General features: G+C 46.3%; 1 pseudogene; it reads left to right on the forward strand.

Moving 5' to 3' along the window:
• The first annotated feature begins 31,829 nt into the window (after positions 1-31,829).
• LOC139835625 (uncharacterized) lies at positions 31,830-36,063 on the forward strand (annotated as a pseudogene).
• The last annotated feature ends 36,026 nt before the right edge of the window (positions 36,064-72,089 follow it).

Here is a 72,089-nt window from a genome sequence, read left to right on the forward strand (position 1 = left end):
TTCCCGCCTCTGCTACTCAAGAGAAGCCAGGCGACAAGGGGCTGAAGCTGCCAAACTCGGCGTTCTCGCAATATGGGTCCAATCTGACTGAGGATGGGGACATCTTCCCGGTGCTCGCGGAGATCCTGCAACCGGCGAGGGCGCGGCAGGAACCTTCAGGGGAAAGGGTTTCCTCTGGTGGGGACCAGATGTCTCCTTCGCTGGTGTCCTTCCAAGACTCTCCGCTGGCGGGCGCCGAATCTGTCAAGAGCCGTCCGTCCCTCTGGAAGGCGCAGCAACTCTCGGACGAAGACCGTGTCGAGGCTGGCATTGCCACTCCGGTGACATGGGAATCGGACCCGCAAGCCATGCGTTCCAAGGAGCGTAGAAGCAAAAGCGAATGCGGACCGCCCTTCCTTGGCTCTCAAGCTGGTCGCCCAGCAACTCAGCTTCTCGGAGGGTGTGGATCCAGCCATGGAGAAGGAAGGAGGGGAGGCTCGGCGCATCGAAGAAAGGGAGCTGGAGGGCGAACTCTTCGCTGAAGGCACGGTGGTACCGGAACTGGTGGCGCCAATCTCCAGGGCGCCAAGGAGCAAGGCGTCACCGGTGGCGGCGGCAAGGTCCAGTGCCCAGGGAGTGGGCTCGTCGGCGGTGCCCATCCTGGAGAAAGCCATCCAGCGCGCTAAGGAAAAGACCCCAGGTACGTCCAAATCAGTCGAGAATTTCGCTATTTTGCAAGATATTCCCGATGCATCTTTGCTTTCTGTTGCGCGCGATAGTTGCATTGTTTTTCCTTCGGCTGCGGGAAATCCGACTCCTCTTCTCTCCATGTTACGGGATCAGGAACTTGCTCAAGCGGAGCTTGCGCTGGCAAGGGACAAAGCGCTGGCTGAGGAGCGGAAGAAGAAAGAAGCGGAGCAGCAGGCCTCGCAGAGCGAAGAATCTCAACAGGCCAACACCACGTCCTCTCCCCCAGTAGGGTCTGGGGGAAGCCGTGCCAAGGGGCTAAGGATGAGCAAGAAGAAGAAGATCCAGAAGAAAGCTACGGTGGTAGCGAGAAGAGTTCTAACCCGCCAAGCACGGGGTCGCACCGTGGTTTCCCAATGAGGGCCCTCTTCTGGAACATTCATGGGTTCGGTGTTAGGGGACGCCGAACTCTGCTAAAGGACTATCTCTGCTCCCCCAGGATTGATATAGTGTGTTTGCAAGAGACAATCAGACAAGAGTTCACGGACCAAGAGCTTGCCAGTCTCGAGATTGGGGACAAGTTTGTGTGGTGCTGGTTACCCTCCGTGGGTCATTCAGGGGGAATGCTCTTGGGCTTCCGTGACAGCACCTTCGAGGTGGGCGCCATCGACAGGGGTCGATATTTCATCTGCACAGATATCTTCTGCCGCGCGGATCGGCTGCGCTGTAGAGTCATGGGCATCTATGGGCCGGCCGATCACTCTCGCTCGGCAGAGTTCCTGCACGAAGTGACCAACAAAGTCAATTCTTCCGCCGCCCCAATCATCATGGGAGGGGACTTCAACTTAATCAGAGCGGCCGACGACAAGAACAATGATAGGATTAACTGGGCTAGGATGGACATGTTTAATGATCACATCGCAAGGTGGGGTCTGCGAGAAATCTCGCGCACCGGGGCGCGCTACACTTGGACTAACAAGCAGCTTAACCCAGTGCGGTGTGTGTTGGATCGGGTTTTCATCTCCCCTAAGCTTGAACTTCACTTCCCGCTGTGCGCGGTTACAGCGGAGACAAGCCTCGGCTTTGACCACACTCCGCTTATCTTCGACTCCGGGGATGGTATTCCTCCCAAGAGCAATAGATTCTTCTTTGAGTCCAGCTGGCTAGAGCTTCATGGCTTCCAGGAGTCCTTAGAAGCAGCTTGGTTGTCTCTCTCCCATAGGGTGGGAGGGCGGGATATTGTGGACTGGTGGAGTTTCATGAGTTCGGGTCTGAGACAGCACCTCAGAGGCTGGAACGCAAATAAAGGAAAAGAGAACAGAGACGCTAAGCAGAGCCTTCTTTCCCAGATCAAGAGTCTCGACGAGAAAGCTGACGCGGTCGGGATTGATGAGGAGGAATGGGCACTCCGCTATCACTTAGAGGACTAGCTTCTCGAGTTGTTCCGGGCGGAGGAAGAGTATTGGAGGCAAAGGGGCCGGGTGCGCTGGGTCCTGCATGGCGACGCCAACACCAAATACTTTCATGCGTTGGTGAATGGCCGCCGCAGGAAGTGCTGCATTTCATCGCTCGTCTCGGATCAAGGGGTGATCACGGACAAAATCCTCATCCAACAGCATATTTACGAGTTCTATCGCCGTTTGCTTGGCTCAGAGGAGGCCAGGGTGTGTGGGCTCCACGCCAACGCCTGGGGCGCTGAGGCCAGAGTCTCTCGGGAGGAAAATGAGAACCTGATGCGCATCTTTTCTGACAAGGAGTTGGAAGCGATTGTCATGGATATGAAATCGGACACGGCCCTAGGCCCGGATGGGTTTCCGGTGTTCTTCTTCAAGAAATTCTGGGGCTTAGTTAAGGTGGGTGTGCTTCACATCCTTAACGACTTCATCCTGGGAAGGATTGACATTGAGAGGCTGAATTTTGGGATTCTCTCGCTCATCCCTAAAGTCCTTGGGATGGAAAAAATCACGCAGTTCAGACCTATTGCCCTTATCAACGTGATTTTCAAGATTGTCTCCAAAGCTTTCGCAACCAAGATGGACCGCATTGCTCATCGCATTATTAGCCCAAACTAGAGCGCGTTTATCAAGGGTAGATTTATCCTCGACAGGGTGCTAGCCCTCCATGAGATTGTGCACGAGCTTAAAGTTAAGAGGCAAGGGTGCCTCTTGCTGAAACTTGACTTCGAGAAGGCCTATGACCGAGTTAACTGGAACTTCCTATCTGAGGTTCTCAGAGCTAAGGGCTTTGACGCGTGCGTGGTTCACCGCATCTCCCAACTGGTCACGGGAGGCCTGATACGTCTCCGACGTATCGATAATTTCTTATGTTCCATGCCACATTATTGATGATATCTACATGTTTTATGCATACTTTATATCATTATTATGCGTTTTCCGGAACTAACCTATTGACGAGATGCCGAAAGGCTAGTTGCTGTTTTCTGCTGTTTTTGGTTTCAGAAATCCTAGTAACGAAATATTCTCGGAATCGGACGAAATCAACGCCGAAGATCTTAGAATCCCCGGAAGCATCCAGAACACCCGAGAGTCGCCAGAGGGGGGGGGGGCACAGGCCCACCAGACCATAGGCCGGCGCGGCCAAGGGGGGGCCGCGCCCCCCTATAGTGTCATCGCCCCGTTGACCTTCTGACGCCGCCTCTTCGCCTATTTAAGCCCCCTCGACCTAAAACCTCGATACGGAAAAGCCACGGTACGAGAAACCTTCCAGAGCCGCCGCCATCGCGAAGCCAAGATCTGGGGGACAGGAGTCTCTGTTCCGGCACGCCGCCGGGACGGGGAAGTGCCCCCGGAAGGCTTCTCCATCGACACCACCGCCATCTTCATCAACGCTGCTGTCTCCCATGAGGGGGGAGTAGTTCTCCATCGAGGCTCGGGGCTGTACCGGTAGCTATGTGGTTCATCTCTCTCCTATATACTTCAATACAATAATCTCATGAGTTGCATTACATGATTGAGATTCATATGATGATGCTTGTAATCTAGATGTCGTTATGCTAGTCAAGTGAATTTTACTTATGTGATCTCCGGAGACTCCTTGTCCCACGTGTGTAAAGGTGACAGTGTGTGCACCGTGTGGGTCTCTTAGGCTATATTTCACAGAATACTTATTCACTGTTATGAAGAGCATAGTGAAGTGCTTATTTATATCTCTTTATGATTGCAATGTGTTTTGTATCACAATTTATCTATGTGCTACTCTAGTGATGTTATTAAAGTAGTTTTATTCCTCCTGCACGGTGTAATGGTGACAGTGTGTGCATCCGTGTTAGTACTTGGCGTAGGCTATGATTATGATCTCTTGTAGATTATGAAGTTAACTATTGCTATGATGGTATTGATGTGATCTATTCCTCCTACATAGTGTGAAGGTGACAGTGTGCATGCTATGTTAGTACTTGGTTTAGTCGTGTTGATCTTTCATGCACTCTAAGGTTATTTAAATATGAACATTGAATTGTGGAGCTTGTTAACTCCGGTATTGAGGGTTCGTGTAATCCTACGCAATGGTGTTCATCATCCAACAAAAGAGTGTAGAGTATGCATTTATCTATTCTGTTATGTGATCAATGTTGAGAGTGTCCACTAGTGAAAGTATGATCCCTAGGCCTTGTCCCTAAATACTGCTATCGCTGCTTGTTTACTGTTTTATTGCGTTACTACTGTTGCGTTACTACTGCTTGTTTACTGTCCTGGGCAAAGCACTTTTCTGGTGCCGTTGCTACTGCTCATATATATTCATACCACCTGTATTTCACTATCTCTTCGCCAAACTAGTGCACCTATTAGGTGTGTTGGGGACACAAGAGACTTCTTGCTTTGTGGTTGCAGGGTTGCATTAGAGGGATATCTTTGACCTCTTCCTCCCTGAGATCGATAAACCTTGGGTGATCCACTTAAGGGAAACTTGCTGCTGTTCTACAAACCTCTGCTCTTGGAGGCCCAACACTGTCTACAAGAATAGAAGCACCCGTAGACATCAAGCTATTTTCTGGCGCCGTTGCCGGGGACCTGAAGGAACAAGCTTTCCTCCCTCGTCAACTACGCGCTAAGCACTTTTCTGGCGCCGTTGCTGGGGAGGAAAGGTAAAAGGCACTCATACTCCGATTCCAGGTAACAGTACTTTTCTGGCGCCATTGTGTTTGTGCTCGAAGCTATTTCCTTTAGATCCTGCAATTGCATCTTTTTGTTTCTTGTTTACACTAGTTAGGCATAATGGAAAACAACAAAAATATGAGAGATCTTTATGAACTTTATCTTGAATTAGGACATGATGTGTTTGAAGAGAGAATTAAAAAACCCATGGAACTTTATATGCATGCTAATGGGAATGTTATTAATATGAATGCTTTGAACACTATTGTTGCTAATGCTATGGAAAATTCTAAGCTTGGGGAAGCTGGCTTTGATGAGCATGATCTTTTTAGTCCCCCAAGCATTGAGGAGGAAATTTTCTTTGATGATACTTTGCCTCCTATTTATGATGATTATAATGATAGTAGCCTTTTGGTACCACCTGTTATGGAGGATAAATTTGATTATGATTACAATATGCCTCCTACACTTGATGAGAAGAATAATGATAGCTACTTTGTTGAATTTGCTCCCACTACAACTAATAAAATTGATTATGCTTATGTGGTGAGTAATAATTTTATGCATGAGACTCATGATAAGAATGCTTTATGTGATAGTTATATTGTTGAGTTTGCTCATGATACTACTGAAAGTTATTATGAGAGAGGAAAATATGGTTGTAGAAATTTTCATGTTATTAAAATGCCTCTCTATGTGCTGAAATTTTTGAAGCTACACTTGTTTTATCTTCCTGTGCTTGTCACTTTGCTATTCATGAATTCGTTTATTTACAAGATTCCTTTTCATAGGAAGCATGTTAGACTTAAATGTGTTTTGAATTTGCTTCTTGATGCTCTCTTTTGCTTCAAATGCTATTTCTTGCGAGTGCATCATTAAAACTGCTGAGCCCATCTTAATGACTATAAAGAAAGAACTTCTTGGGAGATAACCCATGTGTTATTTTGCTACAGTAATTTGTTTTATATTTGTGTCTTGGAAGTTGTTTACTACTGTAGCAACCTCTCCTTATCTTAGTTTTGTGTTTTGTTGTGCCAAGTAAAGTCGTTGATAGTAAGGTTCATACTAGATTTTGATTACTGCACAGAAACAGATTTCTTTGCTGTCACGAATCTGGGAAAAATTCTCTGTAGGTAACTCAGAAAATTATGCCAATTTATGTGAGTGATCCTCAGATATGTACGCAACTTTCATTCAATTTGAGCATTTTCATTTGAGTAAGTCTGGTGCCCCTTTAAAATTCATCTTTACGGACTGTTCTGTTTTGACAGATTCTGCCTTTTATTTCGCATTGCCTCTTTTGCTATGTGGGATGGATTTCTTTGTTCCATTAACTTCCAGTAGCTTTGAGCAATGTCCAGAAGTGTTAAGAATGATTGTGTCACCTCTGAACATGTGAATTTTTGATTATGCACTAACCCTCTAATGAGTTGTTTTGAGTTTGGTGTGGAGGAAGTTTTCAAGGGTCAAGAGAGGAGGATGATACAATGTGATCAAGAAGAGTGAAAGCTCTAAGCTTGGGGATGCCCCGGTGGTTCATCCCTGCATATTTCAAGAAGACTCAAGCATCTAAGCTTGGGGATGCCCAAGGCATCCCCTTCTTCATCGACAAATTATCAGGTTCCTTCTCTTGAAACTATATTTTTATTCGGCCACATCTTATGTACTTTGCTTGGAGCGTCTGTGTGCTTTTGTCTTTGTTTTTGTTTGAATAAATGCTTGTGTGGGAGAGAGACACGCTCCGTTGGTTCATAGGAACACATGTGTTCTTAGCCTTTAATTTTCATGGCGAAGGTTGAAACTGCTTCGTTAATTGTTATATGGTTGGAAACGGAAAATGCTACATGTAGTAATTGGTAGAATGTCTTGGGTAATGTGATACTTGGCAATTGTTGTGCTCATGTTTAAGCTCTTGCATCATATACTTTGCACCCATTAATGAAGAAATACATAGAGCTTGCTAAAATTTGGTTTGCATAATTGGTCTCTCTAAAGTCTAGATAATTTCTAGTATTGAGTTTGAACAACAAGGAAGACGGTGTAGAGTCTTACAATGTTTACAATATGTCTTTTATGTGAGTTTTGTTGCATCGGTTCATCCTTGTGTTTGTTTCAAATAACCTTGCTAGCCTAAGCCTTGTATCGAGAGGGAATACTTCTCATGCATCCAAAATCCTCGAGCCAACCACTATGCCATTTGTGTCCACCATACCTACCTACTACATGGTATTTCTCCGCCATTCCAAAGTAAATTGCTTGAGTGCTACCTTTAAATTTCCATTCTCTACCTTTACAATATATAGCTCATGGGACAAATAGCTTAAAAACTATTGTGGTATTGAATATGTACTTATGCACTTTATCTCTTATTAAGTTGCTCGTTGTGCGATAACCATGTTCCTGGGGACGCCATCAACTACTCTTTGTTGAATATCATGTGAGTTGCTATGCATGTTTGTCTTGTCTGAAGTAAGGGCGATCTACCACCTTATGGTTAGAGCGTGCATATTGTTAGAGAAGAACATTGGGCCGCTAACTAAAGCCATGATCCATGGTGGAAGTTTCAGTTTTGGACATATATCCTCAATCTCAAATGAGAAAATTAATTGTTGCTACATGCTTATGCATAAAAGAGGAGTCCATTATCTGTTGTCTATGTTGTCCCGGTATGGATGTCTAAGTTGAGAATAATCAATAGCGAGAAATCCAATGCGAGCTTTCTCCTTAGACCTTTGTACAGGCGGCATAGAGGTACCCCTTTGTGACACTTGGTTAAAACATGTGCATTGCGATAATCCCGGTAATCCAAGCTAATTAGGACAAGGTGCGGGAACTATTAGTATACTATGCATGAGACTTGCAACTTGTAGGATATAATTTACATGATACATATGCTTTATTACTACCGTTGACAAAATTGTTTCTTGTTTTCAAAATCAAAGCTCTAGCACAAATATAGCAATCGATGCTTTCCTCTTTGAAGGACCATTCTTTTACTTTTATGTTGAGTCAGTTCACCTATTTCTCTCCACCTCAAGAAGCAAACACTTGTGTGAACTATGCATTGATTCCTACATACTTGCATATTGCACTTATTATATTACTCTATGTTGACAATATCCATGAGATATACATGTTACAAGTTGAAAGCAACCGCTGAAACTTAATCTTCCTTTGTGTTGCTTCCATGCTTCTACTTTGAATTATTGCTTTACGAGTTAACTCTTATGCAATACTTATTGATGCTTGTCTTGAAGTACTATTCATGAAAAGTCTTTGCTATATGATTCACTTGTTTACTCATGTCATTTACATTGTTTTGATCGCTGCATTCATTACATATGTTTACAATAGTATGATCAAGGTTATGATGGCATGTCACTCCAGAAATTATTTTTGTTATCGTTTACCTGCTCGGGATGAGCAGGAACTAAGCTTGGGGATGCTGATACGTCTCCGACGTATCGATAATTTCTTATGTTCCATGCCACATTATTGGTGATATCTACATGTTTTATGCATACTTTATGTCATTATTATGCGTTTTCCGGAACTAACCTATTGACGAGATGCCGAAAGGCCAGTTGCTGTTTTCTGCTGTTTTTGGTTTCAGAAATCCTAGTAACGAAATATTCTCGGAATCGGACGAAATCAACGCCGAAGATCTTAGAATCCCCGGAAGCATCCAGAACACCCGAGAGTCGCCAGAGGGGGGGGCACATGCCCACCAGACCATAGGCCGGCGCGGCCAAGGGGGGGCCCGCGCCCCCCTATAGTGTCGTCGCCCCGTTGACCTTCTGACGCCGCCTCTTCGCCTATTTAAGCCCCCTCGACCTAAAACCTCGATACGGAAAAGCCACGGTACGAGAAACCTTCCAGAGCCGCAGCCATCGCGAAGCCAAGATCTGGGGGACAGGAGTCTCTGTTCCGGCACGCCGCCGGGATGGGGAAGTGCCCCCGGAAGGCTTCTCCATCGACACCACCACCATCTTCATCAACGCTGCTGTCTCCCATGAGGGGGGAGTAGTTCTCCATCGAGGCTCGGGGCTGTACTGGTAGCTATGTGGTTCATCTCTCTCCTATGTACTTCAATACAATAATCTCATGAGCTGCATTACATGATTGAGATTCATATGATGATGCTTGTAATCTAGATGTCGTTATGCTAGTCAAGTGAATTTTACTTATGTGATCTCCGGAGACTCCTTGTCCCACGTGTGTAAAGGTGACAGTGTGTGCACCGTGTGGGTCTCTTAGGCTATATTTCACAGAATACTTATTCACTGTTATGAAGAGCATAGTGAAGTGCTTATTTATATCTCTTTATGATTGCAATGTGTTTTGTATCACAATTTATCTATGTGCTACTCTAGTGATGTTATTAAAGTAGTTTTATTCCTCCTGCACGGTGTAATGGTGATAGTGTGTGCATCCGTGTTAGTACTTGGCGTAGGCTATGATTATGATCTCTTGTAGATTATGAAGTTAACTATTGCTATGATGGTATTGATGTGATCTATTCCTCCTACATAGTGTGAAGGTGACAGTGTGCATGCTATGTTAGTACTTGGTTTAGTCGTGTTGATCTTTCATGCACTCTAAGGTTATTTAAATATGAACATTGAATTGTGGAGCTTGTTAACTCCGGCATTGAGGGTTCGTGTAATCCTACGCAATGGTGTTCATCATCCAACAAAAGAGTGTAGAGTATGCATTTATCTATTCTGTTATGTGATCAATGTTGAGAGTGTCCACTAGTGAAAGCATGATCCCTAGGCCTTGTCCCTAAATACTGCTATCGCTGCTTGTTTACTGTTTTACTGCGTTACTACTGCTGCGTTACTACTGCTTGTTTACTGTCCTTGGCAAAGCACTTTTCTGGTGCCGTTGCTACTGCTCATATATATTCATACCACATGTATTTCACTATCTCTTTGCCGAACTAGTGCACCTATTAGGTGTGTTGGGGACACAAGAGACTTCTTGCTTTGTGGTTGCAGGGTTGCATGAGAGGGATATCTTTGACCTCTTCCTCCCTGAGATCGATAAACCTTGGGTGATCCACTTAAGGGAAACTTGCTGCTGTTCTACAAACCTCTGCTCTTGGAGGCCCAACACTGTCTACAAGAATAGAAGCACCCGTAGACATCAAGGCCAGACCGCGATCTCTATCAACGGGGAAGTGGGACCGTTCTTTAGGAACAAAAGAGGAGTGCGACAAGGGGACCCTCTCTCTCTCTCCCTTAGTCTTTAATTTCATGGCAGAGGCGCTGTCCAAAATCCTCTCCTCCGCGGCGGCGGCGGGTCACATAGCTGGGGTGGTCCCACACTTGATTCCGGGCGGGATCACTCATCTCCAATACGCAGACGATACTCTCATTATGATCCAAGACGATGACACGCATATTGCCAATCTGAAGTTCTTGCTCATGTGTTTCGAGGATATGTCGGGGCTTAAGATAAACTACCACAAATCTGAAGTGGTGGTCATGGGGACCACTGCTGCTAGAAAACAAACTGTGGCTGACAGGCTCAACTGTAAACTAGGCGCCTTCCCCTTCATCTACTTGGGTCTGCCCATCTCCGACAGGAAACTCACTATGGAGCAATGGTTGTTTTTGGTCCGTAAGCTGGCTGGCCGCATCGAGCCTTGGTGGGGCAAATTCATGTCGTCTGGAGGCCGCTTGATTTTGTCCAACTCCTGTCTGGCCAGTCTGCCCCAGTTCGCGATGGGGATGTTTCTCCTGCAAGACGGTATCCATGCAAAATTCGACTCTCATCGGGCTAGGTTTTACTGGGAAGGCTCGAGGCCTAAACGGCGGTACCATCTGGTCAATTGGCCGGCAGTCTGTAGGCCTAAGGAATGTGGAGGGCTGGGGCTCCTTAATTCCAAAAAGATGAACTGGGCGCTGATGCTCAAGTGGATTTGGAAGCTTTTCCAACCGGACAACCCTATTTGGGCCCAGATCATCAGAGCGAAATATCCTTCTGCCAGCAATATCTTCTAGGGAACGGGACATGGGGGTTCCCAGTTTTGGCGTAGCCTGCACAAGATCAAACATCTCTTCAAGCTTGGAGCGAGATACAGTATCCGCGATGGGAGGCGAACTTTGTTTTGGATGGACAAGTGGAACGGCGAGGTTGCTCTCAAGGACAGATTCCCTCTCCTTTTCAGCATCGCCAACTTTTAGATGAGCACGGTGGCTCAGGTCTGCGGGGCTGGGGGGCCTCTGACCTTCCATCGCTCCCTTGATCCCCAGGGCGTTGGCGAATGGCTGCAGCTGAGAAGCATCATTTATCAAACCAATCTCTCTCAGGGACAAGATGGGGTGTCTTGGTCTCTGGAACCTTCTGGGTGCTTTTCGGTTTGGTCCATGTACCTGAAGCTGGCCCAAGGGGCCTCCTTCGCCCACTTTTGCGATGTGTGGTCGGCCCGTATTCCTCTCAAAACCAGAATTTTCTCGTGGCAGCTAGTACTTGACAAGCTCCCCACAGCCATCAATATTGCGAGTAGGCAGGGCCCGGGCAATGGTTGTTGCAAGCTTTGCGGTAGACCGGAAGATGCGGCGCATATTTTTTTCTCCTGCTCTACGGCGGTCTTTGCTTGGAGTGTGGCCCGTCAGCTGCTGGGATGCAGCTGGTGCCCCGCTAATTTTGCCCAGCTTTTCTCCATCATCTCTAGTCTGTCGGGTAGATTTAGACGATGTGTGTGGTTGCTTTTCATTGCTCAATCCTGGGTACTTTGGCTGTTTAGAAACAAGATGACCATTGAGTCCAAGTTCATGAAACATCCAGCTAACATTATCTTTAAAACTATGTTGTTTCTTCAGATGTGGACGCCGTTGGCAAGACCCCTGGATCATCCCTGGATCGAGCACGCGGTCGCCGAGCTCAAGCTGCTCCACGATGCAACCAACCCAAGAAGGCCTGACCATGATGCGTGATCTCTCCGCCGACTATCTCCTGATCTTAGTCTAGCCTTGCTGCTCTGCCGTCTTAGTTCTGTTCGCTGTTATGTTTCCTTGGCCGAAGCTGTTGTGCCGCAGCATGTATCTATACATCCTTGTTGAACCTGAGGGCTTTATTAATTTAAAGTCGGGCAGTCTCTGCCTTTTATCGAAAAAAAAAAGTTGCTTGTTGGTCAAGATAGAAAATCACGTTCATTGTTTTCTTATTATCAAAACAAAATAACCTAATGCTTCTTTATATACTTATCTTAGTGCCCTACTACTTCCTCCGTATCGATTTAACAGGCGCGCACGCAGTTTAAAAAATTGCTTTGACCATTATTTTGGTCAATAAATATAAATATATGTTTCAAAAATTATATCATTGGAAACCTTGTTTGAATATAAATCTGATGGTATAGATTGTGAAGACATATAATTTATATTTTGTTGACTAACTTAGTGGTCAAACTTTGTATTAAACTACGTGCGCGCCTGTTAAACCGATACGGAGGGAGTAATAATTTATTGATGGTAGGGTGGATCAAATGCAATTAATATCAATGCAATTCAAATGTAATCGGCTATTAGAATATTCTTCACACAACCCAACCAATTCTTGTTTACTGTTCAAGGTTCTGGGAAGACCCTCATTGCCCATGCCTTTAAGTCTTAGCTAGACTGGGAGACCAAGCAATCTCAAGAAGACACCCCCACCCCCCCGCTGGCTCTCAAGCCTCTACAGTACTTGGCCGCCCCTCTCCCTTGATCGGGCCGATCCGAAGCCACTCCAACGGAATAGCCGGCCAGAGGCGTTGGAGGTGAAGCGCTGGAGTAGTCTAGGGCTAGTCTAGCTCTTCTCCCTTTCTTGTTTAGTAGTTTACCCTTGTGGATATTGGCGTCATGCCCATGCTGAGGTGGTGGCGGTGGAGGTTGGGCTACTCCCAGGCACCGGTGCTGCAGCTGCTCGTGGTGCTCCGGCGGTCGGAGGCAAGGACGAGCGGCGGCAGGTCGATGTCAACCTCCCCAATAAAGCTCTTCTTCGATCCACCAGATCCGGGCGATTTCGTCCTGGCTCCCCCTCTCTCTGGTCACCGCGTTGGTGGAGACTGGGAGAGGACCTCCGAAGAGGCTACTGTTGGCGGATTTTCTGGTTGCAACTTTGGAGTTGTTCTTCTTCGAGCGAATCACGCGGTGACCAAGCTTGTCACCGTGATCCTTGGCCAAAAAGGTGGCCCGTCTTGCTCAACCTCCATGGCAGAGGCCCTCATGGTCGGCTGCTGGATCTCGACATCGCTGGGGAGTCAAGTGGTTCGTCCCCGACTCTCTAGTGGTAGCCATGGGCTTGATCTTGGCGCTAGACAAGAGCATTCGAGCGTTCTGTGCTCGGGACTCGGCGGAGACGCCTGGAGTCCGTCGGCGGTGGGTGGCAGAGGAGCACTTGGACTTGATTGCTTTTGCTTCCTTTTAGTCAGGGTGCTTTTTGCAAAGTGTAAGGCCTCTTCTTCAAATTTTAGGTTTCTCAGGGCAAGAGATGTAAAGGAGCTTTTCTATAAGATGTACCTGCCACATGTTTTAATATAAGTGCTCCACCGGGGTTGTCTGACCCCACTTCTGTGCAAAAAAAGATGCTTGGACTATTCCAGCGATGAGATTGCTTACATTGCTCTAAAGAGAGATAGCTATTTCTCTTTTGCTTTGTCAACTTCTATGGCCAAATTTATGTCGATAAATGATACTATTAGCTTCCCAGTGTCAATTATTTCCCCTATTTTTGGATGGCATGCTTCCCAAATTTGTTTGTTCCTTTAGTATTGCAGTAAACCTGGATAGAGAACACATATTATTTTGAAGTTTTTTTTGACAATTATTATTTTGAAGTTTTTAAGAGTACATGAGCCGCAAAATCTTCTTTGTACTTGCTCCTATTTTGATTCCCAGTGGAAATAACCCTCTGCACCTGTATATCTGTAGGCTTATTTATTTTCATTCTATCCTCATCGGTTAATGGGGAAGCAAGTGATAGGCTCCGTAGTCCGATTTGATCTTCCAGATATTTTCTGATCTCCATTAGGATCCTATATGTTGAACACTGGACATGTTTCTAGCCCAAGTGGCCCAAGCCCATGTGTGTGCTTACCTATAAAAGGAGGGAGCTGGAGGAGAGCTAACCCTAAGAGAGAAGAAACAACACCAACCGCTAGGGACCAAGAAAGATGAGGTGAGCTACTGCTCCAACATGGTATCGGATCAAGGGGACAGTGGGGCCTGAAGGGAAGCCGGTTCAGAAAGGGGGTGTCTGCGCGGCGGAGAGGAGACGAGGTGGTGTTGCATGCAAGGGGAAGGAGAAGGACAAGCTGGACTGTGTTTCTTGTTGCTGCGTGTAGCTGCTCATCCAGGAATGGAGCAGGGGTGGTTGACATAGGCATCCCAATGGGCCTGCCGAAGATGATACCCAGGGTTTTACTGAAGGCCCACGACCCAAAGATCATAAAGCCCGGAAGCCCAGTTAGAAGAGAGTTTGGAAAGAGAGAATTGTATTAGGAATATTGACTTGTAACTACTACGGGACAGACTCATATTGTCTCCCGAACTCTGTAACTTGTGTATCACGAAACCCTCAGCTCCGTCTCCTATATAAGGGAGAGTCGAGGGACGAAGAGAGGATCGAATCTATTGTTAACGCAACCCTAGCTTTTAGCAGTCGAATACTTTTTCCGGCTGAAACCCTCGAGATCTACTTGCCCTCTACTTCCAACTAAACCCTAGTCTACAATCCGTAGGCATTGACAAGTTAATACCTTTTCAATTGGCGCCGTCTGTGGGAATTAGAGGCGTCAAGGAGCTGATCTCGATGACACGTTCAACATCATCAACATCATCGACAACGTCTTCGGTGGCAAGAAACGCGATGGATAGAGGTAAACAAATTGAAACTGGTCTAGTTGATTTTATACCTCGCCCGCCCTCCCGTTTGGATGCATATGCACATCTGGAGGAGCCCATGGAGATGGCATTCGAAAAGTTCCACTTCCGCGTCGGGAAAGCTGGATCTCATCGCCTCGAGGTTCCGTTTTCATCGATTATGGATTCCGATCTACCGGTTTCCTCCTCATCGTTCAAGTCAGGCACCGACGAAATCTCGTCACCATGCTTCGGAAAGCCTACGACAAGCGATCAACTCATCAAACTCTTCGGCAACATATCCTTCGTGTCATCTACGGACTCCAGTATAAGCAGCAACTCAGACAACATCAACATCTCTAACTTCATCGACAAGTCTACTTCTGTTCGAGAGGTCTTCGCTGATCTATACGACGGTGTCACCAACTTCGACCAAAGTCAGAAGCTGAAGAATCACCAAGTTTATGTGGTTGGAGAAGCAAGCAGAGCGCAACAAGAAACATCGGAGGCTTTCGATGATGTGGGTAATCCATACATCGACCCCGTTGATCTTAAACGAGGCTTAGGCACCAAGTATGCGGGACCTACAGCACGTCATATGGTGCAACTCCCCCAGGCAGTTTGGGATAGAGTTGCAAGAGCTATTGATGGCACAAAACCAATGACTGTAACTGCAACAGCTGAAGAATTGGAAGCATATCAATATAGACTCGCCCGTGCTAGACGAGAGCTCGAAAAAGATGGTAGAACTGGATAGGAGGCAAGCCGAGGCTTCGGCGTCAAGCAGGCGAAGAGAAGATTTGAGTCACAACTCAGGTACCTCGGGAGGACAAAGTCATAGAGCAGCTCGGAACGGGGCAAGGTCTCGACTGCAACATATACCTGAGGCCGAGAGGGAGAACTTAGTTCAAAACCTCGACATGTCCTTTATGTCGATTGACACGAGGGGGAATATCATTCCCAAAACACCAGAAGCTGGATACATGACGACACAAGCTTACATCCTAGCATCCAGGCCACCTCCTGGAGATCCGAGAGAAGCATTGTATAACATGGCCATGGCAGGAGTCGGAGCCATGGGAACAGCGTTCGTAAGCACGCCTCCCGAAGGATCTGCAAGACAAAATAGTCCGAGACCTACTGCAGTGGTGCAAGATGCGGCAAGAAAAAGTGGGGAAAGAGACACAGCGACACAAGCAAGGGTGGACAGAGCGCGATAGCAAAGAAGGGAACATCGGCACACGCCAGAGGATGACGAAGAGGATATGTGCGGGCTCCCATGCTTTACGAGACCAGTCCGCAAAACTCGAGTTCCATCAGGGTTTAAGCTACCTGATAGTTACAAAAAATTCGACGGCCTGCAAGATCCTGAGGATTGGCTAGTTGATTATCTTGAGATGGTAAAACCGATGGGTGGAACCAGAGCAACAGCCATGCAAAGCATCCAAGTACACTTGAGTGGAGCCGCACGATCATGGATAAAGAAGCTGCCTCCTGGCTCTATCGAGAGCTGGGAAAGTTTCGAGGATATATTTGTGAAAAACTTCTGATCCACCTACAAGAAACCCGTGTCATTGGAGCAGTTGAGGGCTTGCAGACAAAAATACGACGAACCAATGAGGACGTACATCCATAGGTGGAACATCATTAAGAACTCAGCAGAAAACATATCTGACGAGAGAGCAATTGATGCATTTGTGGCTGGAATTCGAAGGAGAGACTTTGTCGAGGACTTGGGAAGGACCAACCCAAAAACAATAGCAGCACTCATGGAAATAGCGTTCGCTGGGCAGACGGAGAAGACGCTGTTCATAATAAACATCACAGATCACCTGAAGATGAGCATAACCGAAACTTTCAAAATAGACGACGATTCCCTCGATAGTTCTCAGATTATGATGCTCCCGGCCAAATATCGGCTGGTTTCAGAACAGCTAGTGGCAGTAACAATAGAGATGATCATCAGAGGAGTATCGAGCAACGAGGTGATCAAAGGGACGGTCCTCGTCCCAATAGACAATATAGTGGAGAAAGGTACCAGAGGCCATATGTATCACCCGGGGAACTCTTAAACGGACCATGCCAAATGCACTTTTTCATCGACAACAACGGAAAAAGGCAATCAGGACATCTGCAGGAGGACTGCCGAACGTTCCTAGCACTACATCGATATGCAGGACATACCAGCGCGCCGACAGTACAGAGGAACCCTCAAGGGCCGAGGAGTGAAATCCACCTTCCGCCTCCACCCGCAATTACAGATGAAAATCGACACCAGTTACAAATAACGGCAGCTCCATAGCCAGGTCCTTACATTGACACCAATGGTGCGGTCTCGATGATTCAGAAAGGCACGCCATCCAACAGAGCTCAGAAAGTAATTTCGCGACAAGTTTTCATGGCAGAAAAGATGCCTCCACCAACAATCGAGTACCTGAACTGGCCAGGACAGGACATCGGCTTCACCATAGTAGATCACCCACAACAAGTTCCGCGACCAGGATAGTCTGCTTTGATTCTACCAGCAGTGATCGCAGGATTCAACGTTTCACGAGTATTTATTGACGGAGGCAGCAGTTTAAACCTTATGTATGTGGACACGCTGAGGAAGATGAACATCTTGTTGGCAAACTTGTTACCAACCGACACGCGCTTTCATGGTATTACACCAGACAAGCCAAGTTACCCATTGGGGAGGATCAATCTCGACGTTCAGTTTGGAACCCGAGAAAACTACAGAAGAGAGAAGTTGGAGTTTGAGGTCGTGGATTTCCTATCGTAATATCATGCTTTGTTGGGACGACCAGCCTATGCCAGGTTTATGGCGGTACCACATTACACATACTTATTGTGGAGACTCCCTGGACCCAAGGGACCAATCACAGTAAAGGGCAGTTTCGCGCTAGCTGATAAGTGCGACAAGGATTTTCATCGACTGTCGGAAACTTTCGGGATGCAAGCAGAATATATGGCGTCAAGGATAACAACTGACTATGATGTGTTGCCAGACGTAGGGAGACCGCTCAAGGAGCCAACCTTTGATGCTGCAAAAGATTTTAAGGAGGTGCAAATCCACCCGACAGATCCCAAGAAAACGACATCCATTGCAACAGACATGGACCTCGCATAGGAAAGCGCGCTCGTCGAGTTCCTCCGTGAGCACTGGAAAATCTTCGCATGGTGCCCAGCTGACATGCCAGGAGTACCCAGGGAACTTGCCGAGCACCACCTTAAGTTGGATCCAGTAGCAAGACCAATAAAACAACCTTTGCGGCCTTTTTCGGAACCAAACCGCAAAGCTATGCTTTCATAAATGAATGGACTTAAAGAAGCTGGCTTTATCAGAGAGTTACATACAGAGGCCACATGGGTAGCTAACCCAATACTGGTCCCGAAGAAAAATACAGAGGTCCTTCGCATGTGCGTCGACTTCACGTGTCTCAATAAACATTGTCCAAAGGATCACTTTCCCCTCCCAAGGATCGATCAAATTATCGACTCCACGACAGGATGTGAACGTCTTTCCTTCCTGGACGCATATTCTGGTCATAACCAGATCAGATTAAAAGAAGACGATGAGGTCAAAACAGCTTTTATAACACCTTATGGCGTATTCTGCTACAGAACAATGCCTTTTGGATTGAAAAACGCGGGAGCAACATACCAGCGGATGATGCAGAAGTGTCTCGCCACACAGATCGGCAAGAACATACAAGTGTATATCGATGATGTCGTCATAACAACAAAGCAGGGGTCAACCTTGATCGAGGATCTGAAGGAAACTTTCGACAACCTTGACAAGTTCTACCTCAAGCTGAACTCGACAAAGTGTTCTTTTGGCGTACCAGCAGGAGAACTTCTCGGGTTCTTAGTTTCAGCAAGAGGAATCGAGGCCAACCCAGAGAAAATTCAAGCCATCGTAACGATGCGAAAGCCAACAAAGTTGAAGGAAATACAACAGCTGACTGGGCGAGTCGCAGCTCTAAGCAGATTCGTCGCCAGGCTGGGAGAAAAAGCGTTGCCGTTTTACGCTTTGATCAAACAAGGAGAGAAGTTCCAGTGGAACGAAGAAGCAGATAGGGCTTTCGAGGACCTTAAGCACACAATCTCGACACCACCAATCTTGGTAGAACCCAAGGAGAAGGAGCCTCTTCTGTTGTACATTGCAGCCACGCCTCAGGTGGTCAGTACGGTTATAGTGGTCGAAAGAGAAGAAGAAGGAAAACTCCATGGAGTACAGCGGCCGGTATACTTCGTAAGCGAAGTATTATCGCCTTCAAAACAAAGGTACACACAATACCATAAGTTAGCATATGGAGTGTTCACAACCGCAAGAAAACTCCGACACTATTTTTCGGCACACCCGATAATAGTGGTCAACGAGGCGCCTTTATCCAATATATTAAACAACCCATAAGCTACGGGTCGTGTCTCCCTTTGGGGAATAGAACTTTCCCCTCGGGACATCACATATGAGAAGAGAAAGGCAATAAAGTCACGGATCTTACCAGACTTCATCGCAGAGTCGATGGAGCTACAAAACACGGGACCTCCAGATTTGTCGAGGACCTGGACTATGAACTTCGACGGGTCCAAGAGATTAGAAGGAGCTGGAGCAGACGTGATACTAATATCACCTCAAGGCGACAAGTTGAAATATGTGCTACGGATGATGTTTCCAAACGCATTTAATAACGAGGCGGAGTACGAAGCACTTATACACGGGATGAAGATGGCGAAAGCATGTGGAGCAACTCGACTAAAAATCTTTGGTGATTCACAACTGGTGGCTCAACAGGTGATGAATCAATGCAACGCGGTCAATGACAATATGATAGCATATAAGGAGGTTTACAATGAACTCGAGAGGTTGTTCGACGGATGCGAAGTAAATCATATCAGCAGGCTCAGCAACGATGAAGCTGACGTTCTTGCAAACATTGGATCGCAATGTATAGCAATACCACCTGGCGTGTTTTGGGAAGAGATAGCTGAAAGATCAACCAAGGCGAAGAAGCAGAAGAAGGAGAAGTATGAGAAAGCCTCGGGGGATCCAACAGCACCATCGGAAGGAGAGGAGGAACCACATATGATAATGATGGTACAAATTCCTTGGATGCAGGCTTATGTAGCATACATCCTAAGGAAAGAACTACCCGACGATCCAGTTGAAGCAAGGCGAGTCATTAGACATTCCAAAGCCTTTTCTGTGATCAAAGGAGAGCTATACAAACGAAGCATTTCGGGAGTATTACAAAGATGTGTTACACCCGAAGAAGGAAGGCTTATTCTGAAAGATGTACATGAAGGAGTATGCGGACATCATGAAAGCAGTCGAGCTATAGCAACGAAGGTTTTCAGAGCAGGATTCTATTGGCTGACAATAATCGAGGATGCAAAGGACATAGTGCGTACCTGTGATGCGTGCCAAAGGTTTGCCGTGAAACCTCATTCTCCGGCAGCATAGTTAATGCCAATACCGCTGTCATGGCCCTTTGCTCAATGGGGTCTTGGTATGGTGGGAAAATTGCACAAGGCTTGGCCAGGAGGACACGAGTATATGCTCGTAGCTGTCGACAAGTTCACAAAGTGGATAGAAGCGAAGCCGATAAATTCACCAGATGCAGCATCCGCAATCAAGTTTGTTAAGAGTATCGTTTTTCGATTTGGAGTACCTCATAGCATCGTCACAGACAACGGCAGCAATTTCACATCCAAGGAGTTCAAGGCATATTGCGTAGAGGTAGGCATAAAATTACAATTTGCTTCAGTGGCGCATCGGCAAACCAATGGTCAGGTCGAGAAAGCAAACGATATCATCTGTAACGGCATCAAGAAGCGCCTGTTAACACCATTGGAAAAAGCCCGACACACATGGCCAGAGGAGTTGCCTAGCGTGTTACGGAGTATTTGAACAACACCAAATCCAGCGACGCAAGAAACTCCGTTTTTTCTAGTCCATGGAGCTGAGGCGGTGCTACCGATAGAAATAGAACACAATTCTCCGAGAGTGGCAGATTTCAATGAAGAAACCTCGAGAAAGGCACTGGAAGACGACGTCGATACACTTGACGAAGCTAGAGATGAGGTGCTGTCAAGAGTCACCAAGTACCAGCAGGACTTAAAAAATTACCACAACCGACGTTTACGACCAAGGTCCTTTCAAGTGGGAGATTTAGTCCTTCGGCTCTCCCAGGACAGCCATGAAAAGTTCGAGTCACCATGGGTTGGACCGTACATCGTCACAGAAGTAATCGCAGGAGGAGCGTATAGGATAAAAGACAAGAAGACAGGGATAGCTGAGCCAAATCCTTGGAACGTGGCGCAACTTAGGTGTTTTTACGCCTAAAGTCAAAATATAGTTCTCTTTGTAAACATACAATGTACTAAAACGCCCGCGAGTATTCAGACGCACTCTTTTCCTTTCAGGGCACCGAGTGGGGCTGAAAGGTTTTTAATGAGGCGGGCTCGCGGTGCTGCCATATAATAAAGATATTGATGATATACATCTTTTTCGTCGACAGGCTCGGGGGCTTTCAACCCGCAGTAACAATATATATAAATTCTTGCACAATACAACTTACAAAGTTATTTTCCTTGGTACAAAGTACCTCGCAAACCAATAAAGATACAAAACATCGGCCAACAAAAAGCTTGGGGGCTTGATGGAAGAAAGCACGTATAAGATATTTTACAATATACATCGTGCCTATAATACACAGATTCTTTCTATCAAGAAAAATCGGCAGGAAAAAAGGAAATTCAATTATCTCCTATCAGGCTATCTATGTTTACTCTATGATCAACATAACTACTCCTCACGAAGAATTCAACATCCAGTCGAAGTAATTCACCCATCATCTCCTCGGCTACAGGAGTTACATCATCATTGATTTTGTCGATATTCCTCCTCCTCCTTGTCAGTTTGGCTTGACACTTTCCAACAATCTTGATCATATCTAGCTTCGGATAGCAGATTTGCACCATGATCATGGCAAACCTTGCACCAGCAGCCAGTTGGGCCTTTACAAACTCATGAATCCGAGGAGCATCCCGAAATTTGTTCATCAAATCAGGGAGAGTCTTTGGCGGGGAGTTGCGAGGAAACATAGTATGGTACACCAGGGCCGGCATCTTTGCGCAGAAGTCAAGAAAATCACGGACCTGGCTGGCGCGGTCTTGGAATCTAACGATTTCTCGGGTACGATCAGGGGTAGCCCAAAAATCCGACCCATGTTGAAGAGCAAGTTTGATAAGTACATTGGACCTGGCTTCAACTCGTTCATCCTCAGCAACAGTATCCAGAAAATAACCTACTCAGCAAATCTTAGTGAAAATTGAAAAGAGAATAAGGTAGACAAGTTCAAAACTGCGAGACACACCTGCCATATCCAAGCTTGCGTCAGTCATCAACCGAAGCATATAATCTTCTCGCGAAGTAGCTTGCGAAGCTTCAGTAACCGTAGCTTCCTTTAAAGCTAAGGCTTCATGGGCTTGTTGAAGAGCAATTTTCTCCTTTTCGGAAGATTTTCGAGATTGTTCCGTTATTACGAGAGCTTGTTTTTTCATCGACTGGAGCTGTTGTCGCAGTTCGTCCAAGTCCTCTCCTGGATCAACATTCGAAGAATCTTTGTTGAGATTGTTACTGGAAGTTCTCCTCGCACCGGAAGAAGCGGGTGATACGTCTCCGACGTATCGATAATTTCTTATGTTCCATGCCACATTATTGATGATATCTACATGTTTTATGCATACTTTATATCATATTTATGCATTTTCCGGCACTAACCTATTAACGAGATGCCGAAGAGCCAGTTGCTGTTTTCTGCTGTTTTTGGTTTCAGAAATCATAGTAAGGAAATATTCTTGGAATTGGACGAAATCAACGCCCAGGGGCCTATTTTCACACGAAACTTCCAGAAGAACGAAGGAGTCACGAAGTGGGGCCACGAGGTGGTGACACACCAGGGCGGCGCGGCCTGGCCCTTTGCCGCGCCGGCCTGTCGTGTGGGGCCCTCGTGTGGCCCCCTGACCTATCTCCTCCGCCTACTTAAAGCCTTCATCGCGAAACCCCCAGTACCGAGAGCCACGATATGGAAAACCTTCCAGAGATGCCGCCGCCGCCAATCCCATCTCGGGGGAATCAGGAGATCGCCTCCGGCATCCTGCCGGAGAGGGGAATCATCTCTCGGAGGACTCTTCACCGCCATGGTCGCCTCCGGAGTGATGAGTGAGTAGTTCACCCCTGGACTATGGGTCCATAGCAGTAGCTAGATGGTCGTCTTCTCCTAATTGTGCTTCATTGTCGGGTCTTGTGAGTTGCCTAACATGATCAAGATCATCTATCTGTAATGCTATATGTTGTGTTTGTTGGGATCCGATGGATAGAGAATACTATGCTATGTTGATTATCAATCTATTACCTATGTGTTGTTTATGATCTTGCATGCTCTCTGTTATTAGTAGAGGCTCTGGCCAAGTTTTTGCTAGTAACTCCAAGAGGGAGTATTTATGCTCGATAGTGGGTTCATGCCTCCATTAAATCTGGGACAGTGACAGAAAGTTCTAAGGTTGTGGATGTGTTGTTGCCACTAGGGATAAAACATCGATGCTATGTCCAAGGATGTAGTTGTTGATTACATTACGCACCATACTTAATGCAATTGTCTGTTGTTTTCAACTTAATACTGGAAGGGGTTCGGATGATAACCTAAAGGTGGACTTTTTAGGCATAGATGCATGCTGGATAGCGGTCTATGTACTTTGTCGTAATGCCCAATTAAATCTCACAATACTCATCATATCATGTATGTGCATGGTCATGCCCTCTTTATTTGTCAATTGCCCAACTGTAATTTGTTCACCCAACATGCTATTTATCTTATGGGAGAGACGCCTCTAGTGAACTGTGGAACCCGGTCCATTCTTTTAATCGAATACAATCTACTGCAATACTTGTTCTACTGTTTTCTGCAAACAATCATCATCCACACTATACATCTAATCCTTTGTTACAGCAAGCCGGTGAGATTGACAACCTCACTGTTTCGTTGGGGCAAAGTACTTTGGTTGTGTTGTGCAGGTTCCACGTTGGCGCCGGAATCCCTGGTGTTGCGCCGCACTACATCTCGCCGCCATCAACCTTCAACGTGCTTCTTGGCTCCTACTGGTTTGATAAACCTTGGTTTCTTACTGAGGGAAAACTTGCCGCTGTACGCATCACACCTTCCTCTTGGGGTTCCCAACGGTCGCATGTTGTACGCGTATCAAGACTGTTTTCTGGTGCCGTTGCCGGGGAGATCAAGACACGCTGCAAGGGGAGTCTCCACTTCCAATCTCTTTACTTTGTTTTTGTCTTGCTTTATTTACTGCTTTGTTTGCTGCATTATATCAAAAACACAAAAAAATTAGTTACTTGTTTTACTTTACTTAATATCATGCATGTTTTTATTTCACTAGTTAAGCATAATGGAAAGTAACAGTGAGCTTCTGAAGTTATTTCCTGAGTTAAGACATGGATTGTTTGATGCAAAAATTAAAAAAACTATTGAACCTTATTTACATTCTAGTAGCAATGTTATTAGTATGAACACTATTATTTCTAAAGCTATGGAAGAATCTAAGCTTGGGGAAGCTGGTTTTGATGAGCATGATATTTTTAGTCCCCCAAGCATTGAGGAGAAAATTTTCTTTGATGATACTTTGCCTCCTATTTTTGATGATTATAATGATAGTGGTATTTTGGTGCCACCTACTATGGAGAGTAAATTTTATTATGATTATACTATGCCTACTACACTTGATGAGAATAATAATGATAGCTACTTTGTTGAATTTGCTCCCACTACAACTAATAAAATTGATTATGCTTATGTGGAGAGTAATAATTTTATGCATGAGACTCATGATAAGAATGTTTCATTTGATAGTTATATTGTTGAGTTTGCTCATGATGCTACTGGATAGTATTATGAGAGAGGAAAATATGGTAGAAATTTTCATGTTACTAAAACACCTCTCTTTTTTCTGAAAATCATGAAGTTGCGCTTGTCTAGTCTTTCTATGCTTGTTGCATTATGCTTCATGAACTTGTTTATTTACAAGATTCCTTTTCATAGGAAGTGGGTTAGACTTAAATGTGTTTTGAATTTGCTTTTTGATGCTCTCTTTTGCTTCAACTCTTATTTCTTGGGAGTGCATCATTAAAATTACTGAGCCCATCTTAATGGCTATAAAGAAAGCACTTCTTAGGAGATAACCCATGTGTTTATTTTACTACAGCACTTTTGTTTTATATTTGAGTCTTGGAAGTTGTTACTACTGTAGCAACCTTTCCTTATCTTAGTTTTGTGCATTGTTGTGCCAAGTAAAGTCGTTGATAATAAGGTTCATACTAGATTTGAATTACTGCGCAGAAACAGATTTCTTTGCTGTCACGAATCTGGGCCTAATTCTCTGTAGGTAACTCAGAAAATTATGCCAATTTACGTGAGTGATCCTCAGATATGTACGCAACTTTAATTAAATTTGAGATTTTTCATTTGAGCAAGTCTGGTGCCTCTTAGAAATTCGTCTTTACGAACTGTTCTGTTTTGACAGATTCTGCCTTTTATTTCGCATTGCCTGTTTTGCTATACTTGATGGATTTTTCGGTTCCATTGACTTTCAGTAGCTTTGTGCAATGTCCAGAAGTGTTAAGAATGATTATGTCACCTCTGAACATGTAAATTTTAATTGTGCACTAACCCTCTAATGAGTTATTTTTGAGTTTGGTGTGGAGGAAGTTTTCAAGGATCAAGAGAGGAGGATGATACAATATGATCAAGGAGAGTGAAAGCTCTAAGCTTGGGGATGCCCCGGTGGTTCACCCCTGCATATATCAAGAAGACTCAAGCGTCTAAGCTTGGGGATGCCCAAGGCATCCCCTTCTTCATCGACAACATTATCAGGTTCCTCTAGTGAAACTATATTTTTATTCCATCACATCGTTTGTACTTTGCTTGGAGCGTCTGTTTGTTTTTGTTTTTGTTTTGTTTGAATAAAATGGATCCTAGCATTCTTTGTGTGGGAGAGAGACACGCTCCGCTGTTGCATATGGACAAATATGTCCTTAGGCTTTACTCAAAATATTCATGGCGAAGGTTGAATCTTCTTCGTTAAATTGTTATATGGTTGGAAACGGAAAATGATACATGTAGTAATTGGTAAAATGTCTTGGATAATGTGATACTTGGCAATTGTTGTGCTCATGTTTAAGCTCTTGCATCATAGACTTTGCACCTATTAATGAAGAAATACATAGAGCTTGCTAAAATTTGGTTTGCATAATTGGTCTCTCTAAGGTCTAGATAATTTCTAGTAAGAGTTTGAACAACAAGGAAGACGGTGTAGAGTCTTATAATGTTTACAATATGTCTTTTATGTGAGTTTTGCTGCACCGGTTCATCCTTGTGTTTGTTTCAAATAAACCTTGCTAGCCTAAACCTTGTATCGAGAGGGAATACTTCTCATGCATCCAAAATCCTTGAGCCAACCACTATGTCATTTGTGTCCACCATACCTACCTACTACATGGTATTTCTCCGCCATTCCAAAGTAAATTGCTTGAGTGCTACCTTTAAAATTTCTATCCCTCTACCTTTGCAATATATAGCTCATGGGACAAATAGCCTAAAAACTATTGTGGTATTGAATATGTACTTATGCACTTTATCTCTTATTAAGTTGCTTGTTGTGCGATAACCATGTTCCTGGGGACGCCATCAACTACTCTTTGTTGAATATCATGTGAGTTGCTATGCATGTCCGTCTTGTCTGAAGTAAGGGAGATTTACCACTAGAATGGTTAGAGCATGCATAATGTTAGAGAAGAACATTGGGCCGCTAACTAAAGCCATGATCCATGGTGGAAGTTTCAGTTTTGGACAAATATCCTTAATCTCATATGAGAAAATTAACTGTTGTTGAATGCTTAAGCATTAAAGAGGAGTCCATTATCTGTTGTCTATGTTGTCCCGGTATGGATGTCTAAGTTGAGAATAATCAAAAGCGAGAAATCCAATGCGCTCTCCTTAGACCTTTGTACAGGCGGCATAGAGGTACCCCTTTGTGACACTTGGTTAAAACATATGTATTGCGATGATAATCCAGGTAATCCAAGCTAATTAGGACAAGGTGCGGGCACTATTAGTATACTATGCATGAGGCTTGCAACTTGTAGGATATAATTTACATAACACATATGCTTTATTACTACCGTTGACAAAATTGTTTCTTGTTTTCAAAACCAAAGCTCTAGCACAAATATAGCAATCAATGTTTCCCTCTGCGAAGGGCCATTCTTTTACTTTTATGTTGAGTCAGTTCACCTATTTCTCTCCATCTTAAGAAGCAAACACTTGTGTGAACTGTGCATTGATTCCTACATACTTGCATATTGCACTTGTTATATTACTTTACATTGACAATATCCATGAGATATACATGTTACAAGTTGAAAGCAACCGCTGAAACTTCATCTTCCTTTGTGTTGCTTCAATACCTTTACTTTGAATTATTGCTTTATGAGTTAACTCTTATGCAAGACTTATTGATGCTTGTCTTGAAAGTACTATTCATGAAAAGTCTTTGCTTTATGATTCAGTTGTTTACTCATGTCATTTACCATTGTTTTTTATCGCTGCATTCATTACATGTGCTTACAATAGTATGATCAAGGTTATGATGGCATGTCACTCTAGAAATTATCTTTGTTATCGTTTACCTGCTCGGGACGAGCAGGAACTAAGCTTTGGGATGCTGATACGTCTCCGACGTATCGATAATTTCTTATGTTCCATGCCACATTATTGATGATATCTACATGTTTTATGCATACTTTAAGTCATATTTATGCATTTTCTGGCACTAACCTATTAACGAGATGCCGAAGAGCCAGTTGCTGTTTTCTGCTGTTTTTGGTTTCAGAAATCAACGCCCAGGGGCCTATTTTCACACGAAGCTTCCAGAAGACCGAAGGAGTCACGAAGTGGGGCCACGAGGTGGTGACACACCAGGGCGGCGCGGCCTGGCCCTTGGCCGCGCCGGCCTGTCGTGTGGGGCCCTCGTGTGGCCCCCAGACCTATCTCCTCCGCCTACTTAAAGCCTTCGTCGCGGAACCCCCAGTACCGAGAGCCACGATACGGAGAACCTTCCAGAGACGCCGCCGCCGCCAATCCCATCTCGGGGGATTCAGGAGATCGCCTCCGGCACCCTGCCGGAGACGGGAATCATCTCCCGGAGGACTCTTCACTGCCATGGTCGCCTCCGGAGTGATGAGTGAGTAGTTCAACCCTGGACTATGGGTCCATAGCAGTAGCTAGATGGTCGTCTTCTCCTAATTGTGCTTCATTGTCGGGTCTTGTGAGCTGCCTAACATGATCAAGATCATCTATCTGTAATGCTATATGTTGTGTTTGTTGGGATCCGATGGATAGAGAATACTATGCTATGTTGATTATCAATCTATTACCTATGTGTTGTTTATGATCTTGCATGCTCTCCGTTATTAGTAGAGGCTCTGGCCAAGTTTTTGCTAGTAACTCCAAGAGGGAGTATTTATGCTCGATAGTGGGTTCATGCCTCCATTAAATCTGGGACGATGTGTAAAGTTCTAAGGTTGTGGATGTGCTGTTGCCACTAGGGATAAAACTTCGATGCTATGTCCAAGGATGTAGTTGTTGATTACATTACGCACCATACTTAATGCAATTGTCTGTTGTTTTCAACTTAATACTGGAAGGGGTTCGGATGATAACCTGAAGGTGGACTTTTTAGGCATAGATGCATGCTGGATAGCGGTCTATGTACTTTGTCGTAATGCCCAATTAAATCTCACAATACTCATCATATCATGTATGTGCATGGTCATGCCCTCTTTATTTGTCAATTGCCCAACTCTAATTTGTTCACCCAACATGCTATTTATCTTATGGGAGAGACGCCTCCAGTGAACTGTGGACCCTGGTCCATTCTTTTAATCGAATACAATCTACTGCAATACTTGTTCTACTGTTTTCTGCAAACAATCATCATCCACACTATACATCTAATCCTTTGTTACAACAAGCCGGTGAGATTGACAACCTCACTGTTTCGTTGGGGCAAAGTACTTTGGTTGTGTTGTGCAGGTTCCACGTTGGCGCCGGAATCCCTGGTGTTGCGCTGCACTACATCTCGCCGCCATCAACCTTCAACGTGCTTCTTGGCTCCTACTGGTTCGATAAACCTTGGTTTCTTACTGAGGGAAAACTTGCCACTGTACGCATCACACCTTCCTCTTGGGGTTCCCAACGGTCACGTGTTGTACGCGTATCAGCGGGCAAGACGTTCGAGGAATGAGGATTCGCAGTATAATTGTCAAAAACCAACTGAAAAGAAAATATCGATATCAATAACTTGGCAAATAGCATTCCATTGATTCATTTCGATATTTACATAAGCATCACAAGGAGGGTTCCTAGTGAACCAGTGATAATTTGTCGCAAAAGCTACTACGGCGACAGCAACAAAAGAAGAAGAACAAAGAAAAGGCAGAGATAAGACGGTCTACTTGACCTCCGGCTTTGTAGAACTAGCGAAAGGAGTTGGTTTACATCTGAGGAAGGAGAGGATTTTCTTTGAATTCGGCTTAGCAGCCTTAATCAAGGATTGCAACCTCTTCGTCTCCATCTTCTTCGCATTGCCAACCTTCGCCCAGTCGACGCTTTGTTGGCTTTCGGCAACCAAAGCGATGGTGCCTTCAACGCCAATCTTCAAGCCTTCTTACCGGAGGGCCAGCCCAAGATCTTCTTCGGGAATGAAGTGCTTGGACACGGCAGCAAAGGTGTCAGGCTGCTCTTTCTTCGCGAAGAATTAGGGAAAAAGCTGAGAAAACGCCGACTTAGCATCAGAGATACTTTGGTGCACTTCATCCCCATGAATATCAAGGAGAGAAAGAGTGTCAAGAAGACGATCATCTTCGGGCTTTTCGAGTTCAAAATCTTGGTGCATCCTCCCTGCTGAAACAAATGTCGGGTTGTCAACAAGTGCATGGAAAAGCGAAGACTCACGAACAGTTAAAGGGGTTGGGACACTTACTGACAAAGCGCCGATTTTGCGACTCCAAGCGGGCGATGATCCCTTCCTCGCGAGCGGTTTGTCGGTTTGTGTTCTCGCTCAAGGCAAATTCAGCGTCATGGAGTCTTTTTCGCAGACTCTCGACAGAGGCAGCGTCTAACTCAGCCTTTTCGCGAGCTTTTTCGCTTTGCTCCAGCTTGAGGGCAAGGTCATCGTCGCGCTTATTAGCCTCAGAAAGGGACTCTAGCAAAATAAAGGATGACAATGTTACAGAAAAATAGCAGAGGAAAATCCACTCGACGAGAAGAAGCAAAAGAGGAATACCTTTCAACTTATCAGCATAATCACGGTACCCGATAAATTGGGTACCAAGATGAATGAATTCCTTCATCAAAGGCTGAAAAAATAACATGGAGGAAAATATCAACATATGGAAAAGGTTCGACAGCAAATAAACAAATGGTCAGAGTTCTTACCTCATCCATAGGAGGAGGAGTCGAACTACCGGTCAAAAGACTCGACTCCTTGCCCAGCTCAATCCTCGCTCTCTTCAGCGACGGGGCACGGGGCATCGTCCTATGTCATGTTGAGGAGGCGAGGTTTCATTCGTAGTAGGGCGAGTCTCGGAAAGAACTAAAGTACGAGACGTGCTCGTAAGGGCAGTCACATTAAGAGGAGGATCTCCTTCCTCGTCGCCACTGTGCATCAAGAAATAATATAAGAAACACTTAACAGGCAAAATATTGGGTGCAAAAATCAAACAACATAGACTTACGAGCTAACGAGGGCATCATCGTAGGGTTTGAAGGTTTTCCCCTCTTCTTCGGGTAAAGTTTCCTCGACAGGAGATTTCCCCGCTTTGGAGGTGCCAGAGTGTGCGACCTCATCCATTTTCCTCTTGTTAGTCGGGGAAGCAGCAGAAGGGAGAGAATGCGTCGACTCGGAAGCCTCAGATTCAGCTTCTCTTTCAGAGGAAGCCGCGGATTTGCGAGAACCCGCGATTTCGCTCTCAGGGCGAGAAGTACCCTGGATGTCGTCGGTAACGACGGTCCGTTCCTCAACTTCCCCACCTTCAGGAAGGGGAGGTAGAAGGGATATAACTTGATGCTTCTGCGTAAGGTAAAGGTGTGTCGACGACAAGTTATACCACTGAATTTCGCAACATAGTAGTCGATAATGTTACAAGTTCGTCGGGAACAAAAATAGCTTACCTTGGGGAGGGCGTTGGTGCCGCAATACGGTTCCACACGACACGAGGATGGAATGGTGTCCTTCTTGCTTAGTGAAGAAATTTTCCGAACAAGCTTCTCTAGGTCTTTTACCGACAGATCCTTGGAGAAGCGGTCCACGTCTTTGTCGCTAGCATACATCTAGAGAGGGGTTCTTGCGAGCCCGAAGAGGCTGCACACTAATCCTGAGGAAGTACGCAGTAATCTGAATCCCCGACAGCTCTTTGCCACGGGTGTTCTGAAGTTCATGGATGCGTTTCATCAACGCCTCAGTCGCCGTTTTCTCTTCATCGGTAGCCTCAGCATCCCACAACCGACGATGGAAGATTTTCTCGCTACCATCAAAAGGAGCGACATTGTACTCTTGCGAGTCATTGTGCTCCTCATGGACATAAAGCCATCTTTTGCACCACCCTTGAACAGAGTCAGGGAATTTGACATCCAAATATTCGACATCTGGGCGGACGCAGATAACTACACCACCTACATTATAGGCGGTGGTGTGGGAGCTGTTGCGGCGGACTAGGAATATGCGTTTCCACATACCCCAATTGGGAGGGGTCCCGAGAAAGCATTCGCAGAGGTTGATGACGATATATATGTGGAGGATGGAATTGGGGGTGAGATGATGAAGTTGCAGACCGTAAACAAACAGTAAACCACGAAGAAATTTGTGGATTGGAATAGCTAAACCACGGATGAGATGGTCAACAAAGGTTACCCGGTAGCCAATGCGCGGCGTGGGATAGCTCTCCTCACCGGGGAAGATCAGCGTTTTCTCCTGCTTCATAAACCCAAGCTTCTTGAGCAGGTTCATGTCCTGGTTGGAGATCCTAGATCTCTCCCACTCGGAGAACTGCAGGTCTTCTGTCGCCATGGGGGAGGTGTGCTTGGTGAGTCTTGACCGCGGCGGCATTCAATGGAACTGACTGCAATGAGGAAGCAGGCACAGGCGCATAAGCGTTTTGTGGGAATGGAGGATTTTTGGAGAGAGATAGAACAGAGGTGCGGCGCAGCGAAGGGGAGAACGGAGGAAGAAGAAGGCCTTTTATAGCAAACCTGTGAATCGACACACCATTGGATGCAGCAGTAATGGGCTTGATACTTGACACATGGTTCAGGGGGTAAAAATGTATTTTTACTATGATGGAACTGGACAGGCGCTAGAGCGCGCGTGCCAGGAAAAGCGGAGGACGTGTGTCCCCCACTTGCATAACGTGTCAAAATGCTGCAGATTTTAGGTCCACAGGTCAGTGACGGATAGAACTCGCGTTTTCCCGATACAGAGGTTGTGGCTATCGTCATCAATGGTGTCACTTTAACAAATGAAAACGTCGGCTGCGATGTTATGAAGATTGATGACAGTGAAGAAGTAATGGAAAACTTCGGGCGGCACAATAAAGAAAAACTGAGAGCCTATGATCAAATACAATCATTTGTTCATATGCTCGGGGGCTACTCCCATCAGGAGCGCTGGTCACGCACTAGATAAAGATAGAAGAACTCGACAAGATGACAATATAGCGACAAAAGATGTTGAAATGATGAGCCTACAACCAAGTACAAGTCCTTGGCTGTAGCCTCGGGGGCTACTCCCATCGGGAACGCTGTTCGCATGCCTGATGAAATTATAAAAAGTGCGATGAGCATATTTTGAGTTATCAAAGTAACTCTTCATATATTCCCATCGGGAGGGCAATATAAAAATATATAAGTCATCCGATGACTGGATTAAATGTGTTATTCCAATGGCCGAAAAAGCACGTGCCTCAGTCGCAAATTAATCTTTGAATGCCGCAATACTTTGTGAAGGTAAGTCACCGGGATCCGTCCTATGCGGCGTGGCACCGCCTCTGAAGGCGCTTTGCTACTTTTTCCGTGTCAACAGATGCGAAGAAAAATCCTAACGGACGCGTTAGGTACCCGATAAAACATAACTGGAATTCGACATCTGGTAAGACCTTAAGCGGCGCATGTCGAATTACACCAGTATACCGAGATCATGTCCAGGGACATGGTCTTGAAGTAGGTTTTGGTGGATTGCCACAAGAGTAGTTAACTAGTACCTGACCCATCAGATAACTAGCCCCAATTACCGTTATCCCTGCACAATATATGGTTGATTTACCAAAAACATATGTTAACTCAAAGAAGTTGTATTGTAATTATAAAGTTGAGATTTTTCCTGATTCTTCGATTCAAGCAAAATCTCAGGGGCTACTGACATAGGCATCCCCAATGGGCCTGCCGAAGATGATACCCGGGGTTTTACTGAAGGCCCACGACCCGAAGATCATAAAGCCCGGAAGCCCAGTTAGAAGAGAGTTTGGAAAGAGAGAATTGTATTAGGAATATTGACTTGTAACTACTACGGGACAGACTCAGTTTGTCTCCCGAACTCTGTAACTTGTGTATCACGAAACCCTTGGCTCCGGCTCCTATATAAGGGGGAGTCGAGGGACGAAGAGAGGATCGAATCTATTGTTAACGCAACCCTAGCTTTTAGCAGTCGAGTACTTTTTCCGGCTGAAACCCTCGAGATCTACTTGCCCTCTACTTCCAACTAAACCCTAGTCTACAATCTGTAGGCATTGACAAGTTAATACCTTGTCAGTGGTGGTTTCTCAAGTTGTGTGAGCCTGCTTCTGGTGAAAGGAGGTTGCTGGTAAGCATGCCCCGAAGGTGTTTGTTGTTTTTGCTGGGTGAAGGTGAGAGTGCAGATGGGTGAGACCAAAGGCCTTGCGGAGGCTCTCGAGTAGATCACGCTGTTTCTCCCAAAAGGGAGTGGATCTCAGGCCATTGTTCCTCGACAAGAAGCGGTTTAGAAGATTGACCTGTCTCCCACAGATATCAAGCTAGAGGGTGTTACCAACTATCTGAGTTGGTCTCGGAGGGCAATGTTGGTTGTGGATCAGAAATATCTTGATGGGTACTTATTGGGGACTGTCAAAGAACCAGGAGACAAGACTAGTGATGAGGGAAAGAAGTGGAAAACCGTCAAGTCTCCGCTTATTGGGTGGTTGTTGAACTCGGTGGTGCCCTCCATTGGGCGTTCAATTGAGGGGTTGTCCACAACTGCTGAAATATGGAAGACCTTGTCCATCCAGTACTCTGGTAAGGGCAATGTCATGCTCATTGTTTATTGTGTCTACGTGTAGAGTATCACAAGAGGTTCACACATAGCTTAGATAGCAAAAATGTAGTTAGCACCCCTCATGACTAGTTGCTAGTGCTAAACTAAAATTGACTACTCTAGATGGGAACTTGTGAATCAAATGACTTTGAAAACCTTGGAATGATGAGTAATTCTATTGAAAGTGTTGAAGGTGAATATGACTTTTAAATGACATGGTGAATTTGATAAAAACTGATGGTTTGGTTCGGATGCGATACCATTCCAATTTTAGAGTACCCCCACAATACCTGAATATGGGTAAGGCTTTAGCTGGAAATTTATGTATCTTAGTATGGGTTACCTTTGAACAAGCATCATAGAGGTTATGCTGAGGCTGCCTCTGTTGAAAGTAAAATGACGTGAAAAGAGTTGAATGTCCTACCCAAGCCCTGTGCAGTTCCTAGGATGGCAGTTTGACATCACTAGGAGGCCAAGCTCATAGGGGAGGTGCCTATACTAGAGTATGTAAGTGAAAGGTTAATGGTTGATGATCCGCATACTGAGTTATGATGATTCAGGACTATCCCTGACGGATGTAATCAAAAGTTGTGGCAGAAGAGTACGACCTCTGCAGAGTGTTAAACTATTCGTATAGACGCGTCCGCGGTCATGGACAGTTGGATGGCCATATTGTTCCGTTATCAGATCTCTTCTAAAAATGAATGGTGACTTGAAATGTGACTTGGACTTGAATCACAACAGAGTGGTGGGAACGACACTAATGTTCCCACTTGAGTAAGTATAGGGAAATAAAGAGTCTTGATTAGTAAGTGTTAATGAAATAAAACTGGCTTTATGCAAATGAACCATGCTTAGAGTTGCTAGTACTTATGTTAGTATAGTTTGTGAATACTTTAAAGTACTCATGGCTGTGTTCCTGGCTTTTCAAATGGCCAGATTATGAAGAGGAGAACCAGTACCCAGATGGTGGACAACAGGATGTCTATGATAACTAGGACTACCACCTGACGTCAAGCGTTGCCTGTGGAACAGATAGATCGCTACCACGTTTCTTTCGCTGTGTGTTTTGTAATTGATCCTTAGATCAACTGTTGTTGTAAGACTTGGATCATGAGATCCTTTGTTGTAACACTATTATGGTTTGTAATGAATGATGTTCTGTGATATCAACTGTTATGTCTCGGAAAAAACAATCTTCCTGGGATTGCGATGTATGACATAATAGGCATCTGGACTTAAAAATCCGGGTGTTGACAGATCTTGATGGGTACTTATTGGGGACTGTCAAAGAACCAGGAGACAAGACTAGTGCTGAGGGAAAGAAGTGAAAAACTGTCAACTCTCTGCTTATTGGGTGGTTGTTGAACTCGGTGGTGCCCTCCATTGGGCGTTCCATGGAGGGGTTGTCCACAGCTGCTGAAATATGGAAGACCTTGTCCATCCAGTACTCTGGTAAGGGCAATGTCATGCTCATTGCTCATATTGATGGGAATATTCGCCATCTCCACCAGGGAGTCATGATAGTGATGGCATATGTGGCAGAGCTGCAAGCCTTATGGGCTGATTAGGATAACTGTGACCCTCTCGAACTCTAGGATGCAGCCTCCATCGAGTCAGGGCACAAGTGGATAGCACACATGCATGTTCTCTAGTTTTTGGAGGGGCTAAGTAAGTGCTTTGATGGAAGAAAGGCATCTCTGCTTCACCACACCTCCTTGCCCACTCTTGACGAGGCCATTGCAGTAATGGCTCAAGAGGAGGTATGGCTCTCTCTAGAACCAGCAGATGAGAAAGTTGTGTCAGCTCCAACGTTTGCCATGACCGAGCATAGAGAGTGGAAAGATACTAGGGACTGTTTCATTTGTGGGCAGACGGATCACCTGAAGTGGTACTTCCCAACTCGTGGTAGAGGCGGGGGATATGAAAGAGGGGGAAGTAGCAGGATGGCAGGAAGTAGATGTAGGGATTCGTAGCATAGAAAACAAAAAATTCTACCGCAAGAACGAATAACAAGTGAAGATCTAATCTAGTAGATGGTAGCAACGAGGTGAAGATCAACAAACCCTCAAAGATCGCTAAGCGTTAACGAGATAAATCTCGTGGTGGATGTAGTCGATCACTTGCCGCTTTCAAAAGCGCGTAGAAGATCTTGACGGTGCCACAATCGGGCAGCACCTCCGCACTCGGTCACATGTACAATGTTGATGATGTCGTTCTTCTCCCCATTCCAGTGGGCAGCAGATGTAGTAGATTCTCCTCGGAATCCCGCCAGCACGACCGTGTGGTGATGGTGGTGGTGGAGATCTCCGGCAGCGCTTCGCCGTAAGCACCGCATGAGAGGATAAAGGAGGGGAGTGGCTAGGGTTTGGGAGAGGGGGCACTTGGGTGCCGGCCTTGGGTGCCCTTTGGTGGTGTGGCTCAAGAGGTGGCCAGCCCTCTCCCTCTCCCTCTCTTTATATAGGTGGACCCCCCTAGGGTTTGCCCAAAATTTGAATAAGAGTCCAACTCAAAACCTTCCATATGGGTGAAACCTAGGGGAAGTGGGACTCCTTCCTTTCCTTCTCCCTTGGCCGGCCACCATGGACTCCACCTCCCCTCTTGGTTGGCTAGTTAGGGTTGGTGGAGTCCATCCGGGACTCCACCTTCCATAGTGATTTCTTCTGGAAGGTTCTAAAATATTCTAGCTCCTTCCATAAATGCACCGGATCATTTTAAAACTTGGAAAGTGACTCCCTATATATGAATCTTATTATCCAGACCATTCCGGAACTCCTCGTGATGTCCTGGATCCCATCCGAGACTCCGAACAACATTCGAACATCATTCCATATTCCATATCTACTTAAAATGACATCAAACTTTAAGTGTGTCACCCTACGGTTCGAGAACTATGTGGACATGATCGATACTCCTCTCCGATCAATAACTAATAGCGGGACTTGGATATGCATAATAGGTCCCACATATTCAACGATGACTTCATGATCGAAAGAACCATTCACATAAAATAACAATTCCCTTTGTCTCGCGATATTTTACTTATCCGAAGTTTGATCGTCGGTATCTCCATACCTAGTTCAACCTCGTTACCGATAAGTACTCTTTACTCGTACCATGATATGATATCCCTTGTGAATTAGTCACATGCTTGCAAGCTAATTAGCTATCATTCCACCGAGAGTGCCCAGAGTATATTTATCTGTCATTAGGGTGGACAAATACCACTATTGATACAAGTGCCTCAACCCTATACTTTCTGAACACTTAATGTCACCTTTATAACAACCCATTTACGCAGTAGTGTTTGGTGTAATCAAATCACCCATCTGGTGTAATCAAAGCATCCACCTAGGGGTTGGTTATTCCACCGCCACTACGGGGCGGAGAACCAGATAGAAAGAAAAGCTCTCCGGCAGGCAGAATTCTGCCGGGGAAATTCCCTCCCGGAGGGGGAAATCGTCGCCATCGTCACCGCCATCGAGCTGGACTTCATCGGGGTCATCATCGCCATTATCTCCACCACCAGCACCATCATCACCGCCGTCTCCACGCCATCCCGCTGTAACATCTTGGGTTTGATACTTATCTAGTTCATATGGGAAACTTGCCCGGTGTTAATTACTCCTTGTAGTTGATGCTATTGAGTGAAACCATTGAATTAAGGTTTATGTCCAGATTGTCATACATCATTATATCACCTCTAATTATGATCCATATGATCTCTCTTGAGAAGTTCGTCTAGTTCTTGAGGACATGGGAGAAGTCATGATGTTAGTAGTGGAACTGTGTTGAGTAATGCAATGATTTGGTATTTAAGGTGTGGTGCTATTCTTCTACTGGTGTCATGTGAACGTCGACTACATGATGCTTCAACTTTATGGACCTAGGGGAATGCATCGTGTATTTGGCTACAAATTGTGGGGTTGCGGGAGCGATAGAAACCCAAACCCCCGTTAGAAAACCGGTGCACGGGGGTGTGTAGGATCTCGAAGTTTAAGGTTGTGGTTAAATTTATCTTAATTACTTTCGTGTAGTTGCGGATGCTTGCAAGAGGTTATAGGTTCGCCCACACAACACTTACCAAACTATTGAAGATTATTCAGCTATGTGAAGCGAAAGCACTTGACGAAATTTCCGTGTGTCCTCAAGAACATTTGGTCATCATAAGTAAAACAACCGGCTTGTACTTTGCTCTAAAAAAGATTGGGCCACTCGTTGTAATTATTACTACTGCATTTTATTTACTCGTACTTTATTTATCTGCAATACCAAATACCCCTACAAACTTGTTTGCTAGTGTTTACAGTGAATCCTCGATCAAAACTGCTCGTCAACACCTTCTGATCCTCGTTGGGTTTGACACTCTTATTTATCGAAAGTACTACGATACACCCCTATGCTTGTGTGTCATCAGGGGACCCTTAATTACCACAACTAGCGTAGCATGCGAATTGGAAAGGTAAAGGCCATGAGAGATGTCAAAATTGTGCTTCAAGGAAACATCCATATGAGGAACCTTGCCTCACATAGATATATATAAAAGACAAAATCAATATTCCTAATCAACATACCTAATCTAGTGGTGGATCCTCAACTCCCCAATGATGCTCTACCCTTATTGAATTTCATTTAATTTACTACCATTGAAACGTTGCCAACGTAACTATAATTTTTGATGCTCCATGCTTGTTTTACACCAATTTCTATATATTCTGTTTACACTTCGTTGCAGTTTTATGCATTTTCTGGAACTAACCTATTGACAAGATGCCACAGTGCCAGTACCTTGTTTTCTGTTATTTTGTATTTTCAGAAAATTTGTACAGGAAATATTCTCAGAATTGGACAAAACAAAAGCCAAAGTTCTTATTTTACTGTAACAAAGACGGAGTCCATAGGGCAGACGAAGATGTGCCAGGAGGGGGCCACGCCATGCCTAGGTGCAGGCCACCCCCTGGTCGCGTCTAGGGGTGGTGTGGGCCCCTCGGGCGCCCACCGACCTCGCCCTTCGTCTTATAAATACATCTGATCGGGAAAAACCTAAAAACCGGAGCCTCCATCCACGAAAAGTTCCGTCGCGGCCGCCATTGCCGACCCTAGCTCGGGAAGGTTCTGAAGCTCTTCCTGGCACCCTGTCGGAGAGGGAGATCATCACTGGAGGCCTCTACATCGCCATGTCCGCCTCTGAAGTGATGTGTGAGTAGTCCATCTCTGGACTACGGGTCCATAGCAGTAGCTAGATGATTGTCTTCTCCAATTTATGCTTCATGTTTAGATCTTGTGAGCTGTCTATCATGATCAAGATCATCTTTATGTAATGCTACATGTTGTGTTTGCTGGGATCCGATGAATATTGAATACTATGGTTGAGATTGATTATATACTTGTCATATGTTATTTGTGATCTTGCATGCACTACTAGAAAACAACTTATCAGTGGCGCACCTATTTTGCTTAGCAGTGCGCCACTACTATCACACCACTGTTAACTGTTAGCAGTGTCGCTCTACCTGGTGCACCACTAGTAACCCATTTACTAGTGGCGCACCACTATTAGCACTTAGGTGCGCCACCACTATACCATTTGGGTGCGCCATTATTATACCATAAGATGCGCCACTGCTTGTTGCATAAATAAATAAATAAATAAATAAAACACCACATGGGTGGGTCTGGGTGTGTGGCTGACGACGGATCTCGGTGGATCTGAATTGACCGCTTATGAAAGCTACTTTATTCTATTAAATATCAGAGTTACTACAGGACACAAACGAAAAGGTGCAACCAAAGTTTCTAAAATTTGCAGCTAGGACCCTAAGAAAAATACAAAAAAACAATCACATCCAGCCGTTGTGCTCGATTTGGTCGATGCCGACGAAGTCCGGCATTTGCGCTGCAACTTGACGAAGTGGTCGGCGCCCCATTTGATGGCCTGGAGCGCGAGCTTTCCGACGGTCGCGATGTTGGCGCTATCACTGCTTGGAGGAGAGGAGTCGGCCGCCAGGGGAGAAGCTGGAGGAGCGAGCCGTTGTGCGGCAGATGGCAGAGCAGCGCGGACCACATTCAGATGCACGCAGTCGCCCTAGGGCACGGGAGGCCCATCACGCGAGGCAGCATCGGCCGCACATGGAAGGAGAGTACGACCTGGAGGGCGCTCAGGCCGACTGTTTCAGAGAGATGCAGCAGTGGGGGTGGAGGAGTGCGCTACCGGTGTGCATGAGCCAGGCGCGGTAGAGGAGCGCAGGGCCCGTGGCCACTGGAGGTGGTGAGGAGCATGGGAGTAGGAGCGGTGGAGCTGCGGAGGCAGCAGGAGATGGAGGGGCCGGCCAGGGCGCTGCCGCAAGTTAATATGCAGAGGGGTGGCGCCGGAGCTTCGGCGGACGGTGGCGAGCTCGGGGAGGTCCAGTAGGCAGCAGAGCCGGTAGATGGGGATAGCAGGGGCGATTCGGGAAAGAGAACATGGAGGTGGGGAGGGGAAAGTGGGAGACGGGGAGAGCGAATGGGGCGGCTATCGGTGGATGGAGCGGACCAGCCGACAAAGTACTCTGCGGGTTTGTGTTTCTTCGTGTGTTGTTGGGGCCCTTGGATGGGTGGGTGTGGATGGTCGAGGTCGGGTGATACGCGGATCACGGTAGGTGGGCTCTATAGGCTGTTGCTGGCCTTGTCAGATATTCGAGCTAGCTACTGCTTTTGAATAGCAGTGGTGCACCAGACACACACACATATAGGTGCGCCACTGCTACGTTAGATAGCAATGGAGCACCTCTAAGAGGTGCGCCACTGCTAAGTTTGGAGGAGGGGTGGGATCTGGTAGAACTTTAGTAATGGCGCACCTCAAAAGCAGTGCGCCACTGCTATATTTGTATCAGTGGAGCACCACTTTTTGGTGCACCACTGCTAACTAGCAGTAGCACACCAAAATAGATGTGCACCACTGACACCATTATTACGGCTGGGCCTTTTCCTAGTAGTGATGCTCTCCGTTGCTAGTAGATGCTCTGGCAAAGTATATGCTTGTGACTCCAAGAGGGAGTATTTATGCTCGATAACGGGTTCATGCCTCTAGTAATCTAGGAGAGTGACAATAACTTCTAAGATTGTATATGCGCTGTTGCTACTAGGAAGAAAACAACAATGCTTTGTCTAAGGATAATCTTATTGTTTACTTTACACACTTTGCTTAATGCAATAATCAGTTGCTTGCAACTTAATACTGAAAGGGGTGCGGATGCTAACAGGGAAGGTGGATTATTAGTCATAGACGCAGTTGGATTACAGTATATGTATCATGTTGTAATGCCCAAATGAATCTCATACTAATCATCTTGTCATGTATGGTCTTTATTTTTTCAATTGCCCAGCTGTAATTTGTTCACCCAACATGTTATTTATATTTATGGAGAGACAACTCTAGTGAACTGTTGACCCCGGTCCTTTCTTTTACACTGATAAAACATCTACTGCAAACACCTGTTATGTTTACTTACTACAAACATTGTTCACTTTATTTCATTGCAAACATACATCTTTTTCCACACTATATGGTTAATCCTTTGTTTTCTGCAAAATCGGTTGACAACCTCACTGTAAGTTGGGGCAAAGTATTTTGGTTGTGTTGTGTGCAGGTTCCACGTTGTTTCTGACGCTGGTAGAGCGCCCTGCCAAAAGTCAGGCAGCAACACCTTCAGAAGTTATTTCTTTCTCCTACTGGTCGATTAAACCTTGGTTTCTCACCGAGGGAAAACTTTCTACTGTGCTCATCATACCTTCCTCTTAGGGTTCAACAATGGTGTGCTCTTCACTCATCAAGCTAATTTTCTGGCGCCGTCGCCGGGGAGTAATCAAGACACTCCATCAACCCATCAACCGCCATCAAAGTAATTTTCTGGCGCCGGGAGAAAAAGGATTTCTTCAAGGGGAGTCTCTCATCTCCAATCTCTTTAGTTTGTTATTCTTTTCTTAGTGTATTTTACTATCTTGTTTGCTTCTTTATATCAAAAACAAAAAAATTAGTTTCTATTATAGCTTTTATTTCTGTTGCTCTGTTTTAATCTTGCTAAAATGGGTACTCATGACAACACTAAGTTGTGTGACTTTACTAGCACAAACAACAATGATTTTATTTGTACACCTATTTCTCCACCTGCTACTGAAGCAGCTTTCTATGAAACTAAACCTTCTTTGTAAAATCTTGTTATGAAAGAACAATTTTCTGGTACTAGTATTGATGATGTTGCTTCTCACCTTAATAATTTTGTTGAAATTTGTGAGATGCAAAAATATAAGGATGTAGATGGTGACATTATAAAACTGAAATTGTTTCCTTTCTCTTTGATAGGGAGAGCTAAATATTGGTTGCCATCTTTGCCTAGAAATTGTATTGATTCTTGGGTTAAATGCAAATATGCTTTCATTGGAAAATATTATCCTCCTGCTAAGATTATATCCTTGAGAAGTGACATAATGAAATGTAGACAATTTGATAAGGAACATGTTGCTCAAGCTTGGGAAAGAATAAAATCTTTGTTAAATAATTGGCCCACTCATGGACTGCCTACTTGGATGATCATCCAAACTTTTTATGCATGACTAAATTTTTATTCAAAAAATCTTCTGGATTCAGCTGCTGGAGGTACCTTTATGTCCATTACTTTGGGGGCTGCAACAAAACTCCTTGATGATATGATGATAAATTATTCTGAATGGCACACAGAGAGAGCTCCACAAGGTAAGAAGGTAAATTCTATTGAAGAAACCTCCTCCTTCAGTGATAAGATTGATACCATTATGTCTATGCTTGTTAATGGTAAAGCTCATGTTGATCCGAATAATATTCCTTTAGCTTCTTTGGTTGCTCAAGAAGAGCATGTTGATGTGAACTTCATTAAAAGCAATAATTTTAACAACAATGCTTATAGGAGTAACTTTAGTAGTAACAATTATATGCCATATGCTTCTAATATTTGCAATGGTTATTATGGTAGATCTAGAATGCCTAGTGAGGAAAAGATTTTAGAATTTGAAAAGGCCACTAAGAACTTTATGCAAATGCAATATGAGCATAATAAAGTATTCAGAAAAACCATGGAAGAATAATCTGCTATGTTGAAAAATATTAGTTATGAACTTGAGAATTTAAATAGGGAAATTTATGGTTTGTAAGTCAAAATATCCAATGCTAAAACTTGTATTTCATCCTTGTCTGAAGCACAAACTTCTTTGATTAATAAAATGGCTGCTAAACCTGTAATTATGGATGAAAACCCCTTTGCTACTACAAATGCCATTCAAGTTAGAATTGATGATAATGTTAGGATGTTGGCGGAATTACATGCTAGGTGGAAAGAGAGGATGAAATTGCTAGAAATAAAAATATGACTAAAGTTTGTACCATTACCACCACTAGGAATGCTGAAGTATCAAATGCTAGCAAACCTCCTACTATTAATGGTAAAATAGTTGGTGCAGGAAAAGGCCCCACTCCTTCTACAAAATTTCCTAGAACCACTGAAATTGTCTTTGATAATTAAGAGTGCTAATTTTTTTGAAGTATGGCAGACAATAGACCTTTTACCTTTGATAAAAAATGAAATTGATTTTGATGATTGCAATATCTCTGAAGTAATTAAGTTCTTACAAAAGCTTGCTAGAAGTCCTAATGCTAGTGCTATAAATATGGCTTTTACAAAGCATATTACAAATGCTCTCATGTGAATGAGAGAAGAAAAATTAAAACGTGAAGCTTCTATTCCTAGGAAGTTAGAAGATGATTCGGAGCCCATCATTACTACGAAATTAGATGACTTTGACTGCAATGCTTTATGTGATCTTGGTGCGAGCATTTCTGTTATGCCTAGAAAAATTTATGATATGGTTGATTTGCCACCGTTGGAACAATGTTATTTGGATGTTCATCTTGATGATATTGCTAAAAAGAAACCTTTGTGAGAGTTAATAATGTTCTTATTATGGTTAATAATAACTTTTCCCCATTGACTTTGTTGTTTTGGATATTGAGTGCAATGCTTCTTGTCCTATTATTTTGGGAAGACCTTTTCTTAGAAATGTTGGTGCTGCTATTGATATGATATATGGGGTCATTAAATATAAATTCCCACTCAAGAAAGGTATGGAACACTTCCCTAGAAAGTCATCTTGTTATTCTATTATTAGGACAAGTTATGATGTTGATGCTTCTTTACTTGAAAATACTTGATGCAAGCTCTTTCTCTGCGCCTAGCTGAAAGGCGTTAAAGATAAGCACTCTTGGGAGATAACCCATGTTTTATTTTTGTATTTTTTCTTTTGTTGAGTATTGGAAGTTATTACCACTGTAATAACCTCTCCTTAATTATTTTTATTTCGTCCAAGAATAGCCTCTAATAGGAAGAAAGTAAGATTTGGGGAAGTTGCTGTCCTGAAACAGATTTTGTGTTGTCAGCAAAATTTTTGTATTCCCAGCCAGAACGTAATTTTCAGCTGCCAATTTTTGAGAATATGCCCCAGGTTATTATCTAACTTACGTTAGTTGAGCACTTTTCAATTTGAGCAACATAAGATTTTCGGAAAAATTGATCTTTACCTCTTGTTCTATTTTGATAGATTTCTTCCACTATTTGCATTTGCCTCTTAATCTTTTTATTTTTGATTTCTTTTCGGAGAAAGAGCTTTTTGGAGAAGTTTCTACAGGTTCTAATGTTTTAATGGATATTTGACTTATGTTAGAACTGAATCAAAGTGGATTTGTTATTTTGATTGCACTAATGTTGCTAATGAAAATTGTCTGAAGTTTTGTATGAAGTTTTCAAGTGTAGGAAGAGAAGAATGATGTAATGAGATGAAGGATGAACAAAAGCTAAATCTTGGAGATGTTCATGTCACCCCAAGAAATGTCCAAGAGGTACAACCTTCAAAGCTTTGGGATGCCTTGAGGCATCCCCTTCTTCATCAACAAAGTATCTGGTCATCTTTCAAGACTCTAATTTTTATTGCTTCATATGCTATGTGTTGTTCATGGAGCGTCTTTATTATTTTATCTTTATTTTGTTTTGTTTGCCGTAGTATATGGTTGGATCCCATCATATTTGTTTTGTAGAATGACACACTCCGTTTTAGTTGCATAGAACACTCTAGTTTTCACTCTTATTATTCTGCGAGTGTTCTCTTTTGCTAGTACTGTGTTTAGCTCTTGTTTTCCACTCGTATTTTGTTTAGAGCTTGTTAGTTTTATTTATTATGTATGATTTGCTCTCTGGTATTTATTAATTATTATCTATGATATTTGTTTCAAATAAATTGATTTGTGTTGGAGACGAGTAAAATGTTTCATGCTTACCGTGATGCAAAAGGAAGCTTGTTTGGACTGTGGCTTAGACTTTAGCATGTCATGTTGGATGTTATTTTAATCATATGCTTATTAGTTATTGTTGTAGCATGACTTTCAAATAGCTGAGAGTGCATAATGTGACATTGAAAGAATCATGTGTTGTTTTCATCATACGAAGCATACTATTGTGCTATTCTCCTTTGATGTTTTATTGGGTTGACTTGGAACATGCTTACATCATGTTATGACTACAAACCAGTCACCTAAAGCCTCTATGATCATTTAGTTTTTTGACTTGTAATATCACTTTTATGCTTTTATTAATAATGTTTTGTCGCTATGCATGATTATGGCCATTATTACTCTCTTAGTTGGTCGCTCCCAATCTTTTGCTAGCCTTCACCTGTACTGAGTATGAGCTCTACACGTGCATCCAACTACCAAAAAGCAAAGCTTGCCAATTGTGTCCACCATACCTACCTATATGTGGTATTTCACCGCCACTCCAAAGTGAATTGCTTGTGTGTTACCTTTAACCCTTCAAAACTTATTTCTTGTTTGGTGTTTTGTTTTAGCTCATGAGGAACTGTTGAATGATTTATCATCTCTTTCATGTTTATGTTGGCTTCGCACCTTGACTAGCATGTATAATGTGCTAGTCCTTAATACTTCAAAAAGAGCAGGCGCAGGTGCCCAACCCATTTAAATTGAACCAATAATCTAAATCTCCTAACACTATGTACTTGAGAAATCATGAAATTAGTTTGTTTAAACAAATGAAAGAGGAACTTTATTGTTCGCTCTATGGGAGCCGCTCCTGAAGCCATTAAACATGAAAGTATGATAGATCATTTGATGTCATTCGTTGACATAGACATACATACCTCCCAAAATATATTTTCAATAGCTCTATTGTATTCAAAATAAAAAAGCTCTAGCACATGAGTAATCTTGGTTCCCTATGCAGGGCCTTTCTTTTAATTTTATGTTGAGTCTTCATATTCTAATTTTATGCACCAATTAAGAGAGCATAGTTTTCATTCTGAGTATAATGTGCATAGTCCCAAAATTTATTATTGATTGATTCATGATTATGTTATTGCTTGTTCTCAATTTACTTGTATCTAGACACCCTTTGAACTTTAAAGGTGTCCTGTCATTTATGTTTTGCTACTTCATAAAGGACAAGCTGAGTACCACTTTGCTATGTTTTCTCTATGCTTAAAAACAAACAGTTGCTTTCAGTGCACTATTATTCATGATCTTTTGTTCGAGTTACTTCTCATGTTGTAAGATAGTTGCTAAGTTTTATTGTTAGAATTATATCTATCATGCCTATGTTTAGAGTACTTTGATCCCATCTTACAATGCTTTTAAAATAACTTGATCAAGATTGTGTTGGCTTCATGTCACCTCAAAAATTATTGAGCAGGAGTTAAGCTTGGGGATGCTGACGTATCTATAACTTTTGATGCTCCATGTCTTATTTTACACCAATTTTTATATGTTTTGTTTACACTTTGTTGCACTTTTATGCATTTTCTGGAACTAACCTATTGACAAGATGCCATAGTGCCAGTTCCCAGTTTTCTGTTGTTTTGTATTCCAGAAAAGTTGTACAAAAAATATTCTCGAAATTGGACGAAACAAAAGCCGAAGTTCCTATTTTACTGTAACAAAGACATGGTCTAGTGGGCAGATGAAGATGTGCCAGGAGGCGTCCACACCATGCGTAGACACGGGCCACCCTCTGCCCCCCTAGGGTGGTGTGGGCCCCTCGGCGCGCACTGACCACGCCCTTCCGCCTATAAATACATCTGATCGGGAAAAACCTAAATACCGGAGCCTCCATCCATGAAAAGTTCCATCGCGGCCGCCATCGCCGACCCTAGCTCGGGAGGGTTCTTAAAATCTTCCCGACACCCTGCCGGAGAGGGAGATCATCACCGGAGGCCTCTACATCGCCATGCCCGCCTCCGAAGTGATGCGTGAGTAGTTCATCTCTGGACTACGGGTCCATAGCAGTAGCTAGATGGGTTTCTTCTCCAATTTATGCTTCATGTTTAGATCTTGTGAGCTGTCTATCATGATCAAGATCATCTTTATGTAATGTTACATGTTGTGTTTGCTGGGATCCGATGAATATTGAATACTATGGTTGAGATTTATTATATACTTGTCATATGTTATTTGTGATCTTGCATGCTCTCCGTTGCTAGTAGATGCTCTGGCCAAGTATATGCTTGTGACTCCAAGAGAGAGTATTTATGCTCGATAGTGGGTTCATGCCTCTACTAATCTGGGAGTGTGACAATAACTTCTAAGATTGTAGATGCGTTGTTGCTACTAGGGAAAAACCAACAATGCGTTGTCTAAGGATAATTCTATTGTTTACTTTACACACTTTGCTTAATGCAATAATTTGTTGCTTGCAACATTATACTGAAAGGGGTGCGGATGCTAACCGGAAGGTGGATTATTAGTCATAGATGCAGTTGGATTACTGTCTATGTATCATGTTGTAATGCCCAAATGAAACTCATAGTAATCATCTTGTCATGTATGGTCTTTATTCTGTCAATTGCCTAGCTGTAATTTGTTCACCCAGTATGTTATTTATCTTTATGGGGAGACACATCTAGGAACTATGGACCCCGGTCCTTTTTTACACTGATAAAACATCTACTGCAAACACCTGTTCTGTTTACTTACTGCAAGCATTGTTCTCTTTATTTCACTCCAAACAAACATCTCTTTCCACGCTATACGGTTAATCCTTTGTTTTCAGCAAAACCGGTGAGATTGACAACCTCACTGTAAGTTGGGGCAAAGTATTTTGGTCGTGTTCTGTGCAGGTTCCACGTTGTTGTTGACGCCGGTAGTGCGCCCTGCCAAATGTCAGCTAGCAACACCTTCAGAAGTGATTTCTTTCTACTACTGGTTGATTAAACCTTGGTTTCTTACTGAGGGAAACTTACTACTGTGCTCATCATACCTTCCTCTTGGGTTTCCCCAACGGTATGCTCTGCACTCATCAACCATCTACGTAGGCTCTTTTACTTTAGTCGTTTATTTACTTTATTCGAAAACTCTAAAAAAGAATCATTATTACCTTGATTTGGATTTAACGACAACTTGTTGGTGCATCTAAGTGAAGGTAACAAGCTAGCAGCGATTAAACCTTTAACAATCAAGCTCCATATTGGATTCGATACTCTTACTTTTGAAAAGTAGATACACGCGATAACCTTTCAGACATCAAAAACATGCTTGGAAAAAGAGAAAAGTGAGGAGGGAAGAAACGGAGCAGAATGCGGTGAGATATGGCGGGCCCAAGGCACGGAGAAAAAGAAGAGCACGTAGTGGACCAGAGAAGAAGAAATCCGCCGTAAGAGTAGTAATCCACCAAAAAGTGGGGAACACCGCGGACAATGAATACGAAGGAGGAGGGAGGCAACCGTAGGCAAGAGCAATCTTATGTGTACAAAGGAGTGTTAGGCGCAACCCAACACATAGCACACAACGAAAACCGTCGAAGCAACACAAGACGCAGCGCAAGGAACCGATGCCGTCAGACAAACACATAAGCATCGAACGGCTGGCACAATACCAATAAGGATGCATCCATATATTTAATTACCCAACAACACCAAAAAAGCTACAGGGAAATGCAGCGGGTGCGATGACTTGGCCCGATAGAACCGAAACAATGTGACCATACCATCCTATCCTTGTATAAATAAGGACCAAAGAACCTCGTCCGACCTCACTACTCTCGACAGCCACCATCTCTATATAGGACCTCCAACTCCCGAATAAAATCATACGGTATGCTAAGAATAATCTAGCAACCCTCTTCAAGCCTTCCAAACCTGAGCACTCATGGCCAACCGTGCACCCCTAGAAAGGTACTTACCATTATTACACATGCCTACTGTTGGGGGGATGACCCCCGGTATGCCAAAGGCATGCCAAACCGGATGGTTTGAGCCATCAGGATACCGGTTAGATGTTCATGCCGGAGTCTAAGATAGGCGTTTGGCTGAACAGGCTAAACCGGTATCCTCATAAGAGGGATACCGGAATCGGATAGAAAAGGTACCGGGCCACCGGTAGGAAGGGCTTGTCGGCAAAGCTGGTCAAAGATCCTTTCCAGAGCTAGAAGACAAAGATGAGCTAAGCAAAGTAGCTTTAAACGAAGGGTAGACGATAAAGAAGAAGATGACGAAGAAAGAAGCCGGAGGATGTCAGCCTCCCTGATTAAAGAAGACCCCGGTGTCATCTATGATTAAAGTAGCTTTGTACAGTAGCCTTGTAAAGTAGTTTGTCCAGTCAAAGATGCCATTAGGGTTTCTTGCACTGTAAGCCACCCTCTCCCCTATATAAGGAGAGGGGGCAGCCCTTCTTCACGGGCACGCGTGTATGTATGTAGGCAGAGCCTGTAACTTGTGTGAATCAATGAACATGGTGATCTAGAGGGAGTTCTTCCTTGTGTCTTTCTTCTTCAACCTCTGGCCTTGGCCAAGTTCTTGAGGAAACCATCCGGAATCTCTTCCCACCTGATCACAAACCCTCCCCCGAATCCTCTTGCGTCCATTCGGCCCCAATCTAAGCCATCCTATGGCATCTGCTCGTTCACCACGACGACAGTTGGCGCCCACCGTGGGGCATGAAGTGGCGCTTGATGGAGTTCATATTCGGTCGGGCGTCCTCGAGATCTCCGGCGAGCGTACGGTGTCCGCGTTGGTGCAGCGCATCTACGCCGTGGACTTCATCAACGACAACGCGGGCTGCTTCGCCAACGGCGGCGTCTTCCCCAAGAACGGCCGCATCATCGAGTTCGGCAGCCACCGCGTCTACTTCGGCACCGTCCCCGTGCGCCAGCGCCTCTCGCCGGTGCTGGTGGCACCGGACCCGCCAAGATGGCTCTGTGCTGGCCGCGCCGCCGGCAGCGTCGAGGTAATGGTGACCGGTGTGGCTGGTGCAGGAAAGGAAGCCGCGGCAGAAGATGCTGGTCGCGCGGTTTCGACCCGTGCGGCTAAGCCACCGCTGGAGCGCGGCGCAGGCGCAGCGGGAGCATCATCCGCGCCACCGGAGACACCGCTCCAAGCGGCGATGAACGTCCTCGCCACCCCCATCGCGCAGAACATCGACCCGGCAGCGGCTCAGGCAGAGCTGGAGGCGCAGCGCCAGAAGATGCTCGAGAGTGGCAAGGACATCGTCAGGGCGCAGCGCGAGCTGAACCTAACCGTACGTGAGTATAACGCTGCCCATGGCTTTGCTTCTGTTAGCGCGCATGCTGCCAGGATGCCGGAAAACCGGCTAAAAGCTCGCAACCTAGATCAAGATTTGCGCAAAGAGATTCTTACCGGCAAGAGTGCCTCTGCATCTGTTAGCATCGTGGAAAAACCTAAGTATAGCAGCCCGGATAAAACTATAAAAGCTGCTAAAGCTGCTGTAGAGCTATGCGAGTCGCTTTCCGGAGAGGCGTTGGCAAAACAGCAAGAGCGTGTTAGAGAGCTGCTGGAAACTATTGAGCAGCAGAACGCTGAGCAGCTGGCTAAGCTGAACAAGGCAGCGGCCTCAAAATCCGCGCGTTCGACAAAGAATGCCGGTAGCAAGTCCCATGGGCAGGCATCGTCCCCCCATCCGGATAGAAGGAGAGAAAAAGAAGTGAATGCGCAGCAGATGACTGTGTACGATCCGGTTCTTGCCGGAAAGCAACAAGCCGGGCAACATGATGCCGATAGAAAAAGCCAAGGGGCAGAGCGAGGCTACGCCAGAGGCTATGCCGGAAACAATCATGCCGGTAAATATGAGACCGGGCAAAACTATCGAGCTGCAAGGGCAGCGTACGATGAGGAGGAAATGGATCCCCCAAGATACCGGCAGGCAAGGGCCGCGGTGCCGGAATGTTATGAAGAAGCTGATTCTACAAGACCGGCAGCATACCGGAACCCATTGGGAGAACGCCTGGGAGAGAGATACTTACCGGAACGGGATGCGAGGCACCGTCTGGATAGAGTGTACTTGTCAGAAATGATCGAGGAGGAAGGTCCTCCAGGTCCAAAGTGCTTTGGCCCAAGGATCATGAAAGAAAAACCACCAGTTCGCAACTTTATGTTGCCCCGTGACACAAAGACATATGATGGCACCACGAAGCCGGAAGATTGGCTCGCGGATTACGTGACCGCAGTATACGTTGCAGGCGGTGGAGGAACCGTAGCAGGAGGAGGAAACCGGCGTTGGGCCGTGAGGATCATACCATCGTTTTTGGTTGGACCGGCAAGAATCTGGCTAAACAACTTGCCGGCAGGAAGCATAAATGGCTGGCTGGATTTTGAGGAGGCTTTTGTGAGCAATTTCAGCAGCACCTATCAGAGGCCAAACAGGCCGCAGCAACTTGCTCTGTGCGTGCAGCGCCCGAACGAGACAGACCGGGATTATCTGGCCCGGTGGAACACTACAAGGAACTCCTGTGAAGGGGTAATCGAGGCACAAGCCATTGCTTGGTTTAGCAGTGGATGCAGAAGAGGTTCAACGCTGTGGCAAAAGTTGCAGCGGAATATGCCGACAACGTTGGCAGAGATGATACGTGTGGCTGATAGCTATGCGTTGGGAGACCCAACGCAGCCGGCAGTGCAACCGGAGCCGGAACAGCTGCGCCACGAACAACACCGGGATAACCGGAATAACAAAAGAAGAGAAGATTTTCCGGATCGAAGGTACGGTCCGCAGCAAGTTGTCTGCCGTGCAGAAAACCCCGAGAAGCCAGCGGCGGCAGCCAGAGGCAAAAACCGGATCGCAGCCATGGGCAGGTCCTAAGAAACAATGGGTGGAAAAGAAACCCTGGGTCCAGAAAAGAAACTGGCAAGAACCCGCAAAATACACCATGGAAGCTGCCATGGACCAACCTTGCCGGTGGCACACGCCGAATCCGGCACACCCGTCAAACCATCTGACGAAGGATTGTACCTGGACCAAGTACTTGATGCAAAAAGGAACAGTAAAAGATGCGCAGCCACCACAAGACATGCCGCGGCAGCAGCAACAGCTACCACCACCACCGCCACTTACCGGGGCAAACGCCTTACCGGTGCAGCCAAACCGGCAGCAATACCAGCAAGTTAACCGGGTGGAGCAAGATGATCAGCCACCCCCGCCGGCACCTTTAGGCCGGAATGTTTACGAAGATCCGCATCTGTGCTGTGTTGTCTTTGTCACTGAGCCAACAGACAGGCAAAGTGTGCACCGCCGCTCCATGGAGGTCAATGTTGTGATGCCGGCAGTTCCCAAGTACATGATGTGGTCCAATCAGGAAATTACCTGGTCATCTAAGGATCACCCAAAGATCATGCCGAATTCGGGTGGATATGCTCTTGTTGTGGACCCAATCATGAAAGGGCCGCAAACTCGAGTGAAGTTCAGCAAGGTGCTGATAGACAATGGCAGCAGCATAAACATCATGTACAAGCACACCATGCATACGCTGGGCATAACAGAAAACATGCTTCAGCCAACGCGCACAACGTTCCACGGAATCGTTCCGGGCTTGTCCTGCGCCCCGATAGGAAAAGTTCGGGTGGACGTAGCATTTGGAGGACGTGACAATTGCAGGGTGGAAAATCTGGAGTTTGAGGTGGTGGATCTAGACAGTCCCTATCATGCATTGCTGGGGAGACCGACATTGGCAGCCTTCATGGCCACAACTCATACGGCTTACCTCAAGATGAAGATGCCGGCACCTCGTGGACCATTGACTGTGGTGGGAAACTATAAGGTCTCACTGGAAACTGCATCTGCCGGATCGAACCTAGCGGAATCGCTGGTGATCGCGGAGGAAAAGAAAAGAATGCAAACAGCTGTTGCGCTGGCTCAGTCCTCACAGTTGAGCTTAGCGGCAATGAGTGAAAACATGGGCTCACCGGCGTTCAAGCCAACAAATGAGACAAAGGACATCGTGCTGGATCCGGCTTACCCAGAGCGCACCGTTCGTATCGGTGCCGGCCTTGACCAAGCATAGGAAAGCGCGCTCGTCAGCTTCCTCCGTGAGAATCGGAATATCTTTGCCTGGTCAACTGATGATTTGGTAGATGTTCCGAGGGAGCTGGCTGAGCACTCCTTGAACGTCCGGAAAGATGCCAAGCCGGTGCGACAACCCTTGCGCCGGTTCGCTGAAGATAGAAGAAAGATCATAGGAGAGGAGGTAACCAAACTGCTTGTTGCCGGATTCATCGTGGAGGTCACGCACACAGAGTGGCTGGCCAATCCGGTAATGGTTGAAAAGAAGAAAGATGAGAACCTGGAGGCAAAAGCTCCGAAGGTGTGGCGCATGTGCATCGACTACACCAACCTAAACAAGGCTTGCCCAAGAGATCCTTTTCCTTTGCCACGAATCGATCAAGTGATTGATTCAACTGCTGGGTGTGAGTTGTTGTCCTTCCTGGATGCCTATTCCGGTTTCCACCAGATTCCCTTGAAAAAGGAAGATCAGATAAAAACTGCATTCATTACCCCGCACGGGGCTTATTGCTATGTTACTATGCCTTTTGGTTTGCGCAACGCTGGTGCAACGTACCAGCGCTGTATGCAAAAATGCGTGTTTGATCAAATCGGAAAGAATGTGCAAGTTTATGTGGATGACATTGTGATAAAAACTAAGGTAAAAAACACCTTAATCGATGACATCCGGCAAACATTCGACAACCTAAGACGGTTCCGGATGAAACTCAATCCGGCCAAATGCACCTTTGGTGTCCCTGCCGGCAAGCTGCTCGGTTTCCTGGTATCAAGCTGGGGCATAGAAGTTAATCCGGTAAAAATCCGGGAAATAGAAAGAATGGCTGTCCCTCGAGAGTTAAAAGATGTGCAAAAGTTTACCGGAAGCTTGGCATCGCTAAGCCGGTTTGTAAGCAGGTTGGGAGAAAAAGCTCTACCACTCTATGCTCTCATGAAAAAATCTGACACGTTCGTCTGGACCCCTCAGGCAGACGCAGCATTTAAAGAGCTAAAAACAATACTAGCCACAGCACCTATACTAGCTTCACCTCTAGAAAGGGAGCCTATGCTGTTATACATAGCGGCAACAAACCGGGTGGTGAGTGTAGTGGTTGTAGTTGAAAGAGAAGAGGAAGGAAAAACCGTCCAGAGGCCGGTATACTACCTGAGCGAGGTGCTCTCCCTCTCAAAACAAAACTACCCTCACTTCCAAAAAATGACTTATGGCGTGTACATGGCCACCACAAAACTCAAGCACTACTTTGAGGAGCACCCCATGAAGGTGGTGAGTGAAGCACCAATTTCCAACATCATGTGCAACAAGGACGCCAGCGGCCGGATTGCAAAATGGGCAATCCAGATATCACCGTACGTGCCGGTATATGAAAGAAGAGATGCCATAAAATCACAGGCTTTGGCTGATTTCCTTGTTGATTGGGCGGAGATGCAATACAAACCGCCAGATCAGAGGATAGAATACTGGAAAATGCACTTTGATGGATCCAAGCTCAAGGAGGGTCTAGGTGCCGGTGTGGTGCTTACTTCACCAAAAGGAGACCACCTCCGGTATGTTTTGCAGGTGCATTTCAGGGCATCGAATAATGTCGCTGAATATGAAGCTTTGATCCATGGGCTTAAGGTCGCAAAAGAAATCGGTGCACACCGGATCATTTGCTATGGAGATTCAGACCTTGTGGTACAGCAGTGTTCCGGAGATTGGGATGCAAAAGATGCCAACATGGCCTCGTACCGGTTTCACGTGCAAAAGATTGCCGGATTCTTCGAAGGGTGTGAGTTTCACCATGTGCCGCGCGCAGAAAACGAAGCCGCGGATGCTTTGTCCAAGCTGGGCTCATCTAGGCAAGAAATTCCTCCCGGAATAGCTTTGGCTCACTTAAGAGTACCATCGATCAAACCGAGCCCGGAATCAGAGTCAATTTTTGTACCGGAGTCGCACGTGGTGCCCATGGATATCGATGAAGGGAACCCGGGGACTGCTCCGGCAAGCTCGGGGACTGCTCCGGTAAGCTCGGGGACTGCTGTACCCATACCGGAAGAAATGATGCTGGTAGACAGCATGGAGATAGATGCACCAGTGTTCCTGGTTCGAGAGATACCGTCATGGGTTAAACCTATTAAGGAATTCCTGATCAACGGCACCTTGCCGGCTGACGAAAACGAGTCAAGGAGGATACAAAGAAGGTCCAAAGCTTACACATTCATCAATGGTGAGGTGTACAAGAGAAGCGTTACCGGTGTCCTTCAAAGATGTGTGGAACCGGAGGAAGGAAAAGAAATGCTTGAGGAAATTCACCAAGGAGAATGTGGGCATCATGCTTCATCAAGGGCGCTAGTAGCAAAGGTATTCCGGCATGGGTTCTATTGGCCCACTGCTTTGGAGAACGCTGAGGATTTGGTAAGAAAATGCAACGGCTGCCAGAGGTACGCCAAGCAAAATCACACCCCAGCATCCGGTTTAAAGACAATACCGCTAACATGGCCATTCGCCGTTTGGTGCCTTGACATGGTTGGCCCATTCAAAACTGCAAGAAGCAGCATGACCCATATCTTGGTCATGGTGGATAAGTTCACCAAATGGCTAGAAGTGAAACCTATCGCAAAGTGTGATGGGCATACAGCGGTGAAATTCCTAAAAGATGTCATTTTGCAGTATGGGTACCCGCATAGCATCATCACTGATAATGGAACCAACTTTGCTCAAGGTGAGTTCAAAAGGTTCTGTGAGGACAACAACATCCGGTTGGATTTGTGCTCAGTGGCACACCCTCAAGGCAATGGCCAGGTGGAAAGAATGAATGCCTTGGTGCTTTCCGGTATCAAGCCTAGACTCATTGATGCGGTGGAAAAGTCACCGGGATGTTGGCTCGATGAGCTACCGTCAGTACTGTGGAGTATAAGAACAACCCCAAACCGGTCTACCGGATACACTCCTTTCTTCATGGTTTATGGAGCAGAAGCGGTCATACCAACCGACATCATTCATGATTCACCAAGGGTACAGCTCTATACTGAGCAAGAGGTCAAAGAGGCCAGAGAAAACGATGTGGACTTGCTAGAAGAAGCAAGAGAGCTGGCTTTGGCAAGAACAGCCATTTACCAGCAAAACCTAAGACGCTATCATAACCGGAAGGTTAACCCGAGAGTTTTCCGGGAAGGAGATCTTGTACTTCGCCTGGTGCAGCGCACTGAAGGCCGGCATAAGCTTTTGCCACCATGGGAAGGTCCCTTCATTGTAAGCAAGGTGCTTCACAATGATGCGTACTACTTGATAGATGCACAGGAGTGGAAGAAAGGAAAGGCGGACAGGTCCGGAGAGGAGAGCAAACGTCCGTGGAACGTAGCTCTGTTGCGTCCTTTCTACTCTTGAAGTGGTGGTGTAAGAGGTTCCTTTTTGTACCTTATATGCTATGAATAAAAGATGCCGGAACCTTGAATGAATCTCGGGGACTACCCCAACTTAAGTTGCATGTAACTTGTTTATTTTTTCAGTTTACCGGTTGCTTATTGAATGTTTTTTCTTTCCGGTTTAGTAGTGTGCTAAATCCTACCGGAGTCTTCGACTCTGCTGCTGTCCGCAAACCGGCTTCATGGCAAGCAAGATAAACCGGTAGGAGATAAGCACATGAACTGCGAAAAGGGAGAGCAGGAAAGAACAATCCGGAAAATTTAACTAACCCCGGTTAAACCGGTTTTTTGCAAAATTTCAAAGTTATTTCTAAGTTCAAGAAGATGCTTGTTTGGTGAAAGAACCTTGTGCTCATACGCCAAAGAACGCCCAGAGAAGGCAGGCAGAGCCAAGGCAAAAGAACCAAGTATGCATCAAATTGGATGCGGAAACAATTGGGAAATCTTTGCAGTGCAGGATAAAAGCAGAACCAAAAGCAAAATGTGCTAAAGCAAACTTAGAAATATTTAGCTACCGGTATAACTTACCGGCATGAAATGTTGTACCACAACCAAAAGCAGATTTAAAGTTTTACATCATAGACCCCGGCATACCGGGGCGGAATTTAACGGACATTGTTTTAAGTTAACCAGGACAAAGAAACACATCATAGGCAAACATTGCATAAGAGCAGGTAATCAGATGGCAGGGGCATCAGGCGGAGCAGCACCGGTCTCGGTGTCTTCAGGGGGAGCAGTGCTGGCCTCGGGAGCTTCCGGCGGCGCGTCCTCGGCAGCCTCATCTTCATCTCCCTCGTCTTCTTCTTCCTCATCGCTGAGGTAGTCCTTGACGCCAGGAGGGGGTGGGATGAAGGTGCGGACCTCGGCATACTCAGCAAGCCGGTATGCCCGGTCCTGCCGCTTCGCGGTGAGCACCGGGTCTGTGTCCGTGGGAGCATCTGCGCGTACGCCTTGGAGAGCATCCAGATCAAGAGCAGGATACCACGAGCACACGGAGCGCAGCGCCGTGTCAGCTCCGGCACGAGCCGCGGAGCATTGCCACTCGCGGATCCGGTGCCCGGCATCATTAAGCCGCGCGGCGGTGAGCGTGATGTTCCCCGGCAGCTCCTCCTCAGGCCACAGGACCTTGAAGACTTGGATGGCGGCGGCTGGCAGGTCAGCAAGAAGCCGGTCGACGGAGCGCATGTGCTGGACACGCGCGGAGAGGGCGACAAGATAGTCGTAACCATCCCAGTGCGCGTCCAGATTGGGAAATTCCCGCGCAATCCGATCCTCCCTCACCTTCTTCAAGGCATAAACCTGGGATTCCGGGAAGTGCTCTACAGGAAGAAGGAAAAGCATAAACACGAGACACCGGAAAAGAGTGTGTCGGAAAAGCAAGAAACAAAGATACATCTTCAAAGGAAAAAGCTTATAAGCAAAAGAAGGGACAAGGCAAGGACTTACGGAGAGCCAGCGCGTCTATCTTCATAACCAACCGATCATATTCCCGGTGATCGGTGGTCATGGTATCAATGGGGTGCTCCGCTGCCTTCCGCGACTTCCTCTCCTCCTCCAGCTCTGCCGTCAAGACGGTGTTGGAGTTCGTGGAGTCCTCCACGACCTCCGCCAGCCTGGCTTCCGCTGCAACCCGGGCGTCCTTCAGGGCTTGCTCATGCCGGAGCGCGGCTTGTATAGCCTGTTCCTTGAGCTCCCCCAGGGCGGTCTTCTGGGCCTCCAGCGCCTCGTTGTGCTCCTTGAGGAGCTGCTCCTTCTCGCCTAAGTACCGGAAAGAAAAGTCTTAGCAAGCAACAATAGATGAAATGAAAAAAGGAACAGGTTAGCAGAAAAAGAAAGGATGGTACCTTGAAGCTTGGCGACCTGGGCCTTCAGGGCCTCGATGGTAGCTTCCGGAACAACTGTTAAGCAAAAGAATGCGTAAGTATCAAAGAAGGAAACATTCCGGTGAAAAGATGCCGGAGGGGAAAGAAACAAACCTTGGCAGTGGCTGTGGGCCTCAGCAAGGTCCCGATGCTCCCACAGAAGCTCCTCAAAGAGTTGCTTCCGGGCGTCAGCAGTGCTCTATTCAAAGGAAGATGGTTGTGAGAAAGAAAGAAACAAGGTTTCAACCCGAAGCTCGGGGACTGGCTATGCCAGTTTCACATGCCTCTAGTTAAAGTTTCATGCTGAAAACTGCGTTTTCACCACGAAACTCGGGGACTGGGAGAATAGATAAGATCCGGAAAGAAAAGAAACCGGCATCAACAAAAATACAAGAGGTTTAGCAGAACTTACCACCACATTGTTGGTAGCATCGTACCAGGCACTGTCAAACTCTTTCACGGCGCGTTTAAGCCGCGAGAAGTGTTCTTCAGTGCACCGAGCCCCGGCAGGATCTGGTGCCGGAAGGCGATCCTTCCCCAGGCCGCGGGTAGAAGCGGAGATATCCGCCTCATTCCACTTCTGGGCATAGGGGAGAAGGTGCCCCAGGTCCTTGCCCGCGCGCTTCAGATCGACAATCCGGCCCAGGAGGCCGGTAGGCTTGTCCTGGGCAGCGATGGCAGCGGGGCCGACGTGCAGCACCACGTCCCCTGAGCCGCTTGAGGCGGCGCCCTCCACAGCCTTGCCGCGGGAAGCCCCGGGCTTGAGGAAATTGGTGATCTTGGGGGTCCCCGACGGCGCCGGTTGCTTGGCCGCGGAAGGTCCTTGGCTGGGCGGCGGTGTCGGCGTGGCCTTGGGAGGAGGAGAAGGTACCGGCGCGGAAGTATCCGGCACGGTAGGGGAAGAGCTTGGCTGCTTCTTTTTCTTCTTCGCGGGAGGAGGAACCAGAGGTTCCGCCTGCCCGGCATCAGTCTGGCCGGCGCCAATGTCTGGCGCCGGTGTCTTGGGTCTCTGGAGGGGAGGTGAAGTCCTCCTCCGCGCGGTGATCTGGAGGTGTTGGGGCCGCGCGCCCCGAACTTGTAGTGCCTCCCGAGGGGGAGGCAGAGCTGTTGCCGGCACCAGATGGTACCGGACTTGACTGAGGAGGAGGAGTTGAGGTCCTCGCGGAGCCGGCAGAGCCAAGCTCAAGCGCAGGGCTGAAAGAAGGGAAAAAGAGAGCAAGTTGGAAAAAAGCAACCGGAAAAGAACTCGGTGGAAACAAAGAGAGCATAAAGAAGATAAAAACTTACCCGGAAGACATCGGCATCCGCTTCTGCTTGTAGCGCTTGGTGCCAACCTGCTTCCCTCCAATGACCTCAGTCCGAGGGTGTTTGCCGGAGGAAGCATGGCTGGGGCCGGCGCCGGCAGCTGGAGGATCGCTCTTCTGGCCCTCGGCCATGAGCTTATCCAGAAACTCGTCGCCAACCTCGGCCTGCAGGGGGGCTCGTGCTCGTGGACCTGTGGGTTGTTGCTGGCTGAGGGAGTGTCTACAGAATAGCAGTAACAAAAAGAGTATAAGAAAACGAACAGAAAGGCTACCTCAAGTATGGTCAAGTCATCAGACGAACCAGCAGGTTCCGGCGGAGACTTGCCGAGGCGAGAAGATGCAGTCCGGCCCATCCTCAGATCTAGCCAATGGATGACGGGATCCGGATCGTACTTGTCCAGGGGCCTCTTCCGGCAAGGGCCTCGCCGGTCAGAATCAATCCGGGGGAAGCGGGCCTTGGCCTGGAAACAAAGGAAAAAAGAAAGATTAGACGCAAGTACAAAAGCTACCGGTAATACGACCCGAGCCGCATATCTTCTTACTTCTTTGGACGGAGGATTCCTGGCGCTGAGAGGGCAAAGGCCCCACTCCCAGTCCTCCGGCATGTCCGTTTGGCAGATTTGGCTAGCCTTAAGGACCACGTCCTCTTTGCTCAAGGCCAGGCCGGTGATCTTGGTGGGATCACCGGGGCCGTACATCTCACTAATCTTGTGAGCACGCTGCTGGAGGGGAAGCACCCGGCGGCTGATGAAGGCGCGGATGATATCGTCGGAGCAGATGTTGGTGTCCTTCATCAACTTCATCATGAAGCGCACCACCCGGTTCGTCTCGGCGTGCTCCGTACCGGGGTTGTACTGCCAGTTGGTCTTGGCTGGCGGCGCCGGATTGAACGCCGGCAGGTTGATGAGGTCGACGTCGCCCGCGTTCTTCACATAGAAGAACGTCGTCTGCCACAACCGGCAAGACTCGAGGCCGTTGAACTTAAAAAAGGGGCTCCCTTGGCGGGAGCCGATGATGCAAGACCCGCATTGAACGGGGGGTTTGGGCGCAGGAATGTCCTTGCCCTGGACCGAATTGATCCGAAGGGAGAAAAAGCGGGCAAACGTCTCGCGAGCGGGACGGATGCCAATGTAGCCCTCCATGAAGGCCACAAAACAAGAAAGGTAAAAAACGGCATTGCCGGGAAGGTGGTGAGGTTGGAGGCGATAGAAGTTGAGGAATTGACGAAAGAAATCAGAGGCAGGAAGGCCGAAGCCACGCTCAAAATGAGCAAGAAAAACTACAACTTCACCGGGTTCGAGCACCGGTTGGATCTCGTCGCCTGGAAGCCGGCAGATGACCCCTTCCGGAATCCTCCTAGACCGGTAGAGCCAGTCGATCTCGAACTGGGTCACGTCGGAACCTCTCCAGGCTCCGCGTGTCTTGTCCTTTCCGGAGGCCCGGCTAGATGTGCCGGCCTCTTGTTTCCGGCTGGATGCCAGATCCATCCGGGCGAGGTCGTCGGTTAGCCCGTCGGAAGCGCTACTATCTTGGTTGCTAGAGGTGGCAGCGGGGAGAGACCCTTCGCTAGACAAGAGGATCTAGGAGACGCCGGAATCTACCAAGAAACAGTTTTCCCCAAACGAACCCTCGCGCGAAGATCTACGAGTAAGAGGAAAAGCAAAACAAAGAGCGAATAAATACTCTACCGCCCCAAGATCCGAAGTGCAAGAAGAAAAGGGGTAAAGGCGTATCGGGCCTAACCTGAGGCGGCGGAGTCGCGGAGGAAGAGGTTCGCTGGAGAAACGGCGAGCCTGCGGCCGGCGAGGAAGTCCGTCGACGGCGAGGCAAAGAAGTGCTTGAGGAAACGCGAATGCGGCGGGCGCGGTGAAGTTGCTGCTGAGGATCTCCGCGCGGCGAAGTCCGGCGGAAGCGCGGCGTGAGCTCGCCGGGCGCCGGAGCTTGAGCGAGCGACGGCGGACGAAGAGCGGCGGAAGGCACGGAGGCGAAGAGCTCTGCGCGCAGGGAAGTGGAGAATGCGAAGAAGAGGAAGAAGGAGCGGCGGTTGCGCTTATAAGGGAGAAGGGAAATGGGCTGGAAACCGCTGGGCCGTGGCGGTTCGCCTCGCGGCCCGCGGCGGTTCGCACCATGGGCCGCCACGTGTCAAGGAGATACACGCGAAAAACAGGAGGCCACACGGAGGCACACAGAGGATCCAGAACGGCTAGTGGGATCCGCCGCGGTGCATTAAATGGGCGCGCGGGAGTCGAAGCGAAATGACAACTGACACTGGCGCGTCAGTTACAGTGCGCATGTCTGTCAGGCGCGGGGCCCGAGATATTCTCGACTTCGCCGAGGAGGTATTTAATGATTAAGATACCGGAAGACAAGATACCGGAGAAGGACTTACGAAGAAAAGATAAGGAGGATCCGGGCAAAGATGCCGGATCCGAGCGTGACGCCGGATGAATCAAACCGGTATCCAAAGACATAAGAACCTGGCATGGTCTGTTGGATAGGATCCGCCAGACTATACCAGCTTCGGGGACTAATGTTGGGGGGATGACCCCCGGTATGCCAAAGGCATGCCAAACCGGATGGTTTGAGCCATCAGGATACCGGTTAGATGTTCATGCCGGAGTCTAAGATAGGCGTTTGGCTGAACAGGCTAAACCGGTATCCTCATAAGAGGGATACCGGAATCGGATAGAAAAGGTACCGGGCCACCGGTAGGAAGGGCTTGTCGGCAAAGCTGGTCAAAGATCCTTTCCAGAGCTAGAAGACAAAGATGAGCTAAGCAAAGTAGCTTTAAACGAAGGGCAGACGATAAAGAAGAAGATGACGAAGAAAGAAGCCGGAGGATGTCAGCCTCCCTGATTAAAGAAGACCCCGGTGTCATCTATGATTAAAGTAGCTTTGTACAGTAGCCTTGTAAAGTAGTTTGTCCAGTCAAAGATGCCATTAGGGTTTCTTGCACTGTAAGCCACCCTCTCCCCTATATAAGGAGAGGGGGCAGCCCTTCTTCACGGGCACGCGTGTATGTATGTAGGCAGAGCCTGTAACTTGTGTGAATCAATGAACATGGTGATCTAGAGGGAGTTCTTCCTTGTGTCTTTCTTCTTCAACCTCTGGCCTTGGCCAAGTTCTTGAGGAAACCATCCGGAATCTCTTCCCACCTAATCACAAACCCTCCCCCGAATCCTCTTGCGTCCATTCGGCCCCAATCTAAGCCATCCTATGGCATCTGCTCGTTCACCACGACGACACCTACCTACCATGTATGCCACCGGTTTACCTCAGATCTAAGCCAATGTAACATCATATATCAGGGATCTCATTTTGGTGTGTAGGAAAGTGTGGTCACAAAAGAGGCGCCAGAGGTGGTGCACCTCGAATCCCCGTATCCCTCGCATGCATCCGTAGGAAAGAGTAAGTCCACTAACCGTTTAAAGCACTTTTCTATCTAATCTTAGCGTGGAGTATTCCCATGCCTACGATAATAAATTCTTTTTTTAGTTGGTCTGCCACATGCTCTCGTCGTGATGAGAAGGCTCTAGATGCCAGACCCCGTGCTAGTGTTTGGGTTGAAAGAATTCCAGACCCATGACATGCAAATCCAGACCCTGTAGAGCTCAGACCAATCCCTCTCGTACATGTAAAAACTAGGAATAAGGCCAAGAACGCAGCGACGGCAAAGAAAAAATAAGATGGTGCAACACGGGACAAACCAAACTCGACTTACATAATGTCATAAAATCCTAGAAAAAATAGGGGAGCTTCACAAAGGAAAGAAAGCTAAGTCTAATAGGAAGATGAAAACCATGGGGAGCTCGTTGTTTCCAGGGTGTGTTTGAAAGAGCAAACGGTTGTACGTGTTTTCCAGGATTTCTGTCAAGAGAAAGTATATAAATATGTACGCGATTACTCTTGTTTCTATTCTGAATAATTTACTCTGCTAATCCAGACACACATCAAACCCACAGCTAATGGCAGCTCGCAGCGAACACTTACATTGTACATCCAACCATCAAACAATAGGCGACACACTCAATATACGCTATATTTTCATGCTAGCCTAAATTTCCATTAGGAAGTTAAAAATAACATCTATGTAGCATAACGAGTGTAAATGTAGAAAGTTTTAAGGGTTGTCATGGTTATACTAACATCAAGTGTTCAGTACAACAATCATATCACTAACAAGTCCTTACAGGAATGTGCTAAACTACTAATCATGTGTTGTGAACATGGTGAAGTACAACATAACTTTTTTTGGGGTAGGAAGCAAAATCAGCAAAATAGAGTCCAATAAGAAACAAAAGTTACTAAATTAAGATTTATTAATGCGTAAAATGCATATTGATCATTTACAAGAAATGATTTTATTCATATTGTTTTACACAAGCATGATCACCACCGGTGATGTCATTTTTGCATCGCACTCTTTTTTCCGCAGCAACACCCATCCTTACCATTGCACATGGAACCAATCTTGTGACCAAAATGTTTTCCTTTTTTGCAATAAGAGTGGCATGACGCAGAAGTGCAATCTTTTAAAGTCTCGCACCTCCATGGTCCAACTACAAATGCAATACATCACAACATAAATAATTTAGTTACCTCGTATACAAAGATAAAACAAGAATGTAGCAAAAATTTATTTTCTTGTATTTATACAAAATGCAGAGTAAACAAAGAAATTGATGCATACCTGCATGAGATGATGGCAACATAGAACACATCATCACAACAACAAGGAGAGCAATTGCAGTTTTGCAGACAATCAACCTTGTTTTGCTAGTCTTGAGTGCCATATTGCTAGAAGAGACTATTGGTACTTTTGAGGTCTCTTTGGTCACCTATTTGGGGTCTTTCCTATGAATCTCCTTTGTGAGTACTTTTATAGACCGACAATTATTTCAAGGTTGCATTTATGAGAATGTTTAAATTAATGTTCAAATATCTTTATAGCTCTAAAATGATATACTCATAGTATGTGTACCCTATATTTCTGCTTTATTCCTTTATATGGTATTTAATGGTGCCCTTTTATATATGTAGGAGCAAGCACCATTATATCTCCTGCATTTATTGTACCCTAGATTTTTTTTCCTCAGAAATAAGGTTGATAGCAAATATTATTTCAATGAAAGAGATTTTATCATATTAAGTTATATTAAATGTCACCCACATTTTAATTTTCAAGATTTGGACAAGCACTATCTATTAATTATATATTTTCTTTGGCACAATATTTATTGATGGTGCGTGTATAAGGTGCAACCAAATCTTACACGACTAGTAAATATATGATAATATTTTGCATCATTTGTTTATTTCATGTTCACTATTGCACAACTAGTTTAAATGAAGCCATAAAAAATTGATAATGCAGCTAATTGTATGCATATCTTGTAATTAATGTTCCCTTATCTTTATTGTTCTAAGGCTGGTCGTAGTGGTAAATATCATGTAGTAGTATCATGCATATGATACTTATGTATGATACTATCTCTATAGTGGTTAATATCATGAAGTTATATCATAGTCATGCTATATTTATTGCTTTTTAGAATCAAAATGCAAATTTGTGCACAAGATTTGTTTGGCATTAACTTTTCTCGTGACATGCTCTATGATACAGTATGTACCTATGTTACTCTAATCTCCTCTCTGCTCTTTAATTAGCTGTCACATCAGTATTTTTGTGGGACCAATATGCATGATACTAGCTATGATACTAGCACTATGGCTAGCCTAAATTTGTCTACACCCACTTTTATATAGACTATTATTTCATATTAGTCTATTATAATTAAATGCCCATGTTCATGTAGATCCAATAATGGTCCAATCTCATGCATTCGCTATACTACCTCCATCCCAAGGAATAAGGCGCACACATATTTTAAGACGAACTTTAACCATTAAAATTGAGCAACAAAAATCTTGATTATATTATATATAATTAGTATCTTTAGATTCGTATTGAAAAGCACTTTCTAATGATGCTAATTTCATACAAATAATCTTTATATATTTAAATTAATTCTTGTTCAAACCAAAAACACGTAAAACGAAGGCGCCTTATTTTTTGAATCGGAGCGAGTATATCGCATTTATTTGCTCACATTAATGTTGATAGCAAAATACCATCTAAAGGTAACATTCTAGCACACCATAGCCTCCATCCAGGCCTCTAGAATCGTGGCCGTCCATTTCAGCGACGTGGCGTGCTGTGAGCCGTTCGCTTTCCGATCGGGAGTTCTTGCCCGTTGGATCACGATCTGACCACTGCTCACGTGGTACGCGTCATCCGTTCCCTAGCGTCCTCTTTTCACCGTCCGTTATGTACCCGTGTAGCCACTGACAAGGGGGGCTGCTTTCCGCGGGGCCTGAGCGTCAGCGGCCAGTGTTACGTGATGCTCGCATGTGGTTTTCCTTGCCTGCCAGGGATAAATCCGTCATTTCACATCTCATTTCGCTGTGGAGAGGACGGCTCGTACCTACGTGATGATTGGTCCCTCGTCGCCGGGTACGGGGCCTCCCGTCCTCGTCGGTGATGGAGGTCCCTGCCCCTCGTTGGCCATGGAGGGAGGCGCCTGGAGAGAGGCATACACCAACTCCCATGTCTTCTTCTCCTCCCAAAAAAAACCTAGCCGCCGGAGGATGGGCGCCGCAGATCGCCGCCCACACTGCCTCTACACTTGGACGCCAGTGCAAGTGGGGAGGCAAGCAGGCAACCGGGCGCGCGGGAGCCCGCGGCCACAGGAGGCATCCTCCATGTCCTATTTTTCCTCATCCTCTCCTATTTCTCGCCCGCTGCTCAAACTTCAGATAGAGAAGGACGGTGACCATGGATGGTCTACCCGCACGTCTCAACCGCAGGTATGCTCTCCTCGCATGTCCGTGCCTCATCTTTGCTCTCTCCTGCCTCACCTCTCTCTCTCTCTATCTCTTATCTCGCACGGATGAGACTGCGCAGGGAAGGCATCTCGTTGACAATCGCGTCTCCCACATTTCTTGGCTGCCTTTTGTTGTTGGCCCGTGGGGAGGAGCACCGTTGGATGCCGTATGCCACCATGCCGAGATCCCGCGCTAGAATACCGAGGAGGAGGAGTGACCAAGCGTGTCGGCGGCGGCGACGATGACTGGGCAGCCCACGAGGGGTCCGTGCCGTACATGCTTCTGTACCTCGGCGGCTGGCGGAGCAGCTAATGGAAGGAGACATGTACCTTCGTCTTTCTCTTCCATCCCACCATATACCTCTTCATGGTTAGAGCACCTCCAACCGTCTCCCCGACGAGGCCCACAGCATCCCTTTTTGCATCCAAACGGTGTTATTCGGCCCAGCCGCGCCACCGGATTCTCGTTTTCTCCCGAAATAGGCCCTTAATCCATCCGGAGAGCCCAGACCAGCCCCGGCCTCCCGAGGCGCGGTCGAGGACTCGGGAGGAAAAAAAACGCGTGAAATATCGAGCGGTCCCGCGGTGTCGGCCACAGAAAGGGTAGTTCCCTCAATTTATTTTGTTTTTCCTCCAAAATGCGCTGCATATACCCCATTTCCCCGCCGAATTTCGGAAAAGCTACTGCCATTCCCCCACAGTTGCAGCTCCTTCTCTTACGTTCCACCACCATGCCGCCGAAGAAGATGGCCTACGATGGCGCGCCCAAGGCGAGGAAGCCACGGGCGCCAAAAGAGAGGCCGCCGGGTTGGACAAACGTAAGGTGGGCAGCGGATGTGGAGCGGTGGTAGACCGAATCTCGCGGCAGGCCGGAGAGGGAGAAGAAGCTCGCGGCGAAGAGGGCGCCGGCGGCAGCGGCAGACGAACATGCGACGCTGGTCTCCATGTCCATGAACATGGGCCAGCCGCGCATCGGCCAATTGCCCGATCCATGGCCAACCCAAGGTACGATCGGCTCTCCTTCGACCTTCTCGGTAGCATCACCGGCCATGTTCCACGACAGCTACGTCGCCGGCATGTCGAGGTTTACGCCGTCGCCGCCGGAGTACGACGGTGCGATGCACGAGGGCATCTCGCCTGCCCTGTGCCGAGGGCCGCTCTCCTTCTCCAACCACGGGATGTCGCTGCCGAATGACGACATGATGCACGAGATAATCACGTCGGGCTCCATGACTACCGTGTCGATCCCGGGTTTCTTCACACAAAGGGAGGCAAGGGCGACAGAAGCCATCGCGTCGCGGGGTGCCGTCGACGATCAGAATGACGGGTTTGGAGACGACACCCAAGACGTCGACAAAGAAGAAGAGGAGCAGGCCGACCTCGACGAGGAGGAGGACACGCCTGAGCCCACGACGATGTCGAAGGAGAGGAAGAAAAGGAAAAGGAACTCGCCGCCGACCGAGCCGTGTATCAAATGGATGGATAGAGATGAGGAGTTCCTCGCCAAATCTTGGAAGACCGTTTCCATGAATGGCATTACCGGCACCAATCAAAACTATGAAATGTATTGGCAGCGGTTCAAGTTGGCGTTCAACGAGCGCAAAATCTTCGATCCCTACTTCAACAAGATGGTGATGATACGCGGCGAAAAGGCCATGGGAACCCATTGGGGGATCATGCTGGCGGTGTGCAGCAAGTAGCACAACATACAGGAGGAGATCGAAGCTCACCCGGTGAGCGGCACCAACTTTGAGTCAAAGGTAAGCTCACTCGCCATGCCATCCGTCGACCCTAGATCGCCGAGGTTTCATTTTGATTTGTCGGCATGACTTTGCAGATGCGGAGGGCGTTCGACATGTACAGCGACGACACTGACAGCCAGACGTTCAAGTACCTCAACGTCTTCGCCCGCATCGAGAATTGCGAGAAGTGGGTGGACGTACGCCAGAACCTCATGAAGAACAAGGACGAGCAGTACAACCCCGATGCTCCAGCCCCTGCCGCGTCAGCGGGTTGCCCCGAGCTCGACCAGAAGAAGCTGAAAGAACTGAAGAAGGCGGGTCATCCAGCCAAAAGGTTGCAGGCGTCCTTCGACAAGTGTTGGGCCAACGCGAGGGCGCACGCCGCCAGGAGGGACAACAAGTACGACGTGCGGTGGAAGAAGATGCTCACCAACCAGGGTGTCCGGATTGCCTTGCTGAAGGCAACCTCCCCAGCGAAGAAGAGGAACACCGACCCAGCGTTCCTGATCGGCGGCAACGACGGCAAGATGGACGAGGAGATGAGGGCTTGGTACGACGCCCATCGGCAAGACATCCTCGGCCTCCGTCGAATGCCTGGTCCTCCCCTTCGATGTCCACTCCCGCTGCTGCGACAATGGCGGGTGATGATGCATCGCCGCCCGATTCCGCGCCTGACAAGATGCAGGAAGGGACCGCCAATGTGCCTGTTCTCGTCTAGTTTCTGTTTTGATTGCCGAAATGTGGCTGATCCGATCGCCGAACTATTGGCCAATTCTTTTGTGTAGCAGGAAGATGATTTTTTGAAACTATCCACGCTGATGGGCGAATGCCGGTGTGCGACTGGGAAAATATTGCCACCCACGCCATTTTTTCATCCAATCTGACGTTTCTTATGTCCGGATTTCGGCCCGGGGGGCTCAAACGGCTGGAGGTGCTCTTAGCTTTTTGGGATTTCTATTTTCGTCCCCCTGGCTCCTTAGTTGTGCTCAGTTTTCCCCAGCCCCTTAGTTTTTCCTCAGTTTTCCCCAAGACCTTGTCTGAAACCCGCAGAAGGAGCTCGGACGGAAGGAATCCCGTTTAGTTGACGTTGGTTGGTGCTGGCAAGTGGGGCCGCTGTTGGTGCCCCGCAGTGGACACGTCTTCACTTATCCAGATCATCGTGGGACCCACAACTTGTCCACGTTAAGTGCGCTGGACCCACAGCTTACCTAGGTGACCGTTGCAAAATGGAAGCCTGAGCCAGCCCCACGCCCGTGCCCGTGCCATTGCTTCCCCTTTCTTTCCCCGCGCCCCATTGTTCTTCTTCTCCGCCAGCGGCAGCCCTTCTCCGGCAGGCGGGTGATGTCTAGTTTCTGTTCGACCTCCCGTTCTTCATGGCCGCAGTATGGACCCGTTCCTTTGACAAGATGCCCTGACTGCCCACGCCAGGAGCCTCTGAAGCGGTCGATCTGTAAGACGGACAAGAACGGCAACCGTGGGTGTGAGTTCCTTGCATGTGAGAGCTTGCCATATAGAGAGGGGGATAAGGTTAGATCTCGCTCCAATTTCCCCGTTTTCTCTCGATTTTCTTATTATTCCCTCGAATTTGGGATTTAGGGTTCCCGTTGTTGTTTTCAGATCCTGAAGAAATGCAGGCATTTCGAGTGGATCGATGTGTACGTTCAGAGGCTTCAATTGCAGGAATCAATTGGCGCTATTGGGGAGCGCAATTTGGGAGGGGGGGACTTGCTGTAGAGAATGTGGCGGAGAGAGGAGCCGTTCCGATTATGCCTAATGCTCCCAATGTAGGACTGGTGGAAGTGAAGGGAGAACTGAAGAAAATGAACAAGCAGTTAAGGCAGCTAATCGAGTTGAAGAAGCAAGCTAATCTGATGGCTGGTTGTTTTTTCTGTTGTATAATTGCGATCGGATTCTTATCATTGCTCACCAGGCGCTAGAAGTTGTTACAAGGGATACCTTGTTACAAATTCATTATTCAGTTACATGTACTTGTAGTTGTTTTCATGGTTAGTGTGTGCATTCACCGAAATTACCAACTATATTGGAATGCTTTATGTATGCCTCATGTTTATACAAGGGATTCTTATCATTGCTCACCAAACTATATTAGTGTGTGCCGTTTCAAATTACCGAAACTATATGCCAAAACTATATCCCCTAAAAGAAAAAGGAAAGCGAAAGATAGTTGATAATTGTTAGAGGGGTGAAAATAATGCATTCACCGAAATCCGCAAATATGTATGCCTCATGTTTATACCGAAATTATACCACTTTTGGGCCGTTTCAAATTACCGAAACTATATGCCAAAACTATATCCTCTAAAAGAAAAAAGGAAAGCGAAAGATAGTTGATAATTGTTAGGGGGTGACAATAATGCATTCACCGAAATCCGCAAATATGTATGCCTCATGTTTATACCAAAATTATACCACTTTTGGGCCGTTTCAATTACTAAAACTATATGCCAAAACTATATCCCCTAAAAGAAAAAGGAAAGCGAAAGATAGTTGATAATTGTTAGAGGGCTGACAATAATGCATCCACCGACAGAGAGAGAGAGGGGTGGCCACGAAGAGAGAGAGAGGGGTGGCCACGAATAGACGGGGAGGGGTATACTTCCCGTTAGATCAGTTGATCAACGGTTCGTGGAGTCGATCCGTGTGACAACGGCTCAACCAATCAGGATAAGTTTGGGCTTCTGAGAGCATTTGTGACAGAATTTGAGGGCAAAACTGAGTAGTACTAACAATCCAAGGGCACATAAATAGTAAATAGACTAAGGGATTCAAACAAAAAGAATTACAAAATGAAAAATGCGTGTTTTGTACAATATAATTCATATTGGGCTACATCAAATTATTTGCAATTCAAATATACATGAGTGTGACAATTATGGCATCATTTAGACAAACTATGTTTTTGGGGAAGATGTTTTGCAAAGGGGTTTGAGTGGAAAACCATGCATCTTCATAGCTACACTAGTGATTCTGAGAAGTGGCAATTTGTGGTAAAACTTGATTTATATATGTTTGTTAAGGTTTTCTTGGTGGCAGGTTGCATAGGAAGACTCTATGAGTAGGTGCCACTATGTTTTTATTTTTTTGAATTTTTTTGCGCATGAAATGCCTCAATTAGATATGTTAATCTCATTTGTTGACTCTCTGTTGACTAGCTACTTGAGGGTAAAACTGAGTATATTGCACTTGCCAGTCTAAGTACTCGAGGGGAAAACTGAGTACAGATAAAATTTCTGTATAAGGCCCGAGGTTATAACTGAGTACACCAAACGTCCCAGGGTTAGACTCGTGTCGCGGTGCACGCTGCAGCCGTGCATAGCGGACGCGTGTTGCGGTACACGCCACCTTCATCTTTATAGAGCCCTTTTCCTCTCCCTCGACGCACGTTCTCACTGCAACCGCCTCTCCTGTCCCATCATCTTCTCCACAACCGAAGAAA

The sequence above is a fragment of the Lolium perenne genome, chromosome 2, assembly GCF_019359855.2.
Source record: "Lolium perenne isolate Kyuss_39 chromosome 2, Kyuss_2.0, whole genome shotgun sequence".
NCBI lineage: Eukaryota > Viridiplantae > Streptophyta > Magnoliopsida > Poales > Poaceae > Lolium > Lolium perenne.